The sequence below is a fragment of the Lissotriton helveticus genome, chromosome 4_1 (genome assembly GCF_964261635.1).
Source record: "Lissotriton helveticus chromosome 4_1, aLisHel1.1, whole genome shotgun sequence".
Classification (NCBI taxonomy): Eukaryota; Metazoa; Chordata; class Amphibia; order Caudata; family Salamandridae; genus Lissotriton; species Lissotriton helveticus.
The window spans coordinates 1,871,249,561-1,871,321,649 of record NC_136063.1 but is presented as its reverse complement, the minus strand read 5'-3'; positions in this window follow the sequence as shown (position 1 = coordinate 1,871,321,649).

Sequence of the window (72,089 nt, the reverse complement as noted above, 5' to 3'; positions counted from 1 at the left end):
TTAACGTGTCCCCAAGGGCCTGAGGAGAGTTGGCTCCCTGTTGTGGAAACTCATGAACATAAAAGTTTCCAGGTGTGTCTCAGAGACGCTGTGTGCATGTGCTTTTTGCAGCCTGATACCTTTGTGAGGATTGTCCTGTCATCATGTGCACCCAGAGTCCAAGTGATTCTCAGTGATGCTGTGTGCGTGTGCTTCGTGCAGCCTGAAACCTTTGCGAGGATTGCCCTGGTATCGTGTGCACCCGGTGCTCAAGTGAGTCTCAGCACCACTGTGTACGTGTGCCCTGTGGCAGCCTGAGTACTTCGTGAGAACTTGCCCCTTGACTGTGTGTCCCAGAGCAGTCTTGTTCTCTGCTTTGATCAAAAGTGTGACCAGTAGTGCTGCGCCTGTCATTGCCATCGGCCCGGACCAGCATCCCTAGAAGAGCTGTGGGAATTCATTGCTGCTGGCCCGAGCCTGCCTTTGCCAAAGAGAGACATCAAACCATCACCGTAGGGGTATTAGTTCCACTGTCCTAGATGAACGAAGTCACATTGGAGGCCCAAGCCATGAGGAGAGGAGAGTGAGATCGTACCCCCAGGTAACGCTCAACAAGTGTGCGTATGTCACTACCTAGGGCGGGGTGTGGGCTGCGAGAGAAATGCTCTCAGCCTTTCCCATCTTTGCAGCGTGAGCCTCCGCCGAGGAGTGGCAGTACCGGGGCCGGAGGGTGGACCTGCACTTTTTTTTCCATCATGCCAGTCTTGGGGGCATATTTTGGCAGTAGCTGACCGTGAGTCAGTAAGTGTTGCATAGAGACCGTACAGAGCACAGCGATCGGTGCCCGAGTACATTATTTTGGCATTATGAACTGCCTGATTGTTGCATTACGAATTGCATTATTTTTGCATTACAAACTGCCTGATTTTTGCATTACGAATAGCATTATTTTTGTATTATGAACTGCATGATTGTTGCATTACAAATTTCATTATTTGTGCATTACAAACAGCCTGATTGTTGCATCACGAATTGCATTACTTTTGCATTACGAATCGCCTGATAGTTGCATTATTTTTGCATTACGAACTGCCTGATTGTTGCATTACAAATTGAATTATTTTGGCATTACAACTGCCAGATTGTTGCATTACGAACGGCATTATTTGTACATTACGAAGTGCCTGATTCTTGCATTACGAACTGCATAGCATTGCATTAGTATGTGATGTATTCCTATAGGTTCTGTATCGATCCCCCTATTCCTGGCCCTGTTCTGGTTAACAAGTTAACTAGCAGCCATCCCATGATGCAGAAACCGTTATCTGATTAAGCCACACTACGGCACAGGAACGTGTTATCTGATTAGGTCATAACGCTTGCCATCTAATTAGACAAGCGATATTCCTCCAGCCCCTGATAAGGCATACGGAGTTCTCAAAACAAATCAAACCTATGACAACCTGGGAAAAACCCTGCGGCCATTGTTTTGATTTCATCGAGAACTTCAGCAAAAGAATGTGCTAACGACCAAGTCGTATGACATCCTTATTGACGTATCTATGTCTATCCTTACGTCAATCTCGGCACCTTACAGGTATAAATATTACCGGTATTGCCTTAAGCAAACACACGCGGTGGTGACGAGATCGGCGCAGCCAGACTTGCCGAAGCCCAGAGCAGAGCAGACCCCGCTGGCGCAGCCCCGCCTTCCTGATGCGCTGAGAACGAGACGCTGCTTTCTCCTGCCGAGAAATCCAGCTCGGGCGCTTCCGGGTAGCCCTCGCAGGCAGCCTGGAATATCGAGACCAGAGACGAGAGATACCATCCCTCATTCATCCTAGATTCCAGGTACAGAACTGAATAACCCCTTGCAGAGAATTCTTGAGTCAGTCACTTGGCAAAACAAACTTAACTTAAACTGCTACTTTCTATTCCCACCCACGTATTAGGCTTAGGTCAGGTACACCGGGGTAGGCGTAGTTAGAAACACCAGTTGAGTACGATTAGTCAAATGTATATATGTATGTATCTATTTTATCCATTTTAAACCACCTTATGGCTTAGAAACCATATAAATGTTTTTACAGTATTATTTTATACTTCTGCTTTTATTGTATGCACTTTACTTAACCATAAGTATTGCAATAATATCGATCCATTTCTCTTGTACGAGAAAAGAGACTGATCAATAAATACCATCTTTTATTGAACACGCCCGTCTCTTCCTTTTCTCTACAATCTGGTGAGACTAAGAATGCACGTACTGACTGAGTAAAATAAGTTGTCTTTTGTTTTCACACGACTCTAGAGATACACTCTTGATTAGGGGAGAGCAAAGTTGTCATGTTCTATGGTTGTCAGAAACTAAATCCCTTCTTGTCTATCCAGGGAGGTTCAACTCCTCCTTGCCTATTCGAGAAAGTTTCTAGTGAACTCTGAGCTAGCTGGCAAACCCAAAACTTTAAGTCTAATATCGACAATAGAAGACCTAGTTAACGTCTGGTCTCGGCCTATACTATTGAAGGTATTATTCCAATGCGCAGAGCCTATTGGGATAATAGGAACTACACTACATGGCGCCCAAACGTTTGGAAAGGCCATAAAACTAACGCAAGACATTAGAGTAACTCAGTCGTGCTTTTTCACTCAGACCCCTTTTTTACCATAATACTCCAAAGACGTCTGGAGTGGGTGAAAGGTCATATCCGCCAAACCTCGCAGGAGGAAACTCCTATGTATGGTTCTTGGTTTAGTCAACGTTGAAGGATACACTGTTCCAAAATATTGTGCATCTAATCTTTGCTTCCATAAAGAAACCTGATCTGCAACTAAACAAAATAAACTTCCTGACAGTAGAATGTCAGACACTGAAGAAGAAAGAGAGATAGCTAGAGTAGCAGCTGAACTCGTAGCAGCTGATAATACTATGCAAGAAGCAGACCCGGATATAATACTCATCCCGGTCAACAAAAGGAAATCTATAACTTTGAAACTTATAGAAAATGGACTGACACCTAGAGGTGGCACAGTCATATTCATAATAGAGGCACACGAATATCGGCAGACATAGGTATTCTATTCATGGATACACTTTCCAGCAGCAAATGCTGTAACAAAGGTCTTCCACTATTACAAAACAGAGGAACCTCCTGAAGAATACACTCCTTTCGAGGAGGTGGAAGTCCCACTTAAATTCCAAGAGCATCTGCTCTTGTTTAATGGCGCCCTAAAACACAACAATCACATCACCAGGCTCGGTCCATTAGGTAGACCAGGAGCAACGTGGCCGGTCCTAGCCGGATACACACCACATCCAGACATCGAAAGAATGTCTGCAGCAGATCTTCTAATACAACTAAAACAATTAATAAAAGTACATAGACAATTAGTCCAATATGTAATGCGGATTTCAACAATCCAACCAGCAATTAAAATTCCACAGCTGACCCCTCATCAGGGGAACACAAATAAAATTACACCACAGAACATACAGTCCTGCCTAGGTAAAGTACCAGCTAAACGGGAACAAATGCCATTCTGGTTAGCACAAAAAATCACCCAAATAGAGGCGGTGTTTCCAGACACCACCCCTGTGGATAAACACAGGATTCTGACTATCTGTCTTCCAAAGGGAATCGCACCACACGTGGAGGACTGTGACACTTGGGGTACAGTCTTTGCTTCCATCTACACAAAAACGCACGGTGTTCCATCCATTTCGGTAATACCAGATGTGCTAAAACAAATTCAAGACGAATACGGTCCAGAACCCGCTTTAACTCTTGGTATGAAATTACTGAAAGACTTCAAGCAGGTCTCGGCTATATTACTAGCCAATATAAAGGGAGAAGCAGCAAACGTGGCGATCCGCCAGAGGTTAAAAGAGACAGATATAGCAGACCAACCAGCTGAAATTGCCAGAATTATAGAAAAATCCTATGAAGAACTAGGTAGAGATAGTTTGGGTGGAATACCAGTGAAGCCCCAACTAATTGAAAGTCCTGAAAAAATATTTATTAAAAATAACCTAAACAGTCAAAAGAAGAACTGGGATGGAAACAAACAATCCAATCCAAAAGAAAAGAGATTCCAGTCCAGAGGAAGGTCTCCTCGGCGGAGAGAAAGATCTCCGGACCAAGGACCCAAGTCTCCCCAAAGTGAGCCCTCTGTGAAAAAATACAACCTTAGAAATAGGGATAATATAAAGAAACCGGATAGATATCAAGATTTTGATACACGTCCCTCTCAATCTTTTCAGACTTCCTCGCAGAAATCGGAAAGAAGAGGACGATCGGAACCCAGGGAAGGGCACGTCAAGTCCAAAGACAAGGAACCTGCTCATCCAAATAAGAAATTACAATTTCCAAAAAAGAAGGTAGCCAGTATTAAAGTAGTTAACAATGCCGAGAATACTGAGGACACAACTGAAAAACAGAGAATGGGCTCAGACAATGCTAGACAGTGCAGCAGAAGTGAGCATAGCTTGCAAAGTCCTTATGAATCATCTGGAGACAGTGGACACGAATGAATATCTTCAAGTGGAAACTGCAGACACCAGAGTTAGCAAACCTCACAAAATATATGAAATAACTTTACGTATAGAAGGGGATAAGACTAGAAAAATAAGGGGACTATTTTGGGATAATCTCTCCAAGGGCTATGACATCCTTCTAGCTGAAAAAGACTGGCCACCGGAGTTTGCCAGGGACTGCCCTCATGGCGAAGAAATAATTATGCCTGCCTTCTCAAATCATATCCCAATTCATAAAAAATATACACTTGCAAGAAAGTGGGCAGTAGCTCAAGCTCCTGCTTTATATAAAAATCACGTAGGATGGGATGAGGACTCTCCTCCTCACAAAATCCAGTTAAAATCACAACCTACTGCACAAAGACAGTACCCAATTAAGCAAGAAGCTAAAAAACAGGTAAAAGAAATCCTAGATCAACTAGAATACCAGGGGGTGATTGAAACTTGCACCTCACAAATGAACAACCCTTTGTTTCCTGTCTCCAAACCAGACAAATCATATCGTCTAGTTTTGGATTACAGACACCTTAACTCATGTTGCAAAACTTTTGCAGTGCAAAACTCGCATAGTGCAGCACTAATGAATAACATAGTGCGCAAAAAATACAAAACAACATTAGACATCTCTAATGGATTCTTTTGTCAAAATATAGCACCAGAGAGCAGATATTTGTCTGCGTTCTCAATAAATGGCACTCAAAAACAATTCTGTCGGTTAGCCCAGGGATACAAGAACAGCCCTGGAGTATTCTCAGCGAGAGTAACAGAATTACTACAAACATACGATGACGAGGCATTATCATATGTCGACGACATTTACCTAACAGATGATGACTTGGATACTCACTTGAAGAGAGTGAACACCATAATACTTGGGTTCGCAGCAGAGGGTTACAAATTCAACTTTAAAAAATCCAGAATTGCCCATCTAACAGTCCTGTTCTTAGGATATGAATTATCAAGTGAAGGCAAAAGCCTGGCTGACAATTTCCTAGAGAAATGTGCCGTACTCCAAGCACCTAGAACACTAAAAAACCTACAGTCAATTCTAGGCTTCCTAAATTTCGGAAGAACATACATTGCAAATTACGCAGAAAGGGTCAAACCCCTTTATGATCTAATAAAACCAGATTTTAAAAGAACCAATTGGACTCAAACACACACAGAAATTTTGAGATCCTTACAAACAGACATGTTAATTAAAACAAAATTAGAAACACGTGATAACACACGCAATCTTGTGATTAGAGTCATCCCAGGAAGATGCGGATTCACATACCTGACCTCTAATGAGGGAGAAAAGGTACCAATTGCATTCAAATCACACTTGTACACTAAAGCTGAAATGAAATTTAGCCCAACGGAAAAAATTCTAACTGCAACACAGACAGCTATAGCAAAAGAACGTGCCCTGGAACAAGGTAAACGAATAATAATCGTGACACCGATACCAGCCTTGGAGGCGGTAACAAAGGCAAGCATTCTGAATGCTAAAGCACTACATCCAAGGTGGATACAGTGGGCTAATTCTCTTGCTGCAACAGACGTGGTATACGAATTTGATCCCAATTTAGAAACACAAGAATTTCTCCAATACGAATTCGAATGTCCTCCGCCGACCGAAATTCTGCCTCTAGAACATTACGGCTGTATAATATACACAGACGGAACAGCACAACCCGCAGTGGGGGGTAAACAAGCTTACAGTGCTGCGTGCGCGATTGTTAAAGGTCGCTGGCACGAAGGGAAATTTAAACCAGCTATCACCAAAACACAATCTCTGGGAGACTGTACAGCTCAGCGAGCTGAACTGCTAGCATTCAAGATGGCGCTTGAAAATACCGATCGAGAATTCCCCACACTCATAGTGTGCGATTCGTATTATTGCGTCCAGTCTTACAATGAATACTTACAGATCTGGCTTCAGAATGGTTTTAAGGATGCAAAAGGAGGCACAATCAAGCATAAAATGCTCTGGGAACAAGTAAATCTTTTACAGAAAGAACTACCAAAGACTCACGTGATACATACACTGAGTCATCAACGTGATGGCGTTCACGTTGCAGGGAATTCATTGGCTGATGAGGCCGCGAAGGCTGCTGTGCAAACGGCTTCCGGAGCTGCCATCACACGGTCAAAAACAAAAATAGACAGCGAAATATTACAGGCTGTCAGCGCTACAGAAAAGGATTCGATAGAAACACTCCCGAAAGGCTTTCCAGTAAAATACTCATACATAACTGATGCAAACAATGTTCCTTTTGCTCGAATCCCTGGAGTGGGGGATAGGGCAATTCCAAACATGGAACATAGGTTAGGACTAATAATAGCGGCACACAAAGGACTTGCTTCTATACATGCTGGCGTCTCAGCCACAGTATCATTATTAAAACAGAATTACTGGTGGCCACAAATGAGAAGACAAACGCGGAACTATGTTTTAGAATGTGAAATATGTCAAAGAATGAAAGTATCAACGGTGAGACGACCAGCACAGACGCCCCTTCTAATCTCAGATAAACCATTAGCTTGTGTTTACCTGGACCACTGTGGTCCCTTACAACGGGATGGTAACTATAAATATATCTTGGTGGCAGTGGATTCATGCATGAGATTCATATGGATGTGGCCCCAGCGAACGGCTGACGCCAGAACTGTTATAAAAGATTTGCGAGTCTTTATCGGCACATACGCAATTGGCATGCTGCATTCGGACCATGGTCCTGCTTTTAGCTCTAGAGCTTATAAGGAGGCCATGGTCAGCATGGGCGTTACATTGCGGTACTCTTGTCCATTTCACCCTGAGGGGAACAGAATTGTAGAAAGAAAAAACCGTGACATAAAGCAATCTATAACAGCAAAGGTATTAGGTTCGGGAGCTGGGTGGGTCAAACATCTAATAAGTGTCCAACGTAGTCTAAATAACCTGCCAAGAAATTCTCTGAGGGGATTCAGTCCGTACGAATTATTATTTGGAACTAGGATGTTAGTCTTAGACCTCGACAGTCAGACTTCAGTGGTGAAGGAAAAAAGCTTTGATATCAAAGATCGTTTGGCTATTTTGCAGGACTTAAACGAAACAAGAAAAGACCTGAGCAACATAAAGTTGAAACAACAGCCAACAACCACTGAAGAACCACCACCTGTCCCAGCAAGACCTGTCTGGATTCCAAAAGTCGGGGATCTAGTCAGAGAAAAGATCGCGGTAAAGAAGGAATTTGGGCCTTCTTACAGAAAAGCAGTTCCTGTCTTGTCCATCAACGGGACAAGATCAGTTGTACTACCGCCGCTTGCTGGTAAAAAGGAGAACCGAGTTGTATCCATCGACCTGGTAAAACCACAATCATGTGGCCGATAACAAACAGTAGGCCAAGTGGGCTCCCGATAAGTAGTAGAACACCAAGATTTGCTACCAATACAGAGGTCCTAACTAAGAGGCTAATCACATTCGAAACGCCTACAGAAGAACAACAAGGACTGTGCAACAATGCAATGGAACTTAAACCTCTGAAAACCCAAATAAAAACATTTAGTAGAGACACACCAACCTACAATGAAGTAACAAACGAATATGCAAGAAACAGTAATCCTGAAGCAATTGGAACAATTGACAGAACTGCATCCGGCTACTTCATTAACTTCGATGATTCCTCTGAAGACCTAAGTGAATCAAAAACACAGCCATCAACAAAAACCTTTAAAGATAAAGCTAGAGAACTTTGGAAACAGCTGAAAGAAACATATCTGATTTCTCCATGGATTGATTTTTGGGTGGACTTTGGTGTATTTATCCTCATACTTTGGCTCATCATGGTACTAACTTTGGGACGCTTCATTGAGGGAAAATATGCTAAAATGGACACAGCAAGTCAGAATATCAACTTGATCCTCAAGCCACACACATCTTCACACGTCGAGAAAAGAGAACTTTCTTCAGTCAACTTCACAGCCAATCCTATACCGGGTGGGGTAGCATGGGACAATACTGACTACGAAATTTATGGTCCGGTTGAAATCCTGAAATATCCACACCAAATCAAGATCTCGTTGAGTGACTTTGTAAAAACAAGCTCATTTGCTGATGATTGGGACTTTGAAAGTATAAATAATATGATGTTTGACTTAGTGATGTCTGCTAAATTTACCAAACATGATTATTTGCAGGGTTCGACTAATTATGATAGTATGTACTGTTACAACCACTATGGTAACCATTTTCTACATAAATCTGCACAACCTAGAAATGTTTAAATTATAATCAATGGGAACATTGTGCAACCCCTCCAAAAGGAAGCTCAAGAACCTTTTACGACAAATATTCATACTTTTCAGGGTTCAACACAAGTAATGCTGAAACATTTTATTTTAAATTGTCAAATAAGACAGGGACAAAGACCATGCTAACAAACACGAAATTGATATATTCAGACTCGTTTTTTGAACAAATGAATACTTTTGGGTTTGATTATTGGGACAAAAATGTTGAAGTAAAAAGTGTTTGGGGTACAAAAGAATGGCAAGTACAAGGTATAGAATCATTGTTTAGAGCCTGCATGATCCCAGAACAAATTATATTTTTGAATGACACTGTTCAACAAACCACCTGTCTTGGCTTAGCCAAAATCAAAGACTTAAATAAACCGTCTATCCCAAAGCCAACAATGGACAGCAATAGCTCTACAGATGAAGAGATAGACGTAAACTATATATTAAACCAAAACAGAACACATCCTGATTGGAAACAGTGGTTGATCTGGCCCACAGATACTAATAACTGTCAAGACAGATTCCTGAACAAAAAACAGGGGTTCAAATTGACCAGGCCAGACCCTAGATATTCCCAAAGACTACAACCAGGGATAATAACCACCTACAGTGTGGGCAAACTCTGCCTTCAATGGCTACAAACTTCCACACTGACAGAAATTAAGCAACACCTAACTTTACTTACTGATGGTACTGACTTGCGTGATTTCATTATGGGACCACGCAAACAGCGTCAAAAACGCTTCATAGCAGCCTCTATATATGCAGCTTACAACGAGGCCTGGAAGGTAACTCAAATTGAAACAGCAGAAAGTATACGGGAAATTGACCGTATTAATTTGGAAAAATCACTTTCTGTCGTGGACAATGGGTTAATGACTCTGTCCTCCAGAATTTTTTCTTTGGACAGCATTGTGTCTTCAGCAATCGACATAATATCGCAAGACTTACTGTTGTTACAACATGGTCAGTCTCAATTGCGTTCTATTGTACAGCTTGGCTGGACGTTACAAAATCTGCGTTCAGGCTATGTGCCTTGGCGTTTAATCAACACAACGTCACTATTCAATATCTTTAACCTTACTGATAAACAAATCAGTATGGCACAAAAGGGTGCTGATTATACAATCCTGAGCATTGAGAAACTCGAGAGATTACCAGTGACAATGTCAGAACGACCTGTCAGTGAATGGATAATACATGGGATAATTAATATTCCAATATCAACCTTCAGGTTTCAATACTGCCAAAAATATATACAGGCTGGCATGTACGAAAAATTGGGAAAAGGGTACATTAAAACAACATGGAATTTGCCCTATTCACATGCATGTGTCAGTAATAAAGGACAGAAAGTGTTTCTTAGTGGCAATAATTGTGCGATGTCACTAAGCGGTACACTTCTGTGTAATGGAATTAGTTTGCATGGAGCCTGTGAAGGGAACTCAAATAACCTTTCATGTCACCAGCTAGGCACACCTGCTACAGAGATAGAACCATTCTTTCAAAGACTCTATAATGGGAGTTACATTCTCATTGTGGACCGCAGATGCTGTAGTCTTATGCCCGGGACTCCTTATCTCGTAACTACGACTGCGAAGGTCAAGTGCTGTGGACGCTTATTGTTTCCCAGCTCCTTTCCAGACAGGGAGGCAAGGGCATGGCCCAACTTGAAAATTACTTCTATTCGAATAGACACTTTAAGCAGAATGAAAACAGTGCTTCTTCAGACGCCGACCAGACTCACGTCATCAAAAGAAACGTATGATCTCCTAGTCGCAAGGACGACTGCAGAGATTCACTCATTGTTATCAACTAATTCCCCCATACATTTCGCAGAAATCCTGAATGAAATCTTAAATATTTCTGATACCAGTGGAGTCTCAAAAGTATTTAAGACAGTATTTTCGATGGCATTAACACCATTCAAAGCCATACTGGGTATTTTTCCAGATTTCGTCCATTCGATTTTTGGCGGACTTCCCCTCATTTTAGGACTAATTGCAGGAATCCTATTCTTGGTCCTGATATTTCGTTATGGCAAACCATGTCACAGACAAAACACCTGCGACAAGGGAAGAAACAATCCGAGCCATTGGATACCGGGACCGGATATAAAAAATCCTGGGACTATCCCGGCTTAGAGACCTGAACATGACTTGGTTTCTTTCATTTCGACCAATGTGGCATCGATGTGTTTTACCTGTATTAAGGTGCCTGCTGTGCGGAGAAGAATGTGTGTTGGACACCTGTCTGACGCTACAATCGGATGCGCCTATGGATGCAGAAACATTGTTGAGCCCAATAAAGGCTCATGCTTTGTGCTGCCCTCAACGGCTGCCAATCCTGATGACGGCATTCGTGGAGACTTCACCACTACGATTAAGGGGTAGTGAAGTTCAAGATGAAAGCAGCATTGATCAGGTACGACCTTCTGTCAGCAATACTAATCAAAACGTCAATGGAGACAATCATGCACATGAATGCATGGTTACATCCTTTTCCGAGTTAGTGGAACTCTCCCAGGAAGCTGTTGACAGCTTTTTCGACAGTCTAAATTATATGATGTTCTCACCAGAGCAGAAATAGAGACTTTTGAGCAAGCTAGCACACGGCGTTCCCTGAATTTGGCCTTCAACTTTAATAACAGAATACCATGAACAATTTTCCCTCCAGTTCATGGACAGCAATTTTTCAGCAGCCCCAAAATATTTTTACGATTTTTCGGGACACTTATCTTCTGCTTAAAGTAAGAACTATTCTTAAAGAACTAAAATTTCTATTTTTAGAAACTTTATAGACATTAGCTGCCCGCTGGTATGTTCATAATTATTTTTATTCTGTCATGAAATGGTCTCGAACCTTTTTTCTTCTGTATTAAGAGCCATTTCATGTGTAAATTCTCATATACCAATTAGCAATAATGTATACATATGCGTGATTAATTTTGCATTATTCTGCAGCTTGAGTGCATATAATACATGTGACTGTTATTTCCGTATATTAGATAAATTCAAAATGCATTTTATGTATTTTGGGGTGGTAAGGTATACACGATACTCTACAGTATGTTTTACTATGCCTAGATTAGTAAACATGGCCATAGTTAGCGTGGAGTGGGTGTGATGTATTCCTATAGGTTCTGTATCGATCCCCCTATTCCTGACCCTGTTCTGGTTAACAAGTTAACTAGCAGCCATCCCATGATGCAGAAACCGTTATCTGATTAAGCCACACTACGGCACAGGAACGTGTTATCTGGTTAGGTCATAACGCTTGCCATCTAATTAGACAAGCGATATTCCTCCAGCCCCTGATAAGGCATACGGAGTTCTCAAAACAAATCAAACCTATGACAACCTGGGAAAAACCCTGCGGCCATTGTTTTGATTTCATCGAGAACTTCAGCAAAAGAATGTGCTAACGACCAAGTCGTATGACATCCTTATTGACGTATCTATGTCCATCCTTACGTCAATCTCGGCACCTTACAGGTATAAATATTACCGGTATTGCCTTAAGCAAACACACGCGGTGGTGACGAGATCGGAGCAGCCAGACTTGCCGAAGCCCAGAGCAGAGCAGACCCCGCTGGCGCAGCCCCGCCTTCCTGACGCGCTGAGAACGAGACGCTGCTTTCTCCTGCCGAGAAATCCAGCTCGGGCGCTTCCGGGTAGCCCTCGCAGGCAGCCTGGAATATCGAGACCAGAGACGAGAGATACCATCCCTCATTCATCCTAGATTCCAGGTACAGAACTGAATAACCCCTTGCAGAGAATTCTTGAGTCAGTCACTTGGCAAAACAAACTTAACTTAAACTGCTACTTTCTATTCCCGCCCACGTATTAGGCTTAGGTCAGGTACACCGGGGTAGGCGTAGTTAGAAACACCAGTTGAGTACGATTAGTCAAATGTATATATGTATGTATCTATTTTATCCATTTTAAACCACCTTATGGCTTAGAAACCATATAAATGTTTTTACAGTATTATTTTATACTTCTGCTTTTATTGTATGCACTTTACTTAACCATAAGTATTGCAATAATATCGATCCATTTCTCTTGTACGAGAAAAGAGACTGATCAATAAATACCATCTTTTATTGAACACGCCCGTCTCTTCCTTTTCTCAGCTTTCCCCTCCCCTCCTTGGAGGAGTTTGGCAGCCTAGCCCTCACGATCTCATCTGGCTCGCCTCTTGATCCTCTTCCTCCAAAATTTTGGAGGTTGTTTCAGGAGGAACTTTTTCAGCCTCTGCACTCCATCTGCTGCCAGTCGTTCGAAACAGGGACTGTACCGGGTTGTTGGAAGAAGGCAGTGGTATCCCCGCTCTTAAAAAAATCTACGCTTGACCCTGCTTGCCTCTCTAACTACCGGCCAATCTCCCTGCTCCCTTTTCCAGTTAAAATCATGGAAGAAATTGGTCACCCGCACTCTGTCCGGCTTCTTAGAAGGGAACACCTGGTTGGATGAGACGCAATTCGGCTTCCGCCCAGCTCAAGGGACGGAATCCGCGTTAGTGACCGTGTTAGACAATCTGCGGGCGCGAGTCGATAGTGGTCGAGCAGCCTTCTTGGTGCTACTCGACATGTCGGCCGCGTTCGACACGGTCAGCCATCCTACCTTAATATCGAGGCTGGAAGAGTGCGGGGTCAAAGACAAGGCCAGGGACTGGCTAATTTCCTATTTGGACAATCGTCAGCAACGGGTTTCGCTCCCTCCCTTTAGTTCAGAGGAGCGGAGGGTAGAACAAGGAGTACCTCAGGGCTCAGCCATCAGCCCTATACTCTTTAATATCTACCTCCGCCCTCTAGTCCAGCTCATTAAATCTTTTGGGATCTCCGCATTTAATTATGCGGACGATACCCAGCTGGTCTTTTCACTGGAGGGACAGGATGCAGTCCCATTGGAGACCTTCCACCGGTGCATGCAGGCTACAGCGGAATGGCTCCGCCTGAACTCGTTACAGTTCAATGGAACTAAGACAGAGGTCCTGCACTGCTCCAACGACCGAGTTCCTAGAGATCTCCCAAACGATTTCTGGCCCCTGTCATTTTCAGACACAGTGTCAGCCACACAATCGGCGCGTAATTTGGGTGTAATTTTTGGGCCCAACTTGCAGCTGGATCTGCACGTCAATAAGACCACTTCAACGTGCATGATGCTTATCCGCATGCTGCGCAAGGTTTTACCCCTCCTCCCTGAGCAAGCCAGACCTGAAGTAGTGCGGAGCACCATCTTAAGTCGACTCGACTACTGCAACGCACTACTTCTGGAAGCCCCGGTAACACTTCTGGGCAAGCTCCAAAGGGTACAAAATCTGGCTGCCAAACTCGCCTTATCCCGCCCCTACCACAGCTCTTCTACGGCAGCGCTACAGGAACTCCACTGGCTGCCGGTCCATCTACGCGTTCGTTATAAAGCAGCGTGTATTGTGTTTAGAGCTATTCATGGCCTGGGCCCGATCCCTTTGCAAAGAATGTTTGCCTGGTATCTTCCATCTCGAGCTCTCCGTTCCTCGTCATCCAGGCTACTAGTAGTCCCGCGGTTCCAGAGAGTGAGGATGGGTGGCCGCTCGTTCAGAGTAGCGGCGGCCAAACTCTGGATCTCCTTGCCAATGTCCTTAAGGAGTCTTGAAGATCTCCGAGCCTTCAGAAAGGCGTTGAAAACCTACCTCTTCCCTAGGACAGGCTAGCTGCTGAATCCGCTGGATCAATGTTCAAAGCGCCAGGATGCCCTTGGTGGTGACAGGCTCGCGCTATATAAGTATACCACAATACAATACAATACAATCTGGTGAGACTAAGAATGCACGTACTGACTGAGTAAAATAAGTTGTCTTTTGTTTTCACACGACTCTAGAGATACACTCTTGATTAGGGGAGAGCAAAGTTGTCATGTTCTATGGTTGTCAGAAACTAAATCCCTTCTTGTCTATCCAGGGAGGTTCAACTCCTCCTTGCCTATTCGAGAAAGTTTCTAGTGAACTCTGAGCTAGCTGGCAAACCCAAAACTTTAAGTCTAATATCGACAATAGAAGACCTAGTTAACGTCTGGTCTAGGCCTATACTATTGAAGGTATTATTCCAATGCGCAGAGCCTATTGGGATAATAGGAACTACACTACAAGTACTGCATTGGATCATTGAGAATTGCTCATTAATACTGCAAGAACCTACAAGGGTTTGCTGGCCTAATAACCGGCCAGGTGAAATATTACAAATACGCATATGTTGGATTTTTATCGTGCGGTCTCATTGTATATCTTTTTTTTATAAACACACATTTTTGTTATGAAACTACTGTGGAGTCTATTTGTGGTGTCATCGCTGAGTTACTGCGATCATGGTTGCAAATACTTTACACATTTGCCTTGGAAATAAGCCTGGCTGCTCGTGCCAAGCTACCGTGGGTGTGAGCGGGGAATATCTGGGAAGGTGTCCTTTCTTTCCCTGACTTAGAAGCAAGGGTCCCTATTTGGACTAAGGTTCCTACCTCAGCCTACCCCCAGTTCTAACAGCAATAAATTACATTGGTTAACATTTTCAGCACAATTTCTATGAATTATTAATTAGCTTTACATTGGAACACAATCATTTCGTAGGACCATGTTGCTTGATTCACGTTTCTCTAACAACTAATCTCACAACATTAAATAATATGTAAGTGCATTCTACATGCACTCCTAACAGGTACCCCATGTGGGATCTTAAATTTCTGCTCTATCAGTGCCTAGTGAGAACTGACCAAAGTTTAATTTTGAAGGTCGTGATACGTTAGCTGCATATGTTGAACGTTTCCACTTTTTGAGTGCTTTGCTTTCAAATATCAGTAATTAATATTCTGGAATTCTTCATGATTTATCGTTTGTCTGTAATCATAGCTATGATATAAATACTCACAACGTAACTCTTGATTACTTTGCTATCGAACTCAGGAAATTGACTGATAGCTCGCTGTCGATATTGTGCAGGTCACCTGTTGCTTTTTGGCAATAGTTTGTGGGCCTCCAGATACTGACAATTATCTAGACATTCATATTTCAATGTAATTTTAAGCTGACAATGACACAAAGCTAATACAGGATATGTTTTCTTTGACGACAAAGCAACAAGGAAGGAGAGAAAAGCAGATGACAAGCTAGTAGTGTACCCATCATATGGACCAGGCTCAGCCATAGGCATGCTGCATCCATGAATTTTATCTAGCTATTGATCAAAGAATGCTACCCTTCCTTCTTAGATATTCCAGGGAAATCAAATAATTTTGGTTTTAACATATGGTGGCATCTTGACAAAACATAACCATAGGTGATGTGACCTAAGGTGGGCAAAGAGTAGCAGATAAGCAGGGACAAGTAGGCTCAAATGTTGTCCAGCTGCTTACGCATCCATTGTACAGAACTAGTAGAAATTTGGAAGGTAATTATTTTTATAACAGTTTCCTGCTGGTAAAAGGAGTCCTTAGGGCTGTCATTTCAATGTGTTTATAATTGTGCATTTGTAAACTCTTCACTTAGTGGCACGTGTGAGCTCCCAAATGTTATCTAGGAGTTCTCATGAAAAGGTAAGACTGACAGATTTCTGTGAGAAGTCGTGGAGACCTGCACCCGTTTAAGGGTGTAAAATTATACATGAAGGTTTCTGATTTTTCAGATTTTCGTAGCTGTGTCAATTTCATTACAAGAACGGAGGCTACCATTATGCATATTTCTTTTAATGCAGTCCAAGCAGCCGCATACATCATAAAGAAAAAAGGTTCCAGAACAGAACATTAAGAACATACAAATGGCATGAGCCCATAACAATCTGCCTCTTTTAAATGCGGCTCCAAGCAGATAAGTTCAATTAATTTTTACTCTTAACTCCTTGTATTATTAATTACTTGCTTTCTTCTACTACCCTTTACCTGTTTACTATCGTTTTGGGACTAACCCCCCCTTTCCCTCCCCCTTATGTCGACACCTGATCTCCAGTTTACAAAGATAAGTTCCTCACTCTCATTCTTCTGCCTCATTCTATCGTCTGTGCCACCCCCTCCTTAAACGGTGCATAACCGATGTACTTTTACATACCCTTTGGTACTTTCTGGTTGTTTCTAATTGCCTTTTCCCTGGCGTGTGCTACATATCCGCCGCTCACCTCACATCGGCAAAATCCGCTTCTGGTTTAACCTGGGGAGAGCTCCGCTGTGTATAGGCGCCTCTCCTCCATGCCATTTCCATTTGATGTGGGCAAACAGGCTCTTTCATGAGCTCCCTCGGCTCAGTCGACTTCTTCTCCACTCCAGGAGCAAACAAAGCTGCCATTAGAGGAAAGTACACTGGCAATGCGGACGTCACGTTGTCCCGTTGCCAAGGTGCTTTCCTCGAATCCCCCACGCAAAGAGGCTTGTCTCCTCAGCCTCTTAGAAACCGGCTACAGCTAATCGGGCTCGCGAGCAAACTGGCAGTTGCTCTCCCTTCCCGATCAGCTGCCGGTAGATTTTGTAAATATGCGCAATACTTTACAAGCATTTTTTATGCCCTTAATGCCTTTTTGCTCAATTTAGCATTGATTTCTTTATGGACAAGGCAGGCTTTAACGCTCTCCTTCTGGCTGACAACTGGCTGTCTTTTCTCAGGATAAGACAGCCTTGCACGCTACTTACTTCCTTGTGTCCTCACCCTTTTTCATATCTTTAACAAAGAAAGGGATTTCTAACCCCCCCTCAAAAAAGGGGTTTCTAAGCACCCCCCAAAAAGAGGGTGCCAACTATTTATTTCAACCTTTACTATCTATACCTTTGTTCTAAGCCACTTAAATAGGTACCATGTCTGATATTGATTCAGTTGACGCTAGTGCCCCCATCCCTAGCATTGATAATGAAGCCTTCAAGGGAATAATCCAGAAAGAGACGAGATCATGCATGCTAGAAACATTACCTAAAGTCATGGCTTCATAGAGGCCCCCCCCAACGATGGGGACGATATTACAGATAACCAGTGTTCCCAAACCTCTGACGATCTCATTGAAATAAGGGGGAAGAGACTGAAAAAGAATATAAATATTGAGCAACAAACCCCCAGAAGCTCTATGGGAGGTCCCAGCACCTCAAGTAATTCTGGAGGTCTCAGCACCTCAACTATCAATGGAGGTCACCGCACCTCAAATCCTTTGGGTATCCTTAGCGGCACAATTTATAATGGTGTCCTCAGTGGCACAACACATCTGGGTGTCCCTAGCGGCACAAAACATCTAAGTGCTCAGCATACTCAATACTATATGGGAGATAATGACTTTCAAGAGGACGACACCTCTGACATTTTTAACAAATATGTTTTAGATTTAGATGAAGATGACCCAGAATTTTTCGCTCAACCGTCTGATGACGAACTCCCTTCCATCATCAAAAGACAACATTCCCAATCCTCTAGGTGAGGAATTGGTCTCTCCTCTCAATTTAAAGCACCCTAAAAGCTCGGAATGGTGCCCTCAAGATCATGTGGGCAAATTCATAAAAAAATGGCTTAGAAACCCTCTGGAAAAAGACACATGCAATTTACTCAGAGCTGAATGCTCAAGACCTTCCATACAAGACAAGACCTGCCAAACTCCCAACCTTTATCCAGAGCTAATCAAAAACCTCTTTAAACTCGGTAGGCACCCGAGAAAAGGGATGGAGAGATCCCTAAAAGGGAGCCAAGATCGCCTTCTTGAAATCTTGGGTCCTCTGGTCAGGGTCATTAATAACCCCGAGGAGAGCCATATTAATGGCACACCCTTGGATACGGAACCCATTAGGAGATGGAGCCAAAGAGAAGTCATTTTACTGGGCAACTCCAACACCAGCCTCAACTCCGAAAGGAGAAGAGTGGTTCTGACTGAAATTAGCCCTAAGCTGAGTGTCATGGCGGACAAAGAAACATCTCTGAACCCCAAAGGGTTACTTTTTGGCAAAGACCTAATTAAATCATTAGGAGAATACGTCTCAACCTTCACTGCGTTGAATAAGGCACAACAGAATATGAAGCAAGTTTTCAACCCTAACCTTTTTGGCTGGGCCAGAAGAAGGGGCCTCTCTTCTGGCCGCTGCGACCATAGGTCCTATTCAAGATTCCAAGGATATGGAAGGGGTTACCAACCCACTAATCCCCCCCAATTCTACCTCCAAAGAGGAAGAGGCCCTGGCTCCAAAGGTGGGAGGCAGACTCAAATTCTTCTAACAGAATTGGAAATGAATTACTCAAGACCCATGAATACTAAACACTGTAAAGGGGTTTATGATAGATTTCATAGAAATTCTCACTCAAACTTCTTTCCCAAGAGACATCCCAACTCAAGATCTACAAAGAATAGCAGAGGAGGAGATATCTTCTATGCTTCGGAAAGGAGCAATAATAGAAGTCCTACTGGAGATGTTAAGATTTATAAGTACACTCTTCCTTGTCGAGAAAAAGGACAAGGGTTGGACACCCGTCTTAAACTTAAGGGAACTCAACAAATATCTAGTTTACAGACACTTCAAGATGGAAGGCATCTTACACTTCATTATTAGAAGGGGACTGGCTAGTCAAATTAGACCTGAAAGATGCACACTTTACCATCCCTATGGCCCAGGTTGACCAACCTTTCCTTAAGTTCATGTGGAAAAAATACCTCTTCCAATTCCAAGCTCTGTCTTTTGGCCTTTCCTCCGCCCCATGGTATTTCACCAATGTCATGAGATCAATCGCCTCTTCCTTAAGAGAAAGGGATATTTGGCTAATCAAATATCTAGACAACATCCTAATAATGTCCCAGGACAATTCTCAGATCATTCAAGACCTTAAGACCGTAATAGATATATGAGAAAGCCTGGGGTTCATTATAAACAAAGAAAAATCAATACTGTCTCCCTCCAGAAACCTGGAATTCTTGGGTTTCACTATAGATACAATGAAATGTCTCCATTTACTCCCATCAAAGAAAATAACCAAGATCAGGAAAGAGATAAGACACGTCCTGAAACAAGAGAATGTATCCCTCAGAGAACTAGCCAGGCTGCTAGCTCTCCTTTCCTCCTCCATTCAAGCCATCATCCCGGGACCCCTAAATTATCAAGCTCATCAAAGGGTAAAAGCGAGAGCTCTGAGATCTGGCCTCTGGTGCGGGGATCGCATTTCCCTAGACCAGGAGGCCGCATTAGAAATGACCTGGTAGCTATAGAACTTGGATGCATGGAATGGCAAAGCAATATTTGGTTCAACACCAGAATTTGTTTTAGAATCAGATGCAAGCCTTCATGGCTGGGGAGGCTGCCTCCTCGATCAGAACACAGGCGGTGTCTGGTCGCAAGAGGAATCCTCTCACCATATAAACTACCTAGAACTGACTGCTGGTTTTCCCACGGTAATGAGCTTCAGACACTCCCTCAGGGCAGGCCAGTCATTCTAAAGATGGACAACATGTCCGCGGTTGCCTATATAAATCGTCTGGGGGGTGCTAAATCTGCGTTTTTTTCTCGAATTTAACCAAGAAACTTTGGATGTTCCGTCTGGAACACAAGATCGCCATAAGAGCAGAATACCTTCCAGGGAAAACAAGCATATCTGCGGATTGGAAATCGAGGTTCCTTTTAGACCACAGCGATTGGAAGCCCAATGTTTCTGTTTTCAAGTCTCTCAACAAAATATGGGGTCCTCTGGAAATAGATCTCTTTACGAGCAGACTAACCTTCCAGTTGGAGAAATATTACTGGATGCCCTACCCGGGTGCTCTGGCAGTGAACGCATTTCTACAATGCTAGAAGGGAGTGAATGCATACGCTTCCCCCCCTTTGCCATGATCCAGAGAGTTCTTCAGAAAGTGAGACATGAACAATGTTCCATTGTTCTAGTAATACCCTTCTGGCCATCCCAGGCCTTTTTCCCCTCTACGCTGGAGCTAGATTGCAACATTCCCTTCCTAATTACCTCCCAAGTGGACCTTCTTACAGATATAGATGGAGGAGGTCACCCCTAGTTCAAGCAGGGAATTTGAACCTTTTTGCCTGGATAGTGCCAGGAGATCCAATGAACTCTCAGGACTTTCGTCAATAGCTACAACCTCGGAGAGTCTTGGGCCCCTGGCACTCACTACAGGTATAACAACATATACAAATGCTGGGTATGTTGGTGTGTGGAGAGGAACCTGGATTCCTTGGAGGCCCCTATTGTTCACATAGTAAACTTCTTTGTGGAATAATTTGAAAGGGGTCTTAGCTATAGATCAATCAATTGTTATAGATCGGCTATCTAAGCAGGACATGCTCTTGTCATCGGTAAAACGGTAGGTAAGAACACCATAATTTAAGAGTCCCTAAAAGTATTAAACTCAGGAGACCTCCGAAAACAAAATATCAGTCTCTCTGGGATGTTATATTAATTCTAGATCTTTTCACTAACTGCCTTGATAATACTCACTTGAATAGGAAAAACCTATCTCTCAAGCTTACACTGTTATGCCTAGTCTCTTGTCATAGGGTCTCCGATGTTAAAGCTCTTGAAATTACCAATAGATCCTATAACATGTTTGAAGTCAAATTTTATTATTGTGCAGAACCAAGACCATGCCTGATTCAATCTTCTATCCACATTTTGATCTAAGGATAAAACTTTGTGTGGTAGACTGTATGAGAGAGTATGACTGCAGATTAAATGGACTTCGTGTTCAGGGTGTGAATCAGTTACTTATTTCCTTTGTTAAACCTCACAAAGGTATAACTTCGTCCTCTATTGCCAGATGGGTTAAAATGTTTATGAATTTAGCAGGTGTTGATTTAAAGCAGTTCCAAACTCATTCTCTTAGAGGTGCTATGGCCAGTAAATATTTCTGGTCACGTGGTTGGATGACATTCTTAAAGCTGCTGACTGGTCTAATGCTAGGACTTTCGCACAGCATTACTGTAAACCAATCGATCACATGTCTGATGTAGTCTTACAAAGCTACCAACATGCACAATGATAGCCTCCGGTCTTGTAATGAAATTGCAATTCTCCTATCACCATGGCTAGAGAATCTGGATTTTATTAAAGGCTCAGAGGCTAACATTCTCCTACCCACCCTTTCCCTTGGAAACTTAAAGCTTACAGTATATTTATTCTCATGGGTGTTGTCCTTCAATGGAATTGTATCCTTTATTTACTTGAACTTATTTAATAATTAGTTGATTGAATTATATTATATGTTTGTTTAATTACATTCCTTGCCTTTTTACTTTTTCTTGTTTTCTTGAAGTAATTATATCTATCTCTTTTTTCAGGTAATCTCTCATAATTCCATGAATTTCACCTTTGGATCCTTCATCATTCTTCCTTTTCCTTTGTTGTGTGATGGTTCAAAGAAGTGTTTGGAAACGTAACATTCTATTTTACGCACAGTGCTTTAAATGGGAAAAAAATAGTGCAGGTACTCATTTAAATGGTGCGAGTGGGCGGGGCTAGGGCCAGGGCTAAGAACAAGACATGCTGATACCTATTGACTATAATACTAGTTGCAGCACATACCAAAAGACATGGCAAATGCGTTTCTATAAATAAAACAGGTAAATCATTTCACACAACAGCCAAATGCGGTGATGTTTTAACATTTCCTTCTTATGTAATATTTGCAGCTTCCAGACTGTTATTTGCTGTTGCTTGGCACAACACAATATATTCTCGAGCGAGCACATACACACACACACACACACAAAAATCAAGCAGAAGTGCACACACAAAGCATTCCACACATTTCCTTTAATATACCTCAATACAGTGTATTGAATTTCTCCCTTTCTCTCGCTTTTTTGCTCGCAAAAAAAAGCACTGGCAAACAGACACACATAAGCCGCTCACGCAAAAGGATTAAAGCCATTTTGACCTCGTTACCTTCCTTTGCTTTCCTAATTGCGCTGTCACCTTGCTGCCTCGATCCTGTGTTTACAACACAGCAGGATTGAGAACACCGGACGTTATGCAAATGAGCCCCCGCCGAATAGTTCAGCGGGGGGGTTAGCTCACCAGTCACGGCTACCGAAGTGCCTTGGCTGTCAGAGACAGTTCACCAGCACAAGCAGCCAATGCGCCTACCGTTTATGAGTACCGGTACTCTCCTTGGCAGTAGAGAAGTGCCGGTACTCAGAGTGCCAAAAATAAGAAGTGCCGGTATTCAGTACCGGTGAGTACCGGCCCATTTAAAGCGCTGTCTACGCCACATTTAGAAGAGGAAGATTGTTATGGGCTCATGCCTTTTGTATGTTCTGTTCTGAAACATTTTTACTTTATGATGTATGCGGCTGTTTGGACTGCATTAAAAGAAATATGCATAATGTTAATCTCCACGTCTTAAATGAAATCCAGATTCTCTAGTCATGGTAATGGGAGAATTGCAATTTACATCATCCACAGAACATTTCTAAATACTAGCAAACAATTTCTCAGGATGTTTTGAAGATAGGTGCATTTTCCCAAAATAGACTGAGATTTCAGTGGTAAGAATTTTGATTAAATATAAAACTCATGTTCCTGTGTCAATAACGTGCATGTGTGCTCCATTTCACATAGATTTAAATTGGCTCCCTTGGGGGTAGAAAACACATCAATTAAGGTGTGAGATTCACATCTATACTCCCAAGCTCTGCACTACTTTGCTGAAGAGTCTTTGATCAGTCCCATTGTCATTTAAAATATTTCTTCTTACAAATAGCCTCAACAGGACTGGTGATTGCGTCCATAGTGTGATACCTATGCTGATTGTTTAGGACTGTCCTATTGTTGGCAGTCATGTTCCTGGACTACCTTAGAGGGAATACAAGTTCATATCCTCTAGTATTTATGGATTGGAGACTCAGGGCCTGATTCACAAAGGTAAACGTACACGTTGGTGTAAATTTATAATTGTTTGCTATTCACAAAGGTACTATACTAGCAGTGTCTTTAAAACTGCGGAGTCTCCATACTTAAAAAGATAGGACAGTCCTATCTTTTTATGTGTGGAGACTTTGCAGCTTTACAGATACAGTAATAAAATACCTTTGTGATGAGCAAACAATTGAAATCTTACACAAACGTTTAAGTTTACCTTTGTGAATCAGGCCCATAGTATACAACCCAACTCACCTCATAAGAAAAATTTCAGAAAAACCCCAAGACCCCTGCAGCTGCTAGAAGTCATTCCAAGAATCAATAAAGAGTGCTTTTGTGTTATTAGTACTATGATAGACATTGCCATTTGTTGGTATTATGTATTGTTATTTAAATTCATAATTAGTTTGGTAGTCTATTTGTTAAAACAAATTGGCAACAGTAAACATTCCAATCCAATATATGTATCATTTCAAACCTTAAACACATTGCACAAAAATCACAGACTGCGTCGTAAAGTCAGAAATATTATAATAATATTCTCACAGCTATGGTTTATGAACAATTTAATTTTTCCTGGAATTCACATAGAACTTAGGTAGCACTTTTTGGAAACTGTTGTATTTTACCAGGAGTAGACCAGACTTCATATAGAATATAGCAAGTATATATTTATGCCTGTGTTAAGGCAATACAAATTTGAAATTACATTGGTAATTAATTTAAACTATTCCTCCTAGGATAGGAACCGATCTTCGTACCACCCTGGATGTAGGCTTAGTCCTGCCCCTAAAAGGAATAGATCTGTGATTGAGAAGGTGTTTGGCAACCATTTGTGAGTAATAACAAACATAAATGTTTCAGAGTTCTCTTTTCCTATGGCAAGTACTACATCCAGTAAGAGCTTCAATCCGACTATGTGAGCACATTTATCCCAATAGAAAACAGGAATTTAAGTGGGAATAAGTTCATTCACAAGAGCAAATTTAAATTTAATAAATGTGTGTGAAGAATATGTGCCTATAATTAATGGCATGTTTGCACATATTTATCAGATAGGTGCACTAAAATATTTTTGAATCTTGCCGACAATACCCATTTATACTCATAGAAGCATTGCTTTTCAATAAAAGAAAAAGAAAAGCAATGCACCAGGGCATTGATATTTCACAATCCTTTAAATAAACATACACTTTTCTGTAGGTTTAGAATTGTTTGCTGACCACTTATGGTGGAGCTGAATTCTAAGGGGTTTCGAATAAAGGTCCTCTGTAATCAAACTCCATAGATCAGATATAAACTTCTTGTATACACCCACTTCTGTAGGTATATATGGATTGAGGAGGAATGTAAGCCATTTAGAATGTCTGCAGTTTGTTTCAAAGACAATTGGTCTGTTGAATATACTCAAAACAAACCAAACCACATAGGAGCCCTCGGGTCTAAAAAGGAAAGAAGTGTCGGCTGATGAAGAAGATGTACCTTTAAAGGACGCTTTCCCTCAACCAATGGAGGTGGCATTCTTCATTATTGGGAAACCTACTTGTCATGGTGCGGACTACAACTCCCTCACTGAGAGAGAGGAGCTCAGTGATGATGTGATCTTGCTTCGACTGAGCATCTTGGTTATTTCTGCACAGTCACGCTGTTGTGATTTAGACTAACTGATGCTGATACACCGGACATTTATAGGTACATTTATCTTACACTGCACATAAACTGAAACAAATTTTTTACATCTAAGGGAGAGATCACTCGCATTTAGATTGAGCTTTTCAATTTTCTGCTTTCTACTATTCAAACGGTGAGTGGTCTCCATTTAACCTTACTTGTTGTTACACTCCTACTCTATATGAATTGGTAATGTCTCAACCTTTACCAGACAGGTTGGATATGCGCCTGCACCTTGAGCACCTATGCCTAGGACAGCTGAAGCACTAAACCTGATTACTGCAGGTAGGTGCCCCTCTCTAGACATCATTTCATGGTGTTTTGTAAACTGGACTTTTACATTCTTGTATTCCACCCCAACAGGGTCTCCTCTGGGTGGTCTTTGGGAGATTATTGATTCCCATCACACATATGTATGAAATAATTGTGTTTGATATATTTTACCCTCAATATTTGGTAGTTGGCTGTGTTGATAGCTGTCAAAATTCTCAAAACTGCACAGTATGTTGTATGTGTTCCTTTGCATACACCACCACTGAATCCACCATCCTGCTTACCTTGGATCACTAGTTGTGTATTTAATTACTATACCGTTTTTTCACACTTTCTTTTGTATATATCACCTTCACAGCAGTAGCTTAAAACTGGATACTGAAGAAAGCCACGACACTGGCTAGGTCACTGGCTGAAACATGTCGATCTTACAATAGTACGACTGGGTCTAGTGGTTTAATGGTTCCTGTTGTATCCTTTGTTTTTTAATCCTAGAACATGGTAGCCTGAATAAAGACTTGTGGTGAACTCTGTAGCTAGTTTTACCTCACTCAATCACTTGCACTGTGCCCCACCCCACATCTTGTAAGCTCACACTGAGTTTTAGTAATAACTCCTCCTTCATACCTTTGGTGGGTGAGAGAAACTGTCCTTTAAAGGGATGCCTTCGTCACTGACACTTCTTTCCTTTTTAAACCCAAGGGTTCCTTTGTGTTATATCTATTGTATTTGGGGAGTTCTCCCTCGTTGGTCTTTAAACCTCCGCTGGCCTCCCTTTTGAGTTCCCAGCTGAATATACTACCAAAGCTGAATATTTCCTAGGTCAAACTCTTCTCTTAATGGACGGAAGTCTTTCAGTTGCTCATGTGATATAAGATGATTAAGAGCAGTGATGTTGTTAGAGGACCACTCAGGCCAGTGAAAAGGTAAGTTGTACATTTTTACGAATGTTTGGAAGAAAAAGGGGGCTTCTGGATGTAAACCATTACTCTGTTTCAATAGGCGGTAGGTGGTTTCCCAACATTTGATCGCAGATAACAGTATCAGGTCCAAAGGATTAGCTGACTCTGCATTTTTCCTATATGAGGGAAGATAAATTCATAACCTTATTGTCAACATAAAGCATACGTTTCAGCTTGCATGCTGGGGTCAAAATTTCCAGCTATATGCATGTCTTTACTGATGGCAATAGCCAATGGCACCAAGGCAATAGGACATGATGAGGAGGACATCCCTGGTTTGCCCTTTGTCCTTTTGGGATCATGTTGCTGAGCAAGCAATTGTAGTTAACTGGTGCTGTTTGGACCCTGTGAAGCATGTGAACCATCCACATAAAATGTTATCTGAATCCTATCCTGGCAAAAGTTCTGAAAAGATAATCCCACTGTACTTGGCCAAAGACTTTCTCCATATCAAGGGAGTTGGCTAATGCCTCCCTATAGCATTCCTAGTACACAACAACAGGTGTAGGAGCGTCCTCGAATGATTCCTGGGAGACCTGCCATGAACAAGCCCATGTGATCCATATCGGGTATCACTTTCTTGAGTCTATTTTCAGGAACCTTTGCCATAATTTTAACATTGCAGGTCAAAAGTAAATTTGGTCTGTAGTTCATAACTTGGAGGGAACCTTATTCAGCTTTTGGGATGAGCATTATATATGCTTTATTAAATTTTGAATGTAATTTACCTAAATATGTGGCCTCCTTATCGACCTTGTTCAGCACTGGTATTGTCAATCTTGCCCAGGATTTGTGAAAGCAGATGGGGAAGCCATCCTTGAGCATGTTCTCAATAGCTTTGGCGATGTCTTCTCAGGTTAAGTCTTGGTCAAGGTCAGATTGAAGAGTTGCCTCTATCCATTGTAGGAGCAAATTGTCCACAAAGTTGTCTTCTACCATGGTGTCAACCGGAACCTCTCATGAGCATAGTCTGGTGTAGTAGGATGCAAATTCCTTTGTAATGGCTAGAGGGTCCATGAAGCGAACCTGTGGATCTGTTAAATGCTGGTATTGACAATGTAATTTCCCTTTGCTTTAGTTGCATCACTAGGAGCCTTCCAGCCTTCTTACCATGTTTGTAGTTTTAGAATCATCCTCTGTAGTGCTCTCTCGCTCCCAGTGCATCAAATGTCTTAAAGTTGTATTTCACCTTTATCAATTGTCTCAAAAGGTCAGCAGATAGAGTCAGTAATGCCATTGCGTATTTAGAACCTTCTGCCCCGGGGAAGTTTTTTTTGTCTCATTAACCATTTATATCTTCTGCTGGAGTCTTGGAAAATCCTTCCTCTCATTAAGGTTTTTCCTGCCGCCCAAAGAGTTTGCAACAATGTGATTGAACTTTCATTAAACTCCAGCAACTCCCTTATCACATTGAAGAGTTTCTTTTACTCCTCTAAGTGTTTCTAAAATAGTTAGTTCATTCTCCATGTTCTTGCTTTAGAGATAGTTAAGCTTAAGTCCAGAGAAATTGCTAGGGGTGCATTGTCCAATATTCAAAAAGCTCTTATATTACAGGCAATCACTTTTGGAAGCAGTCTAGAATTATAGAGTAAAAACTCTATTTTCGACTCAGTTCTGAGGGGTCAGGAAAATATTATTTATTCCCTACTTGTGGGGTGGGTCCATGGATCTTTCAAGCCATGATCCTGGATCAGATCTGTCACCATGTTTCAATCCATATTGTAGGTAAGATCCCTTTTACCAGAGCTCTCCAAGACAGGATCTAATGCTTCATTGCAGCCTCCTTCAAAAAACAGATGTGTTTGACCGAATTCAGCACAGAGTCAGATAAGTCTGGATAGGAAGATCCCTCTGTGAGTATTGGGGGCATATTCGGACCCTATCACAATCAGTGTTTCTGAATGATCAGTTTCACATATGCAAATCTCCTGTCTTTATCTGTCAATGTTTTCATGATCCTTGTTTGTAAACATTTACTAAGCAAAATTGCTACCCCTCTCTTTTCATGAGATATGTAGGATTTGTATATGTTGGGATCTTGGTTCTTTGTTTGAGATCCAGCTGAATAGAGGAAGTTCCCAACCCGGTCTCTGTTGAGTTTGACTAATTCCTCCTTAGTTAGATGTGTTTACTATAATAGGCCAAGGTCGGATTTCCTGTCTGTTGCCCCTTGTAATTGAAGCAATGAGATGTAATGTTAATTGATAGGTGATTGTGTGGTTATGTATGTTAGGAAAACATAAATATATATGACAGAACTGTTCAATGACGCTCTTCCTCTGGAAATTTTAAACTTGACGGTTCGAAAACTGTGTGTGGTGGTCCATCGCAGACTGTACAGTAGAGATGTTAGAGTGGTAATAGCACCCATGCTTCTGTAAGATGATTCAGTTCATGGTTTAAGTGGTGATCTACACCTGTCTCTTATGCCTATTGTTGTTTGCTCAACAAATGTGCACCTTTGTCTATCTTTGAGGTGTGAAGGCATGTGTTGTCATATAAATAGTAAGCTGAGAAGGTTATCTCATTGTTATCATATTGGAACACAGGCCATGAGTCCTACTTGCGGTGAGAATATGACGTGTGGGTTGATGCTTAAGGAGACAGGCAATTTGGTGGAAAAATGTTGCCTCCTCCTAAATAAATATACCCTCTGGATGTCGAGCAGGCGGTTCAAACTTTATACCTGTTATTCTTGGTATAATGTCTCTCAGATATTGTGGGATGCTAGTCCCTTTGTCCAGCTGCAGAAGGCCAGAAATAGGTATAATATTCTGCCTGCTTCTGTCTTTGAGGTCAACAACCCTCTTCTGAGATTCCATATTTATATTTCCCAGTCAGCTGCTACTGATAGCCTGACTGCTAGATCATCAATGTGTTTTTTCTGCTGACAACAACTGCAACTTGAACCCTGCCATTGTTTCATTGAAACAGTTTCAGGTCCCTATGTGTGGCTCTGGTAGTTTCAACAGTTTCTATTAGCAACTTGATGCTTTGCAGATCTGCCATTCATGATTTTAAAGGTACAGCAGCCATATTGGCCACAGTATGTTGTTTTGCAGTTTTTTTTCTCCCCTGGCAACTACCTCTTAATAAAGCAGCTACGTGTGCTACTTCCAAATGCCATCTATCAACTCTGTGGTGGCACACAGTGTGGGTAAACTTGCAGTCATTGGAACATGGAGAATATCATTGCAGGTTCCCGAGAGAATAAAGCAGCTTTGAAATGGGTAGCCTAATTTTTAGAGACAGTTTTTGCCATTCATAAGGAATCAATGGGATACGTAATAGGACTAGTAGGTGGCACTGACTTCATCTGCGGGATGACCATATTTTTGACAAGTGTTGAAGATGTTGTTGCCTGATAGGGTTGTTGATGCCATCTAAGTGTGGTGAGTCCCATTCAAAATGGCTGCCTCAGAGCCAACTGAAAGGAGGGGGCTGCAAAATCATCGGACCACAGAGGAGCCAAACAGCGTAACCAGCTTCGCTGCACGAGGGTCAGTTACCAAGTCTCACCAGGTACATACCCAGAGTACATGGGAAGGTAGGGAGATTTTTTCCAGGGTGGACAGTACCATACTAAGACATCCCATCCCTGCAAAGTGGCTTGCTGGGTCTTCGAGATCAGCAGTACTAACATGTCCTCTGCTTGGTGATGACAGTTAAATGTGCAAGGCTTCATCTAGAATGTTAGAAGGCTGTCCACAGCTGCACGTTAGGCCCACTGTAGTAGGATGGTCAAAGCCTCTTGTTTCTGCAACTCAGTGTTTGTGTATAGATCCTCACTGCTAGATCCCAGGAGAAATGGGTATTGAGTTTTTCATGTGTTAACTTTGCTATATCTTGTGAACTTGACACAGGGAGACCACAAGGTAGGGCCAGAAAGGCAAATGGCCTAGGAGTTCTCTCACAAGCTGAACATCTTGCTTGATGGTATGCCCACCCCATCATTTTATTTATTATATCATCCTGTCACATGTCATGGAGTTTTAAAAATAGTGTTCAGCCTATTCATAATACAATCATAGGTTTTGAGTGTTTGTATTGCATTTCTACCCATTTCACCACTATTTGCCAGAGTAATTTTAATAGTCATATTCCAGTGCCAACTATTTGTATACCAGTGAATTTTCCAGAGTAAAACAAGATAAAAAGAAGTGCTGTTAAGATAAATATGCAATGTGCCCCCTTTTTCGGATCATCCTCTGTATATGGAAAATTTATTGAAAGATTTTTCTACTTTTTTTGACTAATCTCAACCTGTTTGTCAACCATATTTCCAATGCCATTTGGTCTGATCCTTGCAACATGTAGCTGTGGAAAATAGGCTTATCTCATGACATCTATGCATGGAAAGATTTCACAAACTATGGGAATGATTCACAATCAGTTTTCGACGAATAGCTGTGTCTTGATACTATCTTCGAGGCAAACCACACCTGAATATCAAGGCGCAATTCACATAGCACTTCCGTTCATTAGCACAATTATAACATGTTATGTTATGTTACGTTATGTTAAGTTACAGTATGGCACTGTTGCAGTAGAATTTTGGGCCCATATGTTTTCTCTACTCTAATCATATCTTTTAATTCTTCTGACATTTACTAGATCTTCCGAAGGATCTTGTATTGTGCCACTGAGGGGTTGGCCATAAGAGATCTAGCATCTAGATATTCAAAGAGAATCAGGAATTGGATACCCAATTTACAAATTAACAATCAGATTTATGCATATGACGCATTACTAGAATATATAAATATACAATCATTACTGCTAGTTTGAATCTTTTAAAGAAATTTAGCTGGACTAAAATCATGCAAACCAATAGTTCGATAAAGGCAATACAAAACTATATTATTAGTACCTGATGATGAGAAATCTCTCTATACTGATCATTCCCTGACATTAATCAATACATTGGAATGCACAATCAACTTTAGGAGTCAAGTCATGAAAAAACTCAGAGTCTATGATTGAGTTAAAGGTGACATTTATCAAAGATACTCAAAGTATAGTACATCAATAGTGAACATTCTGGATCTAAAGATTGCTAGTCAATTTAATTAGTTTAGGTTTGCCATCAGGTGACAAATAGCTCTGGAAAGTTCATCAAGGACATGAGCCATAACAGTTCATGGGCAGCGTCCCATTGAGAAAGAGTCCACAAATTAGAACTCTTCTAGTAAGACACAAACCTTTCGAAAAGGGTTAGGAAAAGTTTAAGGAAAGCTCACAATAAGAAAGCACATGAATTAAAATCTATTAGTAAGAAAGTGAGTGATGATACTACATTTTTGAAAGTAAAGGAATCTGAAATTAAATCATATTTCCCGATTTTTGGGCCCAATAAGAAATCGGGATTTAAGGTAAAGGTAAACCAAATAACGGAGTGTGGCATTGAAAAACTAGGGGACGTAGATCCCAAATTTAGTTCTGGCCTCATAGGCGAAGTTCCAATAATAATAAAAGAAAAAGCATCTGACCAATCGATAAGTGTGGAAGTCAATAGTGCACAATCTAGTCACATTGAGAAATTAGTGGACTCTAATGGTCAAGTGGGCAGTATGAGCAACGAATTGGGGTCTGAATTAAGCCGGAAACCAAGTAATGAAGTAGTGATCGACCAAGGTGCACAAAATAATATTGTTAATCAGAATTTAGTAAATTACATTCATCAGCAAGGTGTTAAAAGAGCCGATGAAGTGGTTCTCTGTGGGACACAAGAGCGATCAATTAAGGAAGTTAAAGAAGTCAATCTGCAGACGGAAAGGGTTCCTATGCCTGTTAAGGATAATTCATGCCCGCCAGTTATAATTGAGAAAGATAACATTGAGCATTTAAATTTGACGACCGATATGAGGAAAGTAGCCTTTAGTCCCCAATACACTTCTGGAGGCCCACATGACATTTAAACCGCGGTAACATCTTGAAATTATTACATGCTATTATAGATCTTAAATATGTGGGAACGAAGGATCTGGAAACTGTGGAGTTTAAGAAAGAAAGTGAAAATTGCGACAGGGAAATAACAGTTACAACTCGGTAATTTAAGAGTCCCTAAAAGTATTAAACTCAGGAGACCTCCGAAAACAAAATATCAGTCTCTCTGGGATGTTATATTAATTCTCGATCTTTTCACTAATTGCCTTGATAATACTCACTTGAAGAGGAAAAACCTATCTCTCAAGCTTACACTGTTATGCCTAGTCTCTTGTCATAGGGTCTCCGATGTTAAAGCTCTTGAAATTACCAATAGATCCTATAACATGTTTGAAGTCAAATTTTATTATTGTGCAGAACCAAGACCATGTCTGAGTCAATCTTCTATCCACATTTTGATCTAAGGATAAAACTTTGTGTGGTAGACTGTATGAGAGAGTATGACTGCAGATTAAATGGACTTCGTGCTCAGGGTGTGAATCAGTTACTTATTTCCTTTGTTAAACCTCACAAAGGTATAACTTCGTCCTCTATTGCCAGATGGGTTAAAATGTTTATGAATTTAGCAGGTGTTGATTTAAAGCAGTTCCAAACTCATTCTCTTAGAGGTGCTATGGCCAGTAAATATTTCTGGTCAAGTGGTTGGATGACATTCTTAAAGCTGCTGACTGGTCTAATGCTAGGACTTTCGCACAGCATTACTGTAAACCAATCGATCACATGTCTGATGTAGTCTTACAAAGCTACCAACATGCACAATGATAGCCTCCGGTCTTGTAATGAAATTGCAATTCTCCTATCACAATGGCTAGAGAATCTGGATTTTAATAAAGGCTCAGAGGCTAACATTCTCCTACCCACCCTTTCCCTTGGAAACTTAAAGCTTACAGTATATTTATTCTCATGGGTGTTGTCCTTCAATTGAATTGTATGCTTTATTTACTTGAAACCTATTTAATAATTAGTTGATTGAATTATATTATATGTTTGTCTAATTACATTCCTTGCCTTTTTACTTTTTCTTGAAGTAATTATATCTATCTCTTTTTTCAGGTAATCTCTCATAATTTCATGAATTTCACCTTTGGATCCTTCATCATTCTTCCTTTACCTTTGTTGTGTGATGGTTCAAAGAAGTGTTTGGAAACGTAACATTCTATTCTACGCCCACTGCTTTAAATGGGAAAAAAATAGTGCAGGTACTCATTTAAATGGTGCGAGTGGGCGGGGCTAGGGGCAGGTCTAAGAACAAGACATGCTGATACCTATTGACTTTAATACTAGTTGCAGCACATACCAAAAGACATGGCAAATGCGTTTCTATAAATAAAACAGGTAAATCATTTCACACGACAGCCAAATGCGGTGATGTTTTAACATTTCCTTCTTATATAATATTTGCAGCTTCCAGACTGTTATTTGCTGTTGCTTGGCACAACACAATATATTCTCGAGCATGCACACACACACACACACAAAAATCAAGCAGAAGTGCACACACAAAGCATTCCACACATTTCCTTTAATATACCTCCCAACAGTGTATTGAATTTCTCCCTTTCTCTCGCTTTTTTGCTCGCAAAAAAAAGCACTGGCAAACAGACACACATAAGCCACTCACGCAAAAGGATTAAAGCCATTTTGACCTCGTTACCTTCCTTTGCTTTCCTAATTGCGCTGTCACCTTGCTGCCTCGATCCTGTGTTTACAACACAGCAGGATTGTGAACACCGGACGTTATGCAAATGAGCCCACACTGAATAGTTCAGCGGGTGGTTAGCTCACCAGTCACGGCTACAGAAGTGCCTTGGCTGTCAGAGACAGTTCACCAGCACAAGCAGCCAATGCGCCTACCGTTTATGAGTACCGGTACTCTCCTTGGCAGTAGAGAAGTGCTGGTACTCAGAGTGTTAAAAATAAGAAGTGCCGGTATTCAGTACCGGTGAGTACCGGCCCATTTAAAGCGCTGTCTACGCCACATTTAGAAGAGGAAGATTGTTATGGGCTCATGCCTTTTGTATGTTCTGTTCTGAAACATTTTTACTTTATGATGTATGCGGCTGCTTGGACTGCATTAAAAGAAATATGCATAATGTTAATCTCCAGGTCTTAAATGAAATCCAGATTCTCTAGTCATGGTAATGGGAGAATCGCAATTTACATCATCCACAGAACATTTCTAAATACTAGCAAACAATTTCTCAGGATGTTTTGAAGATAGGTGCATTTCCCAAAATAGACTGAGATTTCAGTGGTAAGAATTTTGATTAAATATAAGACTCATATTCCTGTGTCAATAACGTGCATGTGTGCTCCATTTCACATAGATTTAAATTGGCTCCCTTGGGGGTAGAAAACACATCAATTAAGGTGTGAGATTCACATCTATACTCCCAAGCTCTGCACTACTTTGCTGAAGAGTCTTTGATCAGTCCCATTGTCATTTAAAATCTTTCTTCTTACAAATAGCCTCAACAGGACTGGTGATTGCGTCCATAGTGTGATACCTATGCTGATTGTTTAGGACTGTCCTATTGTTGGCAGTCATGTTCCTGGACTCCCTTAGAGGGAATACAAGTTCATATCCTCTAGTATTTATGGATTGGAGACTCAGGGCCTGATTCACAAAGGTAAACGTACACGTTGGTGTAAATTTATAATTGTTTGCTATTCACAAAGGTACTATACTAGCAGTGTCTTTACAACTGCGGAGTCTCCACACTTAAAAAGATAAGACAGTCCTATCTTTTTATGTGTGGAGACTTTGCAGCCTTACAGATACAGTAATAAAATACCTTTGTGATGAGCAAACAATTGAAATCGTACACAAACGTTTAAGTTTACCTTTGTGAATCAGGCCCATAGTATACAACCCAAATGACCTCATAAGAAAAATGTCAGAAAAACCCCAAGACCCCTGCAGCTCCTAGAAGTCATTCCAAGAATCCATAAAGAGTGCTTTTGTGTTATTAGTACTATGATAGACATTGTCATTTGTTGGTATTATGTATTGTTATTTCAATTCATAATTAGTTTGGTAGTCTATTTGTTAAAACAAATTGGCAACAGTAAACATTCCAATCCAATATATGCATCATTTCAAACCTTAAACACATTGCACAAAAATCACAGACTGCGTCGTAAAGTCAGAAATATTATAATAATATTCTCACAGCTATGGTTTATGAACAATTTAATTTTTCCTGGAATTCACATAGAACTTAGGTAGCACTTTTTGGAAACTGTTGTATTTTACCAGGAGTAGACCAGACTTCATATAGAATATAGCAAGTATATATTTATGCCTGTGTTAAGGCAATACAAATTTGAAATTACATTGGTAATTAATTTAAACTATTCCTCCTAGGATAGGAACCTATCTTCCTACCACCCTGGATGTAGGCTTAGTCCTGCCCCTAAAAGGAATAGATCTGTGATTGAGAAGGTGTTTGGCAAACATTTGTGAGTAATAACAAACATAAATGTTTCAGAGTTCTCTTTTCCTATGGCAAGTACTACATCTAATAAGAGCTTCAATCCGACTATGTGAGCACATTTATCCCAATAGAAAACAGGAATTTGTGTGGGAATAAGTTCATTCACAAGAGCAAATTTAAATTTAATAAATGTGTGTGAAGAATATGTGCCTATAATTAATGGCATGTTTGCACATATTTATCAGATAGGTGCACTAAAACATTTTTGAATCTTGCCGACAATACCCATTTATATTCATAGAAGCATTGCTTTTCAATAAAAGAAAAAGAAAAGCAATGCACCGGGGGATTGATATTTCCCAATCCTTTAAATAAACATACACTTTTCTGTAGGTTTAGAATTGTTTGCTATTCACAAAGGTATTTTGCTAGTGATATCTATGACTGCGGAGTCTCTGCACATAAAAAAGATAGGACTGTCATGCCATTCAAGCACTGTTGGTGGAGTATGAGGCTTACATTTGCACACTATGCACAGTTTGGCCATGGCGAGGGATACCATTTATTACTGTGGGTAACCATATCTTACTGTGGATGTTTGTGCCTGGCACCCCTTCTGTGTTGTGTAGAACAGCTGATTTGGCATATGGAAGGAAGAATTCCAATGGGGTTCCGAACCAGCATCCTCCAGACCTCATCCCAATACGTTTGGATGTAAGGGCATGAACATAAAATGTGATCGATTGGCAGTTCTCCACATAGCCAGCAGTTCATATTTGGGACAATTCTCACTCTCTTGAGCTTATAAGCATTCCGATGCCAGTTGTGCAGTATCTTGAAATATCCAAACTTCAATCTTGCTTCTTGAAGGCGAAGTTGATAGCAATTGTGCAAAATCCTCTCAAGGCATCTTTGTGGGTAGGAGCTGACCACTTATGGTGGAGCTGAATTCTAAGGGGTTTTGAATAAAGGTCCTCTGTAATCAAACGCCATAGATCAGATATAAACTTCTTGCATACACCCACTTCTGTAGGTATATATGGACAGAGGAGCAATTTAAGCCATTTAGAATGTCTGCAGTTTGTTTCAAAGACAATTGGTCAGTTGAATATACTCAAAACAAACCAAACCACATAGGAGCCCTCGGGTCTAAAAAGGAAAGAAGTGTCGGCTGACGAAGAAGGTGTACCTTTAAAGGACGCTTTCCCTCAACCAACAGAGGTGGCATTCTTCATTATTGGGAAACCTACTTGTCATGGTGCGGACTACAACTCCCTCACTGAGAGAGAGGAGCTCAGTGATGATGTGATCTAGCTTCGACTGAGCATCTTGGTTATTTATGCACAGTCACGCTGTTGTGATTTAGACTAACTGATGCTGATACACTGGATATTTATAGGTACATTTATCTGACACTGCACATAAACTGAAACAAATTTTTTACATCTAAGGGAAAGATCACTCGCATTTAGATTGAGCTTTTCAATTTTCTGCTTTCTACTATTCAAACGGTGAGTGGTCTCCATTTTAACCTTACTTGTTGTTACACTCCTACTCTATATGAATTGGTAATGTCTCTACCTTTACCAGACAGGTTGGATATGCGCCTGCACCTTGAGCACCTTTGCCTAGGACAGCTGAAGCACTAAACCTGACTACTGCAGGTAGGTGCCCCTCTCTAGACATCATTTTATGGTGTCTTGTAAACTGGACTTTTACATTCTTGTATTCCACCCCGACAGGGTCTCCTCTGGGTGGTCTTTGGGAGATTATTGATTCCCATCACACATATGTATGAAATAATTGTGTTTGATATATTTTACCCGCAATATTTGGTAGTTGGCTGTGTTGATAGCTGTCAAAATTCTCAAAACTGCACAGTATGTTGTATGTGTTCCTTTGCATACACCACCACTGAATCCACCATCCTGCTTACCTTGGATCACTAGTTGTGTATTTAATTACTATACCGTTTTTTCACACTTTCTTTTGTATATATCACCTTCACAGCAGTAGCTTAAAACTGGATACTGAAGAAAGCCACGACACTGGCTAGGTCACTGGCTGTAACACGTCGATCTTACCATAGTACGACCGGGTCTAGTGGTTTAATGGTTCCTGTTGTATCCTTTGTTTTTTTTAATCCTAGTACATGGTAGCCTGAATAAAGACTTGTGGTGAACTCTGTAGCTAGTTTTACCTCACTCAATCACTTGCACTGTGCCCCACCCCACATCTTGTAAGGTCACACTGAGTTTTAGTAATAACTCCTCCTTCATACCTCTGGTGGGTGAGAGAAACTGTCCTTTAAAGGGATGCCTTTGTCACTGACACTTCTTTCCTTTTTAAACCCAAGGATTCCTTTATGTTCTATCTATTGTATTTGGGGAGTTCTCCCTCGTTGGTCTTTAAACCTCCGCTGGCCTCCCTTTTGAGTTCCCAGCTGAATATACTACCAAAGCTGAATATTTCCTAGGTCAAACTCTTCTCTTAATGGGCGGAAGTCTTTCAGTTGCTCATGTGATATAAGATGATTAAGAGCGGTGATGTTGTTAGAGGACCACTCAGGCCAGTGAAAAGGTAAGTTGTACATTTTTACGAAGGTTTGGAAGAAAAAGGGGGCTTCTGGATGTAAATCATTACTCTGTTTCAATAGGCGGTAGGTGGTCTCCCAACATTTGATCGCAGATAACAGTATCAGGTTCAAAGGATTAGCTGACTCTGCATTTTTCCTATTTGAGGGAAGATAAATTCATAACCTTATTGTCAACATAAAGCATACGTTTCAGCTTGCATGCTGGGGTCGAAATTTCCAGCTATATGCATGTCTTTTCTGATGGCAATAGCCAATGGCCCCAAGGCAATAGGACATGATGAGGAGGACATCCCTGGTTTGCCCTTTTTCCTTTTGGGATCATGTTGCTGAGCAAGCAATTGTAGTTAACTGGTGCTGTTTGGACCCTGTGAAGCATCTGAACCATCCACATAAAATGTTATCTGAATCCTATCCTGGCAAAAGTTCTGAAAAGATAATCCCACTGTACTTGGCCAAAGACTTTCTCCATATCAAGGGAGATGGCTAATGCCTCCCTATAGCATTCCTAGTACACAACAACAGGTGTAGGAGCGTCCTCAAATGATTCCTGGGAGACCTGCCATGAACAAGCCCATGTGATCCATATCGGGTATCACTTTCTTGAGTCTATTTTTAGGAACCTTTGCCATAATTTTAACATTGCAGTTCAAAAGTAAATTTGGTCTGTAGTTCGTAACTTGGAGGGAACCTTATTCAGCTTTTGGGATGAGCATTATATATGCTTTATTAAATTTGGAATGTAATTTACCTGAATATGTGGCCTCCTTATCGACCTTGTTCAGCACTGGTATTGTCAATCTTGCCCAGGATTTGTGAAAGCAGATGGGGAAGCCATCCTTACGCCTTCCCAGACAGCATGTTCTCAATAGCCTCGGCGATCTCTTCTCAGATTAAGTCTTGGTCAAGGTCATATTGAAGAGTTGCCTCTATCCATTGTAGGAGCAAATTGTCCACAAAGTTGTCTTCTACCATGGTGTCAACCGGAACCTCTCATGAGCATAGTCCGGTGTAGTAGGATGCAAATTCCTTTGTAATGGCTAGAGGGTCCATGAAGCGAACCCGTGGATCTGTTAAATGCTAGTATTGACAATGTAATTTCCCATTGCTTTAGTTGCATCACTAGGAGCCTTCCAGCCTTCTTACCATGTTTGTAGTTTTAGAATCATCCTCTGTAGTGCTCTCTCGCTCCCAGTGCATCAAATGTTTTAAAGTTGTATTTCACCTTTATCAATTGTCTCAGAAGGTCAGCAGATATAGTCAGTAATGCCTTTGCGTATCTAGAACCTCCTGCCCCGGGGACGTTTTTTTTGTCTCCTTAACCATTTATATCTTCTGCTGGAGTCTTGGAAAATCCTTCCTCTCATAAAGGTTTTTCCTGCCGCCCAAAGAGTTTGCAACAATGTGATTGAACTTTCATTAAACTCCAGCAACTCCCTTATCACATTGAATAGTTTCTTTTACTCCTCTAAGTGTTTCTAAAATAGTTAGTTCATTCTCCATGTTCTTGCTTTAGAGATAGTTAAGCTTAAGTCCAGAGAAATTGCTAGGGGTGCATTGTCCAATATTCAAAAAGCTCTTATATTACAGGCAATCACTTTTGGAAGCAGTCTAGAATTATAGAGTAAAAACTCTATTTTCGACTCAGTTCTGAGGGGTCAGTAAAATATTATTTATTCCCTACTTGTGGGGTGGGTCCATGGATCTTTCAAGCCATGATCCTGGATCAGATCTGTCACCATGTTTCAATCCATATTGTAGGTAAGATCCCTTTTACCAGAGCTCTCCAAGACAGGATCTAATGCTTCATTGCAGCCTCCTTCAAAAAACAGATGTGTTTGACCGAATTCAGCACAGAGTCAGATAAGTCTGGATAGGAAGATACCTCTGTGAGTATTGGGGGCATATTCGCACTCTATCACAATCAGTGTTTCTGAATGATCAGTTTCACATATGCAAATCTCCTGTCTTTATCTGTCAATGTTTCCATGATCCTTGTTTGTAAGCGTTTACTAAGCAAAATTGCTACCCCTCTCTTTTCATGAGATATGTAGGATTTGTATGTGTTGGGATCTTGGTTCTTTGTTTGAGATCCAGCTGAATAGAGGAAGTTCCCAACCCGGTCTCTGTTGAGTTTGACTGATTCCTCCTTAGTTAGATGTGTTTACTATAATAGGCCAAGGTTGGATTTCCTGTCTGTTGCCCCTTGTAATTGAAGCAATGAGATGTAATCTTAATTGATAGGTGATTGTGTGGTTATGTATGTTAGGAAAACATAAATATATATGACAGAACTGTTCAATGACGCTCTTCCTCTGGAAATTTTAAACTTGACGGTTCGAAAACTGTGTGTGGTGGTCCATCGCAGACTGTAAAGTAGAGATGTTAGAGTGGTAATAGCACCCATGCTTCTGTAAGATGATTCAGTTTATGGTTTAAGTGGTGATCTACACCTGTCTCTTATGCCTATTGTTGTTTGCTCAACAAATGTGGACCTTTGTCTATCTTTGAGGTGTGAAGGCAGGTGTTGTCATATAAATAGTAAGCTGAGAAGGTTATCTCATTGTTATCATATTGGAACACAGGCCATGAGTCCTACTTGCGGTGAGAATATGACGTGTGGGTTGATGCTTAAGGAGACAGGCAATTTGGTGGAAAAATGTTGCCTCCTCCTAAATAAATATACCCTCTGGATGTCGAGCAGGGGGTTCACACTTTATACCTGTTATTCTTGGTATAATGTCTCTCAGATATTGTGGGATGCTAGTCCCTTTGTCAAGCTGCAGAAGGCCAGAAATAGGTATATTATTCTGCCTGCTTCTGTCTTTGAGGTCAACAACCCTCTTCTGAGATTCCATATTTATATTTCCAAGTCAGCTGCTACTGATAGCCTGGCTGCTAGATCATCAATGGGTTTTTTCTGCTGACAACAACTGCAACTTGAACCCTGCCATTGTTTCATTGAAACAGTTTCAGGTCCCTATGTGTGGCTCTGGTAGTTTCAACAGTTTCTATTAGCAAGTTGATGCTTTGCAGATCTGCCATTCATGATTTTAAAGGTACAGCAGCCATATTGGCCACAGTATGTTGTTTTGCAGTTTTTTTGCTCCCCCGGCAACTACCTCTTAATAAAGAAGCTACGTGTGCTGCTTCCAAATGCCATCTATCAACTCTGTGGTGGCACAGAGTGTGGGTAAACTTGCAGTCATTGGAACATGGAGAATATCATTGCAGGTTCCAGAGAGAATAAAGCAGCTTTGAAATGGGTAGCCTAATTTTTAGAGACAGTTTTTGCCATTCATAAGGAATCAATGTGATACGTAATAGGACTAGTAGGTGGCACTGACTTCATCTGCTGGATGACCATATTTTTGACAAGTGTTGAAGATGTTGTTGCCTGATAGGGTTGTTGATGCCATCTAAGTGTGGTTAGTCCCATTCAAAATGGCTGCCTCAGAGCCAACTGAAAGGAGGGGGCTGCAAAATCATCGGACCACAGAGTAGCCAAACATCATAACCAGGTTCGCTGCACGAGGGTCAGTTACCAAGTCTCACCAGGTACATACCCAGAGTACATGGGAAGGTAGGGAGATTTTTTCCAGGGTGGGCAGTACCATACTAAGACATCCCATCCCTGCAAAGTTGCTTGCTGGGTCTTCGAGATCAGCAGTACTAACATGTCCTCTGCTTGGTGATGACAGTTAAATGTGCAAGGCTTCATCTAGAATGTTAGAAGGCTGTCCACTGCTGCACGTTAGGCCCACTGTAGTAGGATGGTGAAAGCATCTTTTTTCTGCAACTCAGTGTTTGTGTATAGATCCTCACTGCTAGATCGCAGTAGAAATGGGTATCGAGTTTTTCACGTGTTAACTTTGCTAGATCTTGTGAACTTGACCCAGAGAGACCACAAGGTAGGGCCAGAAAGGCAAATGGCCTAGGAGTTCTCTCACAAGCTGAACATCTTGCTTGATGCTATGCCCACCCCCATCATTTTATTTATTATATCATCCTGTCACATGTCATGGAGTTTTAAAAATAGTGTTCAGCCTATTCATAATACAATCATAGGTTTTGAGTATTTGTATTGCATTTCTACCCATTTCACCACTATTTGCCAGAGTAATTTTAATAGTCATATTCAAGTGCCAACTATTTGTATACCAGTGAATTTTCCAGAGTAAAACAAGATAAAAAGAAGTACTGTTAAGATAAATATACAATCTGCCCCCTTTTTCGGATCATCCTCTGTATATGGAAAATGTATTGAAACATTTTTCTACTTTTTTTGACTAATCTCAACCTGTTTGTCAACCATATTTGCAATGCCATTTGGCCTGATCCTTGCAACATGTAGCTGTGGAAAATAGGCTTATCTCATGACATCTATGCATGGAAAGATTTCACAAACTATGGGAATGATTCACAATCAGTTTTCGACGAATAGCTGTGTCTTGCTACTATCTTCGAGGCAAACCACACCTGAATATCAAGGCCCAATTCACATAGCACTTCCGTTCATTAGCACAATTATAACATGTTATGTTATGTTACGTTATGTTAAGTTACAGTATGGCACTGTTGCAGTAGAATTTTGGGCCCATATGTTTTCTCTACTCTAATCATATCTTTTAATTCTTCTGACATTTATTTACTAGATCTTCCGAAGGATATTGTATTGTGCCACTGAGGGGTTGGCCATAAGAGATCTAGCATCTAGATATTCAAAGAGAATCAGGAATTGGATACCCAATTCACAAATTAACAATTAGATTTATGCATATGACTCATTACTAGAATATATAAATATACAATCATTACTGCTAGTTTGAATCTTTTAAAGAAATTTAGCTGGACTAAAATCATGCAAACCAATAGTTCGATAAAGGCAATACAAAACTATAATATTAGTACCTGATGATTAGAAATCTCTCTATACGGATCATTCCCTGTCATTAATCAATAAATTGGAATGCACAATCAACTTTAGGAGTCAAGTCATGAAAAAACTCAGCGTCTATGATTGAGTTAAAGGTGACATTTATCAAAGATACTCAAAGTATAGTGCATCAATAATGAACATTCTGGATCTAAAGATTGCTAGTCAATTTAATTGGTTTAGGTTTGTTATCAGGTGACAAATAGCTCTGGAAAGTTCATCAAGGACATGAGCCATAACAGTTCATGGGCAGCGTCCCATTGAGAAAGAGTCCACAAATTAGAACTCTTCTAGTAAGACACAAACCTTTCGAAAAGGGCTAGGGAAAGGTTAAGGAAGGCTCACAATAAGAAAGCACATGAATTAAAATCTATTAGTAAGAAAGTGAGTGATGATACTACATTTTTGAAAGTAAAGGAATCTGAAATTAAATCATATTTCCCGATTTTTGGGCCCAATAACAAATCGGGATTTAAGGTAAAGGTAAATCAAATAACGGAGTGTGGCATTGAAAAACTAGGGGACGTAGATCCCAAATTTAGTTCTGGCCTCATAGGCGAAGTTTCAATCATAATAAAAGAAAAAGCATCTGACCAATCGATAAGTGTGGAAGTCAATAGTGCACAATCTAGTCACATTGAGAAATTAGTGGACTCTAATGGTCAAGTGGGTAGTATGAGCAACGAATTGGGGTCTGAATTAAGCCGGAAACCAAGTAATGTAGTAGTGATCGACCAAGGTGCACAAAATAATATTGTTAATCAGAATTTAGTAAATTACATTCATCAGCAAGGTGTTCAAAGAGCCGATCAAGTGGTTCTCTGTGGGACACAAGAGCGATCAATAAAGGAAGTTAAGAAGTCAATCTGCTGACGGAAAGGGTTTCTATGCCCGTTAAGGCCTGCCAGTTATAATTGAGAAAGATAACATTGAGCATTTAAATTTGACGACCGATATGAGGAAAGTAGCCTTTAGTCCCCAATACACTTCTGGAGGCCCACATAACATTTTAAACCGCTGTAACATCCTGAAATTATTACATGCTATTATAGATCTTAAACATGTGGTAACGAAGGATCTGGAAACTGTGGAGTTTAAGAAAGAAAGTGAAAATTGCGACAGGGAAATAACAGTTACAACTCGGTTAAATATGGAAATTGTTGATAAAATAATGGCGAACTGTAGCGTATTTGAGAAATGGGGCATTAAAGTTTGGCGAGCTCAAGCATCTTGCTACCCGATGTTGCTAATTCCAAATGAACCAAAAGGGGATGATAAAATTATTAGCTATGGCTACTAAAAAAACTGTTGACAAAATAAGAGCAATAGTAGAACAGGTTACAGTTTTAAAAAATGCGTTAGGCGCATCTAAGGAATTGAACTTAGCATATGGCATCAAGATAAGGAGCAGCCAATCCGGTCTGCGAACTTGTGAGGCATTGAAGAAAGTCCCAGAGTTAGTAGATGATTGGAGTTGGCTTCCAGGAATTTTAACAAAACATAATTTTGAAACGAAGGATTGATGTCTATCAAATCCTTTGACTCTCTGTTCCTGGAACACCAGTGGCTTAAAATCATTAATCGAAGATCAATATGTAATTGATTTTCTGAAGGCTTTTAGTATATTAGTGTTTCAGGAAACTTGGACCACGTCAAAAGAACCTTTAATAGGTTATGTTGAATACTGTAATGTCGCAACACGAGAAGCCAACTCAGGTCGCCCATGTGGTGGTCTTTCTATGTATATATCATCAAAACTAAAAGCCTCTCACTTTGAAATTGACCTTCATGTAAAATGGCTACAATGTGTTAAACTAATAGCAAGTCACTTGATTATTCTAATAAATGTGTATTTAAGTTGCAAAAAGAAGGTTAGATCCACCCAAATTACTCAGCTATGGGGGATGGTAAAAACTTTATATTATGAGCACTTGGATTCAGTATTTATTATTTCAGGTGATTTTGATATGCACTTTGTTGCACTTAAAAAGAAGACATTTGACTTAAAATGGTTAGCTCAATGGACAGACTGTGAGTTTAAAAAATATAACTTAAAGATTATGCATGACCTTGATAATACCCCGACTTTTACCAAGGCAGATAGCTCCTCTGTAATAGACTATACTATAATGTCTGAGAAATTATATAAGTTAGTAAAAAGCTATGAGATTGCCCCAAGGATTGAAAGTGATCACAATCCACAAGTGATCAATTTTGATATTGATTTAGACCATTTACCAGAAACTAAGATTCTGGTAATAGCTCCAACATCCTTTAATCTTAAAAGGTTAACATGGAATGATAAAACTGAGGATAAAATCTTGAGAGTGCTTGACTGTTTAATCAAGGATGTCCATGCTGCTTATGATAAAGGTAAATCTATGGTTAACCTATGGGCACATTTGTGTGACGAACTGATAGCTAAATCTGCTAGAAATGAGCCCTCCAATGGCATATTGCTAAACCCTAAGAAACCAGGATGGTATTCTTCCCACCTACTATATCAAAAAAGAAAGCTTAATTAAGAAATAAGATCATTGCACCGGAATAAAAATAGGCTATCGCTTCAAACTGCATCGCTTAAAATCAGAGAGTTAAAACAGGGATACAAAAGGGAAATTTGGAGGGCTAAGCACGCATTTTATGAATCAACATGGGGAAACGTCCATCATGCTTGTAAATCCAAAGATTTACGGTTATTCTGGAGCATTATTAATGACATCGAGAACTGTAATAATAGAAGCAATAGTGCTAATGTTGATGAATTGAGTTGGGTGAGCTTCTTCAATAAAAAAATAGATACCCAATGTCTAGATAATGATAAATGTTTCAATAAAACTTCAATTGATATGCATAAAGTAATAGATAGAGGGAGTGAGGGTTGTATTCCCCCTCCTCAATGTAGAGTGGATTTGGGGCCCTGGTCGCTCGATAAAGTTAAAAAAGCGATAAATAAGATTAGATCCAACGGAGCACCAGGTCCAAATGGTATTCCAAATGCAATATTTAAATCTGATATAAGTAACTGGCCGGAGTTGCTAATGCTTCTGTTTAATGAAGTTCTTTAAACAGGTCTTATTCCGCTTTCTTGGCATGGGAGTGTTATTCAACCAATATATAAGAGTGGCCCACAGGATAATCCGGCTAATTATCGTTTAATTACGCTCACTGATGTATAGGCAAAAATGTTTGCTAGTTTCCTGTTGGAAGAGCTAGAGGCTTGGGCCACAAAGGACGATCTTATCCCTAATTTTCAAACTGGGTTTAGAAAGGGAGAATCTTCCCACACCAATTCGATTTTATTAACATTATTAGGTGAGAGAGCCAAAACCAGGATGCAAAGATTATATGTGTGTTTTATTGATCTAAAAGCCACTTTTGATTCTGTGCCGCGAAATACTCTCTGGGGTAAGTTAAGGAATTGGGGTATTCCGGAATCTCTATTAAAGATGATTATACTTTTATACACCCACACCTGGGTGCAGATCAAAATTGGCGATGGAAAGCATATGACCCGTCGATTAGATACGAAGGTGGGATTGAAACAAGGCTGTGTGTTGGCACCTTGCCTTTTTAATCTTTTTATGGCCGACTTGCCAGCTCATTTTAAAAATAGTAATTCACATTCGCCTTTTATTCACGGTCAAGAGATTAAATACCTGCAATATGCAGATGATACCATTTTATTGAGCCAAACAGAAATAGGGTTAAAAAGGTTAATTGACTCTTTTAATGGCTATGTCTTCCATAATGGACTAACAATTAATACAAAAAAGACAAAAATAATGACTATGGGAAAAGGGAAACAGAGGATTAAGGAGTGGAATATCAATGGCCTGGTAATTGAAAATGTGAAATCATATAAATATCTTGGGATCACGTTTGACGATAGACTGATATTTAGACAACATTTTAATAACCTTGAAGCCAGGGGCTGCTCTCTTGCATTTGCTTTTAGGAAATTAAGAGACAAATTATTATGCCCTAATTATGATCATCTGATGAAGGTGATGAGAGCAAAGTTAATTCCATCTTTGGACTATTGCTCACTCATCTTTCGGGGCAAAGACGCGAAAGTGCTCGACGATATAGAAATTAGAACTTATAAAGCTGTTTTTAAAATCCCTAAATATATCAGTCGAGCAAACATAAGATTGGAATTTGGATTGAAAAACCAAATTGTGGCGCATCAATCAGCATTTCTGAAGTCCTTAATATCATTAGCCCGCTTGGGGGAAGGATCTTTAGCAAAGCTATGTTGGCTTGAAATTTCAGAAGGGGAATATTAAAAAAACTGGCAGCTGTACCTAACTGAATGCTTATGTAATTTTGATTGCTCTAATTTAGAAGACGAAATGAGGAGTAAAGTAGTTTTTAAAAAAGAAATGAATCAAATGGCCGCACTACTAACGATTATAGCTGACAAGGAAGAATTAAGGAAAATAAATAATTTCTGGACAATTGCTAATTCCTTTGGTAAGCTGACGCCTCAACCCTATTTAGCATATCATTTAAAACCAAGGTTTAAGAATAAATTCATGCACTTAAGGTTGGGAAGATATCCGACTAAGCATGGCATACCAAAATGGGAGAATCAATGGTCATCGAGCATTTGCAGGCTTTGTGGGCAAAGGGATGAAACAATAATTCATATAGTAACGTTAAGTCCAGCTTTGGCAGACGCTCGGAAGCCCATCCTAAACCCGATCTTTAATGAATTAGGAATTAGAACATGTAGACAAGCAATTATCACCTGTTTGAGTGGGGCGAATATTAAACTTACTTATCTTTTTGTTAAGTTTATCATTATTGCAGAGAAGAAACTCAAAGGACTAGAACGGGTAAATAACTGTATTGCGATATAAAATACGTAATAAACATAATTTAATGTTAATTGGATGCAAAGTGTTAAGCTAGTTTAAGGGACTGGGAGTATATTTTAATTGCGCGCATTGCACTTTATTATCGCTTGTACATGGAATACAGTTAAAATTTGTATTTGTAACTTCAACTCCCAACAGAAGTCACTTTATGTAAATGCTGCTATAATAGTTCCTGGGGCAATTATAAGGCATTTTAGTAAGTTTTATGTATTTTAATTATTGCATAATATATTAATGTTGCACTTTACTATCGCTTGTACATGAAATACAGCTAAAATTTGTATTTGTAATTGCATCTGCCAACACCAGTCACTTTATGTAAATGCTGCTATAAAAAGTTTTGGGGCAATCATAAGGCACTTTAGTTAGTTTTATGGATTTTTAATTATTGCGTAATGTATGAACGTTTTGATGGAATGGTCATCTATCAACGTATTATTGGAGGATCACTTTAAGATGCTAATAACTCTGTGTATAGTATATGCTTGTTTTATTCGGTTGTTTTTATCTTTCCTTAATTGTAATGATTTTAATTAATCAACAAATAAATACTTACTTACTTACTTAGTAAGACACAATTTTGCTTCACACTGTAACTTTATAAAACCTTCTCACGAGTGTCAATCAGTACAGAATAGGGAATAAAGCAGGTCTACAATGCAATAAAGTCAATTTAAATCATGCAGAATATAAAGTAATAGAAACATACATACATTTTATAGTAGAAAAAACAATGTTCTAAAGTTATTTTAGCTTATAAGCACTCAGACTATTGTTATTTGTTGGATTACAAAGTTCACTCATAAGTATGGCAAATTACTGCATTTTCTAAGTACTAACGTGTAAAATAATTTCAATTACAATAACACTAAATATCACTATGCAGCACCACTTTTTCTCTTGTCATTTTCGGTGCACATTTTCACATATGTGATAATGAAATTCAGAATGAAACCCTTTGATATCACACATAATATCTAAATCATGTTAGATTTCATTAAATATTCACCTGCATCATTTCAATAAGGATGGTTAGGAATCTTATAAGACTATAGCTATAGCTGATTAATAGATAAAAATCTACATTATTAAATGTATATGATTTAATCTATCCTACAATTTTTCTGCATTCTCTTGTGATACAGTAACTACGTTTTCTCACATAATATTTTTCATGACTCCTTACCGTGTGTTTAGTGCAAGTTTATTTGTGTGTTTCTCAAGATGGCTCATAATCGGTTTAGATATTTATCAAAGGATCTAGCTGCTTATCAGCAGCATCAGTACCTTATGTTATGTTATGTTATGTAGTTATGTTATGTCGTTTTGCTACTTTTTATTTCTTGAGCACACATACATGTAATATTCTTGGCACTGGCTAAAACACCATGGGGCATATTATCAAGCGTTAAGATTATCGCCGGTTTAGTGGCAGAAAACTGCAGCTAAAGCAGCAATAATGGGCTTGATAATTTGCCCTGGAGAATTCCAACAGAATCCCATGTTCACACCAGAATATGGACTTCCATTGGAATTCTCAAGGGCATATTATCAAGCCCATTATCGCCGCTTTAGCAGCAGTTTTCTGCCGCTAAACCAGCAATAATTATTAACGCCGTTCTTGATAATATGCCCCCATGTTTCTAAAATCAAATTATCTGAAACTGCAAATAAGGAAATTGGAACTAAGCATTGCATTCCCATGTTTTTACTGTGTTTTCTGAAACAAAGTAAATTAGTTTCCATGCACATTACTTATGGTAAGGCATTCCACTATTTCAAAAATGAGGGTATGGGGGTCAACAGACTGCCAAACCTTTTGGGAAGCTGCGAGGAGGGCATACAGGGCACCAAACTAATAAAGGTTGTGGGTATAGAAAATGTGTCTTTTCCAATAGATTTCTTTAGGCACACTTATTAAGGCTTTGATTTGAAGTAATGCATGATCCTGATTGAGCTTTGCTTTAATGCAATTTCTAGGGCAGGAATATTATCTAAAACAATAGATGCTCGCAAATTTGAAATCTGATCAGGAAGAAGGCCTCTGTATCTTCCCAGAGTTGTAGAGATGGTTCAGTATTTTCTTGCACTACATGAGGAGTGTTTAACTCAGAAAGTTTATGAAAGATTTCCTTCATCATATTTGGGGCCTGTTGAAAGAAGTGGAAAAAGACAGTGGTTTGGCTTCCTTACTTGTCCAATTGAACGTGGCCATTAATAAATATGTTCTTACTTAATTTCTGGTTAGATTTCTGCCTAAAATTTAGCAAATTCCTGCTGACAATGATAGTGTGATACCCAAAGTCAAAGAAATAGCTGTGGATAAATTGTTAATTACCCTACATGGGTGAATGTCATTGTTTCATGTCTTAAGTGATCAAATATGTGAGGTCATAAGCAGTGTATGGTGTGGTGCAAGATATAATTAGCTCAGTAAACTATAACGGGTACATTTCAGAAGTTTCTATGTTTTAAAACTAAAATGTTTATGTTATTACTAGGCCTAACTATAATGTTACTTTAACCTTTTTTCTTTTGAGTGAATTTCTTGGTGTTTTTCAAAATAAAAGTAGATACTATTTCCAAACCTAAACATAATGCCACGGTAACCTTTGTTTTTTCAGTACATTTCTAAGGTTGGTTTAACGTAAAGTAAGATCTTATTATCATACCTAACTATAAAATCAGTTAAACATTTGGTTTTTCAGTGAATTTAATTTTTTTAAATCAAATTCGCCCTTGCAGCCATCGTACGCCAACACAACCTAAACATCATCTCCTACGCCGACGACACCCAGCTGATCCTCTCCCTCTCCAACGACCACGCCACCACCAGAGCCAGCCTCCAGGAAGGAATGAAAGACGTCGGGGAATGGATGAAGCTCAGCCGTCTGAAACTGAACTCAGACAAGATGGAAGTCCTCATCCTGGGACCATCCCCCTCTGCATGGGACGACTCCTGGTGGCCCCCTGCCCTGGGCACCGCCCCCAAGCCAACGGACCATGCACGCAACCTGGGCTTCATCCTTGACTCCTCCCTCACGATGTCCAAGCAAGTCAACACCATCTCGTCATCCTGTTTCAACACCCTGCGCATGCTCCGAAAGATCTTCCGGAGGATCCCCACCAAAACCAGGAAGACAGTCACCCAGGCCCTCGTCACCAGCCGACTGGACTACGGGAACACCCTCTATGCTGGAACCACAGCCAAACTCCAGAAAAGGCTCCAGCGCATACAGAACACATCTGCACGACTCATCCTGGACATCCCCCATCACGGCCATATATCTGACCACCTGAGAGACCTGCACTGGCTCCCTGTCAGCAAGAGGATCACGTTCAGACTCCTCACCCACGCACACAAGGCTCTCCACGACATGGGCCCCAAATACCTCAACAGCCGCCTCTCATTCTACACACCCACCCGCCAGCTCCAATACGCCAGCCTCGCCACCGTGCCACGAATTCGCAGATCCACCAACGGAGGAAGATCCTTCTCCCACCTGGCGGCCAAGACATGGAACTCCCTCCCCACCCACCTACGGCTGACCCAGGATCATCTCTCCTTCAGGAAACAACTCAAGACCTGGCTGTTCGAGCAGTAGCGACTCCCCCTCCCCCAGCGCCTTGAGAGCCTAGCGGGTGGGTAGCGCGCTTTACAAATTTCTGGAAGTATGGCATGGAGCACACGATAAGTACAATAGCTCAGTATCTTCCAGGGAAGAACAATCTAATTACAGACTGGAATTCCTTTTTTTTAAAGGATTTCAGCAACTGGAAACTGAATCTGTTACTTATTCAAGGGTTCAGGTGGAGTGGTCCTTTGACATACATTTGTTTGCATCAAAGTTATCCAATCAGTTGGAGAATTATCTGAGTTAGAGACCGGATCCAGGAGCAATGGCAGTGGATGCATTCAGTCTGAATTGACAGGGTTTGAGAGGTTATGCTTTTTCCCCATTTTCCATGATACAGAGGGGTCTGATGCATGTGAGGAGACAAGTCTGCAAGCTGGTTCTAGTGACTCCATTTTGGGTAACATAGGCCTAGTATCTGTTTGTGATGGAGTTAGCTATAGAAGATCCTTTTATCGGGTATGGACGGAAAAGAAAATCCTCTAGTGGAGTAAGGAGTGCTCAGCCTTCTAGACTGGAACATTTTAGGAAATCTCATAGATTCACAGAATTATCAGGAGATGCCTCAGAGTTATTATTTTGAATCATGCGACTAAGAACAAGGAAAAGGTATTTAGGTGCATGGAAGGTTTGATTATGCTGGTGTGTGGGGAGGGATTTGGATCCTGTTGAGGCGGATGAAGTTATGATTGCCAATTTTTTAGCGAGTTTTTACAGGAAAGGTTTCAATTACAGACTGTTCATTGTTATGGATCAGCAATAGCAGCTGGTCATTCTTTTGGAGAAGGATTTTCAGTTTGGTAAAGGACAATTGGTTTGTAGTATTATGAATGGGATTCATTAAAATAACCCTCCAGGTTCTAGGTATAGTTCCCTATGGGATGTACGTTAGACTTGGAGGTTGTTTGAAGGTTGGCCGAGTAACAGGTATCTGACAATAACGCATTTAACATGGAAGTTTGCTACATTATTGTGTATGATTTCATTTATAAGGGTTTCTGATGTGATAGCTTTGGATGTTTCAGGAAGATCACATCACCCGGATGGAGTGTTTTTTTAAAATACAATGAAGAATAAAAACCATGGATGAAAGAATATTTTATCCCATATTTAATAGTCATCCAAAGTTGTGTGTTGAGGGATTTATCAGAGAGCATGAGTCGAGAGTAAGTAAGTTAAGAAATGCGGGCTTAACTCAATTGTTAATGTGTTATATGAAACCGCATTAGGCGGTTCCCACTGCACCTATTGCAAGATGGGTTAAGGACAAAATGTGTAAATCAGGTGTGAACTTGGAGAAGTGCAAAGTGCATTTGATTCATGGAGCTATGGCATCCAAGGTTTATGGTACAGATGGTAGTTTGAGTGAAAATCTGAAAACAGCTGATTGGTCGAATGATAAAGTATTTAGAGATTTCTTTTAAAGGACTTTAAACATGCATAATGCAAGCCTCCTGTTTTGCCAATACATACCGATTGTCAGAGGTCAACTGTATAGAGAATCATTGTTTTTTTAAAGACAAGGAGGCTAGCATTATCCCTTCTCCCATCCCTGATGGTGAGGGAGGTGACTAGAGTTGTTGTAATAGTATTTTAATGTAAAAAGATGTATTGCAGGACGTAGGAATATGGTTAAATATTTGTTTAACATGTTTTGTGGATTATTTTATTTCAGATGCTCAGTAGAGAATTTGAGGAGAAGATTTTGGAAAGCGATGGAGTGAAAAGGTTTGGGAGCAAGAAGAGAAACAAAAGAGGATGAGTCCGGAATGTTGAGGACTTGTGTTATGTTGGATGTTCTATTGTTTTGTGACTTCATGCTGTTCTACTTGAAACTTTTAAAGTGCTGTTCAGAAGTGGTGAATAAAAGGTTATGCATAATGCTAGCCTCCTTGTCTTTAATAAAATCACGATTCTCTATTCAGTTAATCTCACAGATAGATCTCTTCCTCATATGACATGTCATTGCTCTCCAAAACTCTTGAATAGTCCAAAGTCATTGCCTAAACTCAGCCCACAAAAAGTCAGTTTCTGCTAATTTTATGGCAAGACCGGAGGCTCCTATTATGCTTTTCTAATCTTGCATTTAATTGAACAGCAGCCAAGATAAGCAAAAACTACAGTTCCCAGAGGGCCAGAGCACAAACTGGGCCATGGGAACGAGAAAAAACGAGAGTGAAGTAACCAATCACAGAGGACCAACTAGATAAAGACCCTAACTGACTGCGCAGCTTCCTCTTTTCTTGCTGCTCGCAGTCAGATAAGTGTCTTTATCTTTGCTCACAGTGATATATTTGTTGGTTTTACATTTATTGTGCCCGTTTTTATTATGGTAGCTGTTTATTTGTAAAGCGCGACCTCGCGCTACTGCTTTCACGCTATACGCGTGTGTTTCTGGTCGGCTCCGGTGCGCTGTTCCCTCGTTCCCCCCCCCCCCTTCGGGCCTCGCATGGTTCCTTCCTAGCGCGCGCTGCTTCGCGCGTCTTCCCCGACCTTCCTCACCTCTTCAAAGCTGCTCCGGTTCCCGGCTCCTCTGCATGTCGGTATTTCCAGCTCTGGTGCCCTGTTTCCACTGCGTGTGAAGCCTTCTGCTGACGCTTCTGCTCGGCCCGCCTCCTCACACGCCCCTGCTCACATATTTAACCCTCGCCTACCTCCTGTGTTTTCTCTGTGGTTCTTGCTGTTTCAGCCTGCTTATGGAACTCGATAGTTCCTCTGAAGAAGTTCCTGCCCAGGACTCCCAGTCCTTCAGGAAAGATTTGAATACATTTAATAATGGAATGGAATGGAATGGAAAGGTTCTTGTATAGCGCATGGCTACTCGAGAGCATCTAATAATTCTGTGGAAACAGCAGTGGAAGTTTCCATGAAAAGAATGTCAAAAAACATAGAAAACTCCATGTTAAGCATCATGTCCAAAGTTTTGGCCCAATCTGCGGGGGAAAGCAGAAAAAGAAAGGTGGAACACTCTGCTCAATCTCGTGTCTCTAAAAAAGCATCATTGACTGGCGAGTCTTCCTCGCATTTGATTGAGGACTCAGTTCCTCCCAGGCCTCCTGCTGAGGAGGGGTTTGTTGGCTCCGAGGGCAAGCGCAAACAAAAAGACAAACATGCAGAGTCTCCTAGAAAAAAGTTGGTAATATCCACCATTTTGGACACAGACGATGATGATGATGCAAATTTTGATGACGCTGATCAATTATTTGACCTCTTTGACACTGCTGACCCTTCCCCCCCCCTTCAAAATCTTCTAATTTGGATTCCTTTTCTTTTGAGCCAGTCTTTGACTCCGAGGGCCTTCCCATGTTTGATCCCTCTACTATTCGACACCCGAATTCTACCGAATGGCTCCCTTCTCACCACGTCGGGGAATATATTTCTGCCAGATTACGTCTCCCTCTGGAGGCCCCTGTGAGAGCCAGACTCAAATCTGAATGCCCTAAACCTTCTCTTCCCGATAAAATCACTTTGGTTCCTTCTATCGACCAACCTCTCCTCACTTTCTTTTCCAAGTTTGGCAAAGACCCCCGCAGAGGGGTGGACAATGCTTGGTCCACTTGCCAGGACAAATTGTTGGATGTTGTTGGCCCTCTAGCCCGTATTTTTGATTTGGCTGAATGCTCCCGCTTAGAAGGTACTGACATTTCTGCTGAAGAAGTCTCCATGTGGGCCCAACGCGCCTTCTGTCTTCTAGGAAATGCGAATTCCGCAATTACTCATGAGCGTCGCAAAGGTCTTCTGATTAAATTGGATCCTAAACTCTCTAATCTAGCGCCCATGGATCCTGGCCCCAAGGCAAATGGTCTCCTCTTCGGGGAAAACTTGGTTCGAGATCTTAGTAGATTTGTTTCTACTTTTGCTTCATTGGACAAAGCCCAGCAAACAGTAAAAAAGGTTTTCGCCCCTCGGGTTTTTGGCCGGGCCGGCAGAGGCAGGGGCCGCTCTTCCGGCCGTCCTTACAACCAAGGCTCCAGAGGTTCGTCCACCAGCCATCAGGACCACAAGCCCCAATTTTACCCCCAACGTGGCCGTGGCTTCAGAGGGAGAGGTCAACGGAACTATCGTCAAAACTTCAATCAGCAAGGTAAGCCTTTCTTTTTCCCCTCCTGTGGGGGGTCGCTTAAAACTGTTCATTCAAAAATGGTGCACTCTCACTTCAGACCCTTGGGTCTTAAACACAGTGCAAGGCTACCTAATCGAATTTCTTTCCCCTCCCGTCCAGACTTCTCTTCCCCCCCCCTCGTTTTTTCAACCCACATGGCATCTCAGATTTCAAACGAAATCGAAACGCTACTCCAAAAAAGAGCGATTCAAATTTTTCCATTCGACTCCTCAGGCTTTCTAAGCTCCATTTTTCTGGTGCAAAAGAAAAACAAGAAGCTCCGCACTGTCATCAACCTGAAGTGGTTCAACCAGTTCGTGGTTTATCGCCATTTCAAAATGGAAACCATTTTACATCTAAGAGACACCCTTCGCCCCAACGACTGGATGGTCCGTTTAGATCTTCAAGATGCTTATCTCACGGTTCCCATCCGTCCTTCCCATTGGAAGTTTCTTCAATTCCAATGGACAGGTGTCAACTATTGCTTCACCTCTCTTCCTTTTGGTCTATCTTCCGCGCCCTGGTGCTTCACCAAACTCTTAAAACCAGTGGTCGCCTATCTTCGATCTCTTGGCATAAGACTGATTATTTACTTGGACGACATCCTCCTCATGAATTCCGACAAACAGTCTCTACTCTCCGACCTGCTCTTGACCCAATCTCTTCTTTTGGACCTGGGTTTTCTTATCAATGCGGACAAGTCATCTCTAATCCCGTCTCAGAACACGGAATTTTTAGGGTTTCTGGTGGACTCTGCTGCAGCGTCTCTTCGCCTTCCTCTTTCCAAAGTCTCCAAGATCAAAGCGGAGATCATGTCCGTTCTTCAGTCCTCTCTTTTGTCTCTCCGATCCCTAGCGAGGATCGTCGGCCTCCTCTCCTCCTCCATTCAAGCCATCTTCCCTGGCCCTCTTCATTACCGCGCTCTTCAGCGCCTGAAGATAAGACACCTACGACAAGGTCTCGCTTATTCGGATCTCGTGGCTCTAGATCCCGAGTCCCGCACCGAACTCCAATGGTGGATCGACCATTTAGATGCGTGGAACGGTCGCACTATCTTCGCCACTGCCCCAGATCTTGTCTTAGAATCCGATGCAAGCCTGTCGGGTTGGGGCGCCCGATGTGGACCAATCTCGACTGGAGGTTCATGGTCCGCCGAGGAGTCCAAGTTGCACATCAACTGTTTAGAGATGCTTGCAGGTTCCTTTGCGATCAAAAGCCTTTCAAAACACAGGATTCGCTGTTCTATCCTCCTTCTTATGGACAATGTTTCTGCGGTCCGCTACATCAACCATCTCGGCAGAACAAGGTCCAAGCCCCTGGCGGACTTAGCAAAGAGTCTGTGGGAGTTCTGTCTCGCCCATCACCTTTCTCTGACAGCAGAGTATCTCCCTGGAGATCTCAACAGCGTGGCGGATTGGCACTCGAGATTTCTTCGAGACTCGAGCGATTGGAAGCTCTGTCCATCCGTCTTCCTCTCTCTTTCCCATCTTTGGGGCCCTTTCTCTATCGATCTTTTTGCATCCCGGCTCAATTCCCAGTTGCCCCGGTTCTACAGTTGGCGCCCGGATCCCCTGGCCTTGGCGACAGACGCTTTCCTGCAGGATTGGTCTTGTCATCTACATTATGCCTTCCCTCCTTTTCTGATGATCAACAGGGTTCTTTCTCAAGTTCGTCGCCAGTCTTCGTCTCTGGTTCTTGTAGCCCCCTTCTGGCAGGCGCAGGTGTGGTTCCCGACTCTGCTCGAGATGGCAGTGGATTTCCCTGTCCTTCTGCCCTCCTTCGGGGATCTTCTTCTCAATCCCCTGGGCGAACAACACAGTCTCATTCTCGATTCCTCCCTGACGCTCTCGGCCTGGAAAGTTTCCGGCCTTCCACTTCTGACGTCCTCATTTCACAAGAGGCTTCGCTCTTTATCAGCCAGGCCTGGGCCCCTGGTACCTCCAAGGCATACAAATCCGCCTGGTCTCTTTGGTCAAGCTGGTGTTTGGAAAGGGACCTCAATCCCGTTTCAGCCTCTCTGAACTTCATCATTAATTTCCTTGGTTCACAAGCCGGCGCAGGTAAGGCCTATCGCACTGTCAATCTCTATCGCTCAGCCATATCTCTCTACCATTCCCAGATAGATGGTAAACCGGTTGGTGCTCACCCTCTGATCTGTCGTCTCTTGAAAGGTGTTCGATGTGCGAAACCACCGTTGGCTAAGTATACTTCTTTATGGGATGTTACAGTGGTTTTTAGGTTGTTTACAAATTGGCCAGGCAATTCTGTTCTTTCACTCAAAATGCTTTCTGCTAAACTTACCATGTTGCTGTGTCTAATTTCCATTAAAAGAGTTTCTGATGTTAAGGCTCTAGATGTTTCTGCTCGCCAATTCTCTCCTACAGGTGTTCTCTTTCAGATACGCAGACGTACTAAAACACATTTAGATTCAGTGTTTTATCCTTATTTTTCAGCTCATCCCAAATTGTGTGTTGGACAATGTTTAAAAGTGTACGAACAGCGGACTGCTGATCTCAGAACGCCCTCTCATTCTCAACTCCTTATTTCCTTTCGCAAACCCCATCTTCCTGTCTCCTCTCCTACCCTTGCCCGTTGGGTCCGTTGGGTCATGTCTCTTGCCGGAATTGATGTCTCCGTTTTCGGGGCTCATTCGGCCAGGGGAGCCATGGCTTCTACAGCCTTTTGGTCTGGCTCTCGCTTGGAAGACATTCTGAGATCAGCAGATTTGTCCAATGACAGTATTTTTCGCATGTTCTATTGCAAACCTGTTCATACTGTGGCTTCTGATGTTGTTAATATGCTTTAAACAAGCATAATAGGAGCCTCCGGTCTTGCCATAAAATGTAGATTTTTTTAGTATTCATGACGGAAAATCTTAATTTTATTAAAGACACGGAGGCGAGTATTATCCCGCCGCAACTTTACTAACATTTGTTCTCCCTCCCTACAGCGAATCCAGCCCTGCCACCGGCTTCATCTTAGGAGATCTACCCTTCGGCTCCTACGGTCCTCTCCTCCAAGTTCTCCACCTCCGAGGCTCCTGGATCCTCCTCCTGGACTCCTGTTTGGTCTTCTTCCTTGGATTCCTCTGATACAAGACTTATGTTCCTGGACTCTGGCTATATCCTTAATTTTATTCATTTATCCTTTGTTTAATGACTATCCATGATCTGCTCGCCAGCGAAAAGAGGAAGCTGCGCAGTCAGTTAGGGTCTTTATCTAGTTGGTCCTCTGTGATTGGTTACTTCACTCTCGTTTTTTCTCGTTCCCATGGCCCAGTTTGTGCTCTGGCCCTCTGGGAACTGTAGTTTTTGCTTATCTTGGCTGCTGTTCAATTAAATGCAAGATTAGAAAAGCATAATACTCGCCTCCGTGTCTTTAATAAAATTAAGATTTTCCGTCATGAATACTAGAAAAATCTACATTTTATCCAAAAAGCCAAATCTTCCGGTACACTCAAGGATTGAGTACTGTACTCCTCTTCTTGTGACTGTGAACCAGCCATGTGGACAATGCAGAGTCTCTAAATATCTTTGTAGCTAGCCCATTCAACCTTCAAAAACCAATCTGTACTATAGCCAAAAGTACTTGATATTGACATTCATTACTCTGGGGCTTCAGATAGCTTTTTACACATCAGAATCTAATGTATCTCATCCAGGTACTTGTATCATTCAGACTGGACTATGGAAATTCTCTCCTCAGAAGATTTCCTGAAATAAATGTTGCCTCCCTCAGAGTGGTGCTACACACTGCCACTTCTTTTATTGCAGGCTGCAAGTAATTTGACCACTTTACCCCAGTCCTTACATCTCTTGAATGGCTTTCCATAGAGGCAAGTGCACAGTTGAAAATGGCCTTCATCAAGTACACCATACATCCACATCTTATTTAATAGGGAAACTACAAATATCTGGTGAACAATGAGGGTCAAATAATGCTCAATCTCTTCTACTTTTAAACCAGAATGTTGTATCAAGAAATCATTTTCGACAGTGCCACAAGAATTTGGAATTTGCTTCCCCCTGATCTCCATTTCTCAACCTTCGAAAAGGAGCTCATCAAACTCCTATGCTCCAAAGACATTTTCATTGCGTCTGAAAAATGTTCCTTCTTAATTTCCACCCTTTGTGTCCCACACATGCTGTGGTGATTGTCTCTTACCAATGTGTTTACTCACTCCCTGTCTTCGTTCATCACAGTTTGTAACTCCACCAGTTTTATTCTGATGTTACATTTTACTTCCACGTTCATTTATTATTTGCATCATGTTTTTCCATTTATCCAGCATGTATGTCTTTAAGAGGGATCTTTTGTATAGTCCTCTAATGCCGTTCGATCATGTTTGAGGTATTTAAATGCCAAAATGCATGAAGACGCAAATTGTGGAAGACTGAGGAAAATTGGATTTACAATTTAAAATGGTTTGTACTGAGGAAGAGTTAGGTGGTGAAAAAGGAAAAGAAGAAGAAATTCAAAGAAGTCAAGTGAACTTTAACAGTTCATGTACCCCTGCAGAGCAGTTTCTTTCATAACAAAAGACTTTTTATGCACCACCTCGAGTGTGCAAATTCAGCACCTGTTGAACATTTGTGAATAGAGCTGTTTCCTTCCCTCCCCCAATTTGTATGTGTTTGGACTGCTCCTGCTTTTGACCACTCCCAACGCATCTTTTCTTTAGCCACCTCCAGGGTGTAGGTGCAGTTTCGAAAGCAAAGGTAGGAAAATAATTCACACAAGTAAGGTTCCAATGTTCCAGTACGGATTTTCCATCAACAGCACTGGGTAAATTGGAACGTCATTCAAATGGAGCCAATAGAAGTGGGCCTTGACTACAACTCCTAGAATGCACTGATTTTAGAGGAATGAGAGAGACTGGAACATGGCATCAACAAAAATGTGGTGTCATCTGGTAATGTTTCCTAAAAGCTTCTTTGTGCAATGTGCTGTCAACTCCATAGTGTAAATTTGTGCGACCAAGGTCCTGCCTATGTTAACCTAGTTCAGAGTCCTCAGATAAACTGAAGACACCCAGAGCCCCAAAAGAGACGGGATAAACATAACAGAGAAAGAAAACAGACAAGTGTACATGAATAAGGACAGTATCTTGCATTCTTCTTCGGAGGGGTCGATGGATGCTCTGAACATGAAAAGAAAAGCTTCAGATCATGATGACAGACAAGAAAAGGAAAAGTTCAAGGTCCGCCTTTAGTAGATGATAGTTTATGAGAGTGTATGACTAATTAGTAAAGGAGTAAAATGTAAAGTAGGATGATAAAATGATGAGTCTTAAGGGATTGTGGTAGTGCTTTGCGCTACTTTGAATGGTGCTTTACAGCGCAAAACAATGTTTGCGCTGGAAAGTAAATAGCCAAAAAATAATGGAGCACTGCCATGCCACATATTTTTCAGCAAATGGCATGGTAGGGTAGCCACCTCATGGGTGCAGGCCGAGGCCTCTCCTGTGCGTCCCCCATCATGGGTTCACATTTCACGCTGCAGATCACCCCACTGCCCATACCTCACTAAAGATATTGGGAGTAAATCTTGCTCCTGTTTAGACTTTTCTATTCTTGGGGGTCACTATTTCGCAAATATTTAAGTAGATTTTATTTGAACATATTTAAGTCACGCCCTTGATTGCATAGGTCACACTTTTGTAACAGAGTATTAGCAGGTTACACATCCTATTAAGGACTCCTCACCCGCCACCTTTGCATCCCACTTAAAGCACTGGAGACAAGGAGGATGAACCGATAATGTGATTCAATAAAGTACTTTCAGACTTAATCAAATGATGCAAGTGGCAGAAAGCTGCAGTTCATTGGATGAAGCTCAGCAAAAATGCTGTAGACAAAAATGTTTGCCTCGAAATCCAGTCAACGTCTTTTAATTAAAACCTCACCTCATTAGTAAAAAAAACATCGGTGACAAGTGAAAGGTGAGCAGTTACATTTCAGGAGCTGCGTTGACTTCTATACAGTGTCTTTACTAAATTTTAAATTTGAGGCACTAGAAATGCATCATTTTATTCACATTTTTGAAGTCTGTACCAGAGAGCGGATAATGAGGCAAATGTGGAAACAGTACCTATAAAGAGAAGACATCAGTAGTGGAACCAACGAAGTACAGTAGGGCAGATAGACAGTTCCAGGGAGTGTCCGGCACATTTAAAGTTGATAGGTGGAAATCTATGACTGTCAGGACAAAGAGATCGCTGCAGCCAAACAAGCAACCCAGACAGGCCCGTTACGAATCACAATGGGAGATGATATAAAATAGACGCTAGGTAAGAAGGCATCTGAAGGCTTAAGGTCTCGAACATAAGTTACAAATAAAGTACCTTCTTTGTCACGGGGGTTAATCCAACTGCTCTCACGTCCTCCTGGGGTCCACGGACGCATGGCGCCTGTCCAATAAATCCTTGACCCTCTGTCCAGTCCAAATTGGGTGTTATGATACCGTTTCAGGGGGACGACTCTTCACAAAGCTTGTGTGGACTCCACAACCAATAAGGAAGCCTGAATTCCGTGTGATGCACGAGCATTGGCTGACGTGATCCCGGTGCTTCAATCCTAGGTCACCTTGCAATTAGTAGTACTTCTCACTCAGAGAAGGATCACAGAATTTGTTCAGTTGGGCAGTGTGACTGTTAAGCTTCCCGAAAGTGCTTTAATTTTGGCCAAATCGTCTCCGTTGAATGATCAACAAGGAATGACGGACATTAAGCTGAATTCTCAAATACTATAGTGGTTGGTTGCGGTAACTCTGTTACATGGCATAGGTGGAATTTATGCCAAACTCTGCCCTTCAAGCGAAGTACGGAGTGACAAAAACTCAGTGAACTCGGCTGGTGGAGCGGAGTTAACTGCTCAACCCTAATCCTCATCTGTAACCAAGAATATGGGCACATGTGCCCTGTCATAATAGGATTTAATGTGGTTCACATGGATAACCCTCTTGGGGTTTCTGCAAGAGCCAAGGCCCAATGGATAGGTGACCTCCCCTTTTCTTTCTAGGATAGAGTAGGGCCCACACCACATATCTTGGAGGGCCCCAGGGGTCAGAGGCTCCAATACCCACACCTTTTGCCCTGGTTGGAACTCCACCATTAGTCTTGTGGTCATACCATTGCTTTTGGAGCTCTTGGCAGGCCTCAAGGTTTTGCTTGTTTTCTCCATATATTCAGCCATCCTTGAGCAGAGGCCAAGTATATAGTCCACTATGTTCTATTTAGGTTCAATGAGCTGTTTCTCCCACCCCTCCTTTACAAGGCCCAATGGTCCTCTAACAAGATGACCAACCAAAAGTTCAAATGGGGAGAACCCCACTTACTTATGTGACACTTCCCTGTAGGAAAAAAGCAGGCATGATAGTAAGACATCTCATTTTCTTCAGAGTTTTTCAGTGAGTCCACCAATCAAATCATAGCCTTATTGAATTTTTCAATAAGGCCATTACACTGTGAATGGTAGGGGGTAGTGAACCTGTAGGTCACTCCACAGTTCTTCCACATGTGTTTTGGGTAACCAGACATGAGGTGTGTACCTCTATATGATACCACCTCTTTAGGGAAGCCCCCTCTGTTAAAGATGCCAATGAGGGCCCAAGCCACTGCAGGGGAAATGCTTGTCCTAAGGGGAATAGCTTAAGGATACCTGGTGGCATGATCCACTACCACCAGAATATATCTATTCTTTGAGGCTGTAGGAGGGTCAAGGTTGACCATCGATATCAATCCTTGCCACTGGCTTGACAGGTGGGGCAGGAGTTTCAAAACTCCTGCTCCTTCGGGTACATCCCTTACCAGTACAAATGGATGACAAGCCTGCTTCAACTTTTGGTCTGACCAAGGTGTCCTGCTAGGAGGATGTCATGGGCAAAAGTGAGGAGAAATTCTCTAAACACCAGAGGCACTACTACTCTCATAGTGGCACCAGGTTTGTGGTCTCTGTCCTCAGTTTAACAGATTCCCTCGTCCCCAATCGGTCATGTGAGAACCACCATCACTACCTTCCTGTGCAGCAGTTTGCTTTCACAGGCTTTCAAGACTGGGGCAGGTCCTCTGCCCCAGGCACATCTCTTCTTTAGAGGGTCTCACAGGACCCAAAAGCTCACTCTGGTAAGGCTCCAGCTCCTAAAGCTCAGTTCCCTCTGGGGTTGACTTTTCCTCCCCCTAGGGAGAGGGGTCAGGTGTCTGATTTGCAGCTGCTCCCCAGTCTTCTTGCATTTTCTTTTTGAGGGCTAGGACATTCTTCCAGAATCCAGCATCTCTTTTTCACCCTAGGCCCTGCTCTGTGTTCCGGTTGTTACACACACCCATTGTGGGACAATTAACCGGGTATTGATGAAGAGATTCCTACTTCCTTTTTTCCGGCAGCCCCTCCCCAGTCAAAGGACATCATCGCCATGGGCTGGGTTTTTGTCACATTGTCAGCATTGGTGATTGTATAGGTCTATCCAGGCAGATACTAATATGAGGTCATCAGCTGCTCATTCACCATAGTGATGCTGCCACCAGTGTATCTCAGGGCTTCCACCCTAACCCCATTAATAATAGGATGCTGTCTGTATTTTTGCATATAAGTGGGCCAGACAGCTAAGGTGGCTAAGTTCACATCCCATACAGGAGTTGCCTCAGTAGGTTCTCTGACATGATCAGGGAAGATCGAAGATTCCATCTGGAGATTGGCGACTGCATTTACTGTAGGTGTACTAAAGGCATTTGGTTTGTTTTTATAGCCAGGGTCTCTAATTTGGTGTCCAAGTGACTTACTGTCATGACACCAAGCCTTTTTGAGAGCCCAGTGCTTACCCCGGTACCCTCCCTTAGGCTGTGATGAGTTTCTTGGCCCACCTCCTGAGCAGGTTATCGGAGGCATGAAGAAGACTTATTTTTGGTTTAACCTTTCTGATCACCATCTTTCCCGGAGGGGGTCTTTGATCTCTTTTTTTTGGTCTCCTCCACCAGTGGTAGTTTGGTTCACCCTTGTTTTGACCCAGTGGTCTGCCCTCTTCCCCAACTTTGGAGGAGAAAGAGGACCTAGGGCTACCAAATGCTATTGCAACTTCTCTTAGAAACAATTACTCAAACAATGCTCTTTCATGATTAAATTATAAAGCCCTTCATAGTCATTCACATTGTTACCTGTTAACTAACCATCCAGTCTTTTACTGAAAAGGTGACTGGACTTTTCGAGTCTCCCTGAATCTTATTCTGTACTCTTCAGTGGTGAGTCCAAAGCCCTCAAACAAGGTAACCTTCATGAGGTCATAAGACTCAGCATCTTTTTCAGGTAATGTCAAGAGTGTATCCCTGCATTTAACTAAGAATAGTTCCCACAAGATAGGAACCCAATTTGGGTCTAGCGGCACTCCTTCCTATACAGACTCTCTTGAATGCAGCTAACCATTTGGTGACGTCTTCACCTTCTGAATAGTGAGGGAAATCCCTTTGAGGTGTTTTGAGCAATAGAATCTGCTATTCTCCCTAATTACTTGTGAGCTGCCACCAGACAATAGGTCCTAGTCCCATCTCTTTTTTTTGCTTTTCTAGTTCTCAGTCTCTAGGTCAATCTTTCCAGAATGAGGTCTTCATCTGAGGGGGTCTCATCTGTGCTAGAGAGGGACTGTCACATGTACTTCCTCGACACCATCTTCATTGGTATTATCTTTATCCTCAGACTGGGATACCAGTTCTGGGTGATCTCGTTACAAGTGAGTAATCAGTTCTCTGAGATATTCCTTTTTAGGGCATTTGCCTGGTTTGATTCCATAGCTCTTACAAAGGCCTCACAAATGAGCATGGCTTAGTTCCATGTAAGGGTCCAGGTCGAGCTCCTGAACCTGGCTATCGGAATCACGCATTATTTCACTAAAGTTGAGACCTTTTTAAAAAGGTACAAAAATAACTATTACTGAATAAGTTGTCCATATTAAAGCACAACATTTAACATTTCCAACCACTTGGTTTCAGGGAATGAGACACACACTCAATAAAAAACCGAGACCAATTTGTAAAAATAACATAGATTTTTAAAGAATTTTTAGGATGATAAACACAGTTCTAAGGTAAGTACTTTTGGATTTACGATTTTTCAAAGTTCGGAAAATATATATCACATCCATGTGCAATTATGCAAGATAGGAAACAATGGGGGAAAAGCAGGAAAATACATAGAAATTCAGGCAATGCTTTCATGAAGTTCACCTTCTCATTTTAGGTCAATGTCAGGACCAGGTCTAAAGTTCCAGCTGGAGATGTTTGGGAGAAACCGGATCAGCCAGGAGCAGAGGTGCCGAGGTCTTGGAAGCTGGTGAGCAAAAAAGAAGTGGGGCACTTGAAAATGAACTGCACAGATAGAATTACAGGTCAGTCCGGTGGGTCTCCTTAGAGGGAAGAGGTCACAAGGGCAAGGGGGCCATGGGAGCAGGGCTGGTTGTTCGTGCTGGGACTGGTCAGCCGGGAGTCATGTGTCTTGAGATCTTCATGTCAGGAGCAGGCAACTAGGAGAGGCAATCTCGGGACAGCTGGACCACTCAGGATATTGGGTCTCAGGTGTCTCAAAGTCCTTGATGTGTGCATGCTTCTGATGCTTCGGGAGTCCGGTGTGGACTCTTCTTCTTGGTTTTTACCGTTATGGGTCTGGTACCCCGGGTATTGGTACACCATGGCTCTGGTAGATCCTGGTGCCTACCAACATGACAGGAGGCTGATCTGACCCTCAAGAGCTTTTTTACCTCTTCTTGCTTTGGTGCTGCAGCAAGGTCATTAGGGAGCAGCTCGTCGAGTTCCTTCAGGGTTCAGGATGACACAGCAGCAGCAATTGTCAAGTCCTGGGAGCAGCAGGCAGGGTTTCCTCTGCAGCAGGGCATCAGTTCTCGAGGAGCTGTTCTTCTTTGTCCTGATCTCCTTTTGTCTATCAAATCTGATCTTCAGGTCTCGGCTTGACCCGTAAATACTGAATTTAGGGGAATTACAAGGAGAGACAGGTAGTAGCCAATGGGATACTTACTTTGAGAGTGTCTACGCCCTCTAGTGACCACTTCCTGTGGGAAGAGGCACTACCCTATCCCTGATTGGAGGTTTCTCCACCATTCCAAGATGGTGGAATTTCAGAAAAAGGGGTTGACATCGCCTGCCCTGCCCTATGGGTGGTGTAGGCTAAGTGGGGACTCTACTCCTCATCTAACTAATTTTCTCACCTTTCCTACTCCAAACAGTGAAGCAGAAAAGGGGATTTGGCCTCCCCCAATCTCTTGAGGTTCCTGGGTTGGATTTGAATGGCAGAATTGCCTTTGAAACTCTCGCCCAGGAAGGCCATCCTTTCCTGGAGGAGGTGTGGAACACCTCCTCCCAGAATAGGCTTTGTCTCTGTCCTCTGAGAGCGTTGGCTCTCACCCTATGAGGTCAGAAACATTTCTGGTAGTGGCTGGCTGACAAAAATAAGTCATGCACTACACCAGTGCTCAGCAGGTTTCAGGGGACCCTCTAAAAGGGCAGTCTGTGTGAATTTACTAATAAATCCATCAGTGGCATCATTGAGGTTTTATTAAGACAAGATATCTGGTAGCAAACTTCTCAGAAATCAATGAAGCCACCATGGAGATAGGAAACTCTTGTTGACAAGATTCCAGCCCATGCACTTTTTATGGCTTCCCTGTTCACTTACAACATCCCAGAATAGACTGCACATTGTAGGGGCATATCTGCTTATGTAGGTATGCCCACACATAGGATATAATGCACCCTGCAATAGGGCTAAATGCCTGCAGTAGGGATTGTGAGAAGTTGGCCTGCTATATGATGTTCACTATTCTAGTGAGCACCTTGCACCAGTCCAAACAACCCTTATGGTGATGGTTGTAAAGTCAACCTTATAGACCAGCTATCCTAGTGGTAGCATGGACAAAAGCAGTCTTAGGCTAAACTCAAGAGGGCATTTGAAGCCAGCTGTTTTACCATATGCAATCCCTTTAATACCAAATGAAAGGACACCACACAGGTTATATATTCCAAATATATATGTATTTATTTCTAAAACAATCCTCTGTACTCTTTATGAGAACAGAAGCACAAGCGCATAACATGTTACTTAATATAGCATACAAAAGTTGCACAAATATGGATAGGCCCTGGTGGCCCGCTAAACCATATACTAAAATAGTGGTATAAGAACCACGTCATGAACAATGGTAAGGCCTAGGGCCTTGGGAATCGCTGGGGCTACACTGGACTAACAGTTGTTAGGGAGCAGGAGGCCCAAGGGATGCGGGTGCATTGTCTAAATGCACACACGTGCACACATAGAAGTCAATAGGTGCGTAAAGTTATAAAGTTAAAGAATTCGGAGTCTTCCGACTGGACTAAAAGGTAACCACTTGAAACTAGGACACTAGGAGAGTTACTGTTTACAGGAGCACTGTAGTACTCGCGTTACCTCACCCACAGGAAGCAGGTGCATAGGTGTCAAAGTGTGTCGGGTTTCGTCGTGGAGTTCTATGGAGCCTTGGAGAAAAGATGCTTCAGGCGACCAGGAGAGAAGAGTCCGGTTGGATCCAAGGGTGGATCGAGGATGAAGAGTACCTGAAAGCAGAGGGGACAGAGTCTGGATCACTAGCCAGTGACCAGGAAGTAACCAGGACATGTCGGGAAGCAATCAGGTGATGTCGTGAAGCTTGTCTCTGCAGCCACGTGGACCAGGAGGTGTCGACGATGACCAAGAGCGGGATACCGACTGTCCCACAAAGGCTCTCGCTGTCGGCGGTGTCAGTTCTCGATTTGGATTCAACAGGCCTTGGCAAATGCAACCCACACAGGAATCGAAGATGGCTTCTGCATCAAATCAGCAAGGTCTGATGGGCTGCTCCTTTTCAGGGGAGCAAGGGCCACTCTGGAGCAACTAGACCAGCATTGGAAATTCAAGTTCTTTTTTGTCACAGAGGCCACTAGCCAATGGGCAAGTGACCAGACAGACGCGTCGAGCAGAAAAATGCAAAAGGGCCCCACGCAGCACTCGGTGAGTGTGGAGAGGTGATCTTCGGTGCAGTTGGTGCTCGGGGATGAGGCTTCTCAATCCCCAATGCACAACTTCGAGTGTGCCTCAGAAGTTGCACGGAAAGCAATTAGCTTGCTTTCCAAGATGGCCGGTCCCACGTCTCTCTTCGCCTCCACGGGTCTCAGCTTTGCTGTGGCTGTGGATCGGGCTGTTGGATGTCTGGAAGTCTGGGTCTTGTCAGGCTCTGTGTTCAAGCTCCGGCGGGAGCAACGACAAAGCAAACTGTTGAGCGCTTGATGCTGCCTGCTTGCACAGGGTTGTCACTCCTTGACCACAAGGAAGATTCTTCAGTCTTCTACGTCGAGTAGGATGTTGAAGGTCCAGAGTTTTGTATCAGAGTTTCAGTCAGGAAATATCTAAAGTCTAAGGACACAGCTCCTACCTATATACCAAATCTAGGGGCTGGATTACCTGCTAGGTCCCTCCTATGGGTGGGACCCAGGAAGGGGGTGGTTACACCCCTTTCCCTTTGTCCAGTTTCATGCCAGAGCTGGGGCTGGAGTGCCCCAGCACCGGTTTGAACTGGACTATGCATGGGACACCTTGTGGGTCCCAGGCAGTGTCTCATTTCATTCAGCCTTCCCTGCCCCAATACACTTTAGCCTCTCTGGGGTGGTGCTAGCACCTCCCAGTGACAGGAAACCTATTTTTCAAGCCTCCCTCGTTGGAAGGACTCCCAGCAGCAGGAGGCAGACTTGTGTCTGTGGCAGCAGCATCCATTTTGTGATGCTGAGGCTCTGGTTAACTTTAACTGGGATTAATGGAAGTAACATGTCTTCTCCCTCTAGAAGGGTGGAATGCTACCCCCGTCACCAGGACTGGCGCGGGGGTAGTATTCCAAAGCGTATGGCACCTTACTCGACATGTTTTGATAAAGCCAAACCAAAGTTAGCATCTGACCGCAAGGTACATAATGCACTTAAGAGTATATGGTATGGCAATATCTTAGAACAGCTATAAGGACATGGTTCCGAAAGCTGCAGACAGGCTCAGCTCATGCTAGAGCACCATCTCACATAAAACCAAGCACTCTGCCTTCAGGATTGTTAAGGCCTGCCATAGGAGTGACTTATAAATGAATATGTGTCCAGATATAAGGTTAGACATAGGAATACTATATCTAAGCCAGGGGTGATTACACGACCTTGCCCCAGCTGAGTGATCAGCCAGTTGTGTCAGTTTGGATGGCCAGCCAGGGGTGGCAAAAGATATGCTGCAGCCCCTGGTAGGCCTTGGATGCAGCTATGCCCTGGGTACCTATAGTACACTATACAGGGGCTCATAAGGTGACCCAATATCCAATTAGGTATATACCTAAGGTACATGGAGTCCATTTTATAGAGAGAGCAGATAGCCTGGGACCCTGATTAGCAGGTTCCCAGGCCAACTAAGTCGAAAACCAGCTAAACACAAGGCAAAAAATCTGGGGATAACCATAGTCAGGTATCCACCTTCCTACAGGGATGACTTACCTATATCGTATGCAGTGCATGGAAGGCAGGACACACAGGGCTGTGTGCCATGTCGACTCTTCAGATTTTCCTGCACCAAGACACACAGCCTGCAATGACAGAGTGCATAGCCTTGGCCAGGAGTACCTGAGGTGGCACAATCAGTGCTGCAGCCCCAGAGGACCCTCTTCATTGCCAATGCCCTAGGTACCAGGGGCCAGTGAAGTTGTGGCAATCGTGGTACAGTTTTGGGAAAAGAGATTTGGCACTGAGGACCTGGTTAGCAGGGGCCCAGTGTACTTACTGTTGAAAATCACATCAGAGATCCGGCAAAAGTCGGGGTTAACCATGTCAAAAGAGGCTCGTTCCCAAAATCCTCCTTCCCTAACAACAAACAGACCTGCAATGACCCTGCTGTGCTCCTCCCAGAGCATCAAGCGGTGGCTCATCAATGTCAATGGAAGGTGGCCATGGGTTGCTACTACTACTCCTGGCTTACCCTTTGGCAAATAGATCACTTCATTTGCTAAGTGTGTCATCAGGGGTCATGAAAGCAGTGGCATGAAAACTAATTAACTCCTTTCGCCGCGGTGCGGGTGATTTATGGTGTGGGCGTTGTTCGGACGGCCCCTGGCCGTCCTCCGCACATGCCCACCGTGACGTCGGATGGCGACGCATGCAAGGGGTTAAAGAGAGTCCTTTTCCTGTAGTGTGCACTCATGTTTCTTTCTCTAGTCCCTTTGCAGCATATGGAGGCTATTCTAGGGAAAATTGTGTCACAAGCTGCCAACACCATGATGTAATTTCATGGAGTCAAATATGTGTGTTGTCATTTCGCTATCACTCACATTTTGGTTAATCAACTTCAACTTGAAAAATTACCATTTCCTCTTGCATGAAAAAAAGCCTAATCTGCTGACCCTGCCTACTGCTGCTGACAGATCCACCTGCATGGAAGCCTCATCCTGTCCAAAGATGTTCAGAGACAGGGAAACAGCAAATACAAATAATCGTATTCCCCACCAGAGACCAGAAGAGGGCTGCCTCAAGAAATCAACATTGTCAATTATAACAGAGAAGAGTGGCGCTGCTACAGATAAGAACACTCTTTCTGCATCAACTTTTATTGTTTTTGATTACTCATGATCCTGTCTTTATGTGCAGAGGTCCAGCACCTGGTCTAGTTGGATGCCAACCAGATGCTGAAGAGCATTGGTCTATTGTGTCTTTGGGAACACACACTGTCTCATAGTGGGTAATGTCATATGAGAACTTTGTGTCCACTGCTTGCAGAGCCACTGACCTGAGCTTCTTGTATCCCCAGGCCACGAGATATCAGCATTTAAAGAAACGAGGACCACTATCCCTGATCCCGGAGGCAAGTTGGCCTTGCCATATGAGCTGCAATTTCCTAACCGAGGCACTTTATGTCACTTAGTTGCCTGTATCATTATGTCATCGTTTGCCATCTGTGTCTTATTTTCATAGAGATTTTCTGTCAGTAATTACAGTGATCATG